Below are 72089 nucleotides of genomic sequence, written 5' to 3' on the forward strand. Positions count from 1 at the left end.
TCTATCAACTGAGTTACATCCCCAGCCTGCTCCCTGCCCTCCCCCATTTAAACCAGTCACCTCACTGTCCCCAAGATACCATCATTTGGAGGGTTTCATCAGAGCTCAAAAAAAAAAAAAAAAAATCAGAAGTGTAAAACCGAGCTCACCAGTGCGGCCTATCAGCATGGCCAGCAAGAGTCTATTTAGCTTCTCTTCCTTAGATACAAGAACTCATTGAAAAGTCGCACTTTCTCCCTGGTTAACACTGTTACTTTCCAGCCCTTTTCATTTGACCCCCTTCAAATGGGAGCCCCTTAAATCCATCTCTGTTGGTGGCACTCACAAGTCCTTGGTTGTGTTAGCACGTCATTCTGGCTTCTCTGGGCCTGGATTTCATATGCTCCCCTTCACAGTAGGTAAGAGCCAGATCCTATTAGCTGGCCCCTTTCTCGTCCTCTTGGGGCTGATCTCCAGGAAAAGACCTATGATATTCCATGAGGTTCATTCTAATAAGGGTGATATTTGATCTAAATCCAGGCCAGAAGCCTGGAGAACATCTTTTAAGGGTTTATTTGGAGAATGTTGAGTTGCGAGAAAACAAAAAGGAAAGTACAATCTGATTTCTTTTTAAAAAAGAAAAAAAAAGAAAAAAGAAAACCCACCTGTGTCTCATTCTTCACACTGGGATACTCCTTAGTATTCGTTGTACGATTCTGTCTCTGGGGTGGCTGAGCTGAGTTGTATGGCTCTCCAGTAAGCTGGGGGACCAGACCTTCATTTGCATACGCGACCAGAACCGCCTGTCTGCACTAGTCTTCCCAGGAGGCAGCTCACTGTGGAGAAGGTTCCTGTTACCCGGTTAAATGTGAATAGCAACTTCTGTGATCGGTGGGCACATGACTCCTCACAACAGGGTTACTGAATGCCAGTGAGAGCCCCGTGTGGCTCAGCTGGGTCAGCAGGCCTTGTGTCCTCCTCAGTGACTCGTGTGTTTCCTTTATTGCGCACTCACTGTGTAGCCGCTGTGGTATGGGTGCTGAGGTCACTGTCTTAGTTTGGCTACCCCTAAAATCAGGTCCTATAGACAAGGTCTAAGACCTAGAGAGTTGATTAAGTATACCTAGGAGACACACATGAGGAACTGAGGAAAGTGATTTGGGGAAGGAAGAAAAGCCAATGGCAGGCACTTTAATGAGCAGGTTACCGCTATGAGCAACTGGGGCAGAATCTCCCTAAGGACACTCCAAGGCGCCATGTAGAACATGCTGGGAATCCTCTCAACACAAGACTGAAAGCCTGGGGCATCAATCTACTGACTCTCATCCCTAAGGACATTAACTCTTTTGGCCCCAGAGGTATTAACTCCTCTGCGCCTCTGAATTATGTCTACTTGAAGCTAAGCTCCTAAGGTTCCGAGAAAGCCCTGAGGCACCAAAGTTGTAAGAGGCAATCTGTTGAGGTTGGAAGTTGTCAGGGCGCTCCGAACCACGGCTTGGGATTTTAGCTATCTCTGGAGGCTAAGGAGGTATGAGCTCAGATTATGTCGATAGAGCATCCACGGAGTCTGGAACAGATGGAGAGACGAATTAATCACAGTGCCTCTGCCCTTAGAAAAGTCAGTGTCGCGTGGGGAAAAACGAGCTGGCCGAGAATCTCACCACCAGACGGTAAACTAAGTCCTGCTCCTGAGTTACTCACAGGCTGCATGGAGTCTGGAATTCAGACTGAGGGGGGAAAGGTGGGAGATGAGTGACATCTTCCCAGAGATATGGGCTGATCTACAAAGGGTATCTATTTCTTCTGCACAGGAAAAGGAGCGGTGAACTTTGGGGAAGACAGACGGTGAGCTCCGAGCATGAAGGACGTGTGTAGTGGGGCACAGGCTGCCTGGTGTAGCCAAAGCCCTGACTCTTTCCTAGGGAACAGTGTGAGAGCGCACAGAACGTTAACCGCGGCTAGACTGTGCAGGAGGGGGCCCACCCAAGGGAGTGGTTCCATCTCAGTCTCTAGGAGGCGGGGGGGGGGGGGGGGGGGGGGGGGGCTGCTCAACAATGACGTGCTCCGAGGCGAGGCTTACAAAGCTCAGTCGGCAGAGCTTGCAGGGTGAGTTGGATGGTGAGTGGTGAAATTGGAGCCCACGGATCATGATTAGGAGGTATGCCAGTCGGTCTCTGGGCAGGAAACAGATGGCACTCTCAAAAGGAGTGGGAGGGTTCCCGGACATCAGAATCAGAGAGTCCGGTGGCATGAAGAGAGGATCACTCAACAGGACCTGGGGCCTTGGGTAGAGAAATGCAGCCAGAAGCAACCTCTACCTACACAGGAACAAAAACCTTGACCCTTTCCTCCTGCTCACTCTCTCACTTGCTGCCAGAAATTCCCATTGGACAGATTTACTCAGAAACCAGATGGCTGGGCTTCCCAGTTGATATAGCCCACAAAGGCCAGACTTTCTCGAGCTCAGAACAGGGTAGAAAAACATAAAAGCCTGGGAGGGGAGGACTGCTGAGACTGGCAAAGCCAGAGATGACAGCAGGTGAATTCTGTGTTCAGATCATGGACTTGGAAGAGCCTGAGGTCCTATCTGATGAACATGGGGAGAGATCTGAAGTCAGACTTAAATGCCATTGGAGGATAGTTTCTTGGGTATTTGTCTTGTTCTAATGAGCATATCTTTCCGAGAGGCTTTCTCAGTTCATTTTCTGTGGCTATATAGAATGTCCAAGATGGCGTAATTCACATATATAAATATGTATAATTTACTTCACAATTGTGGGGACTAGAAGTCCAAGATTGAGTGGTTGTAACTGAAAAGGGCCACATGCTACAGTATTACAGTGGCATCAAGTAGAAGGGCCATGAGGTGTGTGCAGATGAGATAAAACATGAAGGACAGAGGGCCGGAGCCACTGCTCAGCAGTTAACAGTATATATGGTTCTTGCAAAAGATCCAAGCTTGGTCCCCAAAAGCCACATCAGGAGACTCACAGCCTAGCTCTCAGGTGTAGTAATAAGGGGCTGCAGGGCTGCATCCCCAGCACCCCGGCCGCCTGGCTAGCTTATGCTCCGAAATAACAACACACAAACTGTATTCATTTAAACACTGCTTGGCCCATTCTCTTCTAGGCTAATTCTCACATATTAATTTAGCCCATTTCTAATCATCTGTGTGTAGCACCCCAAGGTGCGCTTACCGGGAAGATTCTAGTCTATGTCCATCCTGGGTCGGAGCTTCATCCCGGGAGCAGGGCATGGCGTCTCTCTCAGGTGTCTGCTCCCGAGAGAAGAGCTGTCGAGACTGAGCTCACTTCCTGTTCCTCCCAGTGTTCTGTTCTGTTTACTCCTCCCACCTATCTTCTAACCAATAAAATGGGCCAAGGCAGTTCCTTTATTAGCCAATGACCTTCCTCCATCACTCAGGGATCTGAGGTCCTTCTGGCCTCCTCAGATGCCTGCATTTGGATGCAGAAGCCCACACAAAGACACATACATATCCATGCACATACTAAAAACCAAAATAAATGTGTTTTTAAAAGTACATGGACAACCTTGGTGTTTGGCAGCTGGCTCTTGAGTAACTCATTAAGCCAGAATGACTGTCACTTCTTTAAAAACCAATTTCCCAATACCTTCATGTTAGGAACCAAATCCCAATCCGGGTTTTCAAGGGCTAAAACGCTGGTCAACCTCAAAGTGATGGCTAAAGCTCTGTCTGTCATGAGTTTTAAACATCACCGTTAAATAAGGCATTGACGGAAAGCAAGAGCAAAGCCTGAATGATTTTTTGGAGGAAAGGGTCCTGCTTAGAGAGGTGGGATGTTGGTCTTCACGCAGCCTTGGCAGGATACTGGTAGCCAAGAAGCAGCTAGAGGGGAGGGTAGAGAGAACATTTCTGGGGACAAAGGCTAAGAAGAGAAAGTGTTGCTTTCTTTTCCTGTGGATACTAGAGAGAAGTTTCAAGAAGTCCATGCCATTCTGTTAGTGTTCCCTATCGCATGCTTGTGGATGTTCGAGAGAAAACAATCTAGCCTTGGCTGCCTATGCCAAGGGCTGATCGTATCCAAGAGTCTATAGAATTAGCTTGCTAGGATGCTGCTGTGTGCTCACAGTATCTCCTGCCATGTGGAAGCATTACATAGAGACAGCTCTCCAAACTAAGTGCCTTAAGCAAAGCAACATTCAGGGGCTACATGGGCCTGGAGGCCAAGATCCCCAATCAGAATGCTGGCAAGGCCATGTAGCATCTACAGGCACTAGGGACACTCATTCTAAGCCTCTTTCCTGGCTTTTCATAGTTCTCTGGCTCCTGATAATAATTTACTGTGCAATGTAACTGGTGGCTGACTCCAGCCTTACTGCCTTTCTGGTTTTGTGCATGTGAACGCATGTGTAGCGCTCTCTCTCTCTCTCTCTCTCTCTCTCTCTCTCTCTCTCTCTCTCTCTCTGTGTGTGTGTGTGTGTGTGTGTGTGTGTGTGTGTGTGTGTGTGTGTGTGTATGCACATGGAGACCAGAGGATAACTCCAGTAATCATTTATCTAGCACTTCCCACCTAATTGTCTAAGGCAGGTTCTTTTGTTGGCCTGGAAGTTACCAAGAAGGTTAAGCTGGCTAGGTGGAGAGCCCTGTGGCTATGCCCGTCTCTGCTTACTCGCGCTGGATTTACTAGTATCTACCACCATGCCCAGCTTTTTATGTGTAAGTTCTAGGGATCAAATGAATATCCTCATGTTTGCCAAGTGCAGTGAGCGAGAATGGCCCCCACAGAGTCACATATTTGAATGTTTAGTCCCTCTTTCGGAAGGATTAGGAGAGGTGGCCTTGTTGGAGGAGGCAGGTCGTGGGGGCATGATTTTTGAAAAGTCCACAGCCTTCTCAGCTCTCCATCTTGTGCTTGTAGATCAAGATGCAAGCTCTCAGCTACTGCTTCTGTCCTATGCCTGCCTGCCTGCCTGGTGTCATGCTCCCTGACATGATGGTCGTGGGCTTTAACCATCTACAACTGTGAGCCCCAAATTAAATGCTTTCTTGTTGCCTTGTTCATGGTGTTTTATCACTGCAGCAGAAAAAGCAGCTAAGGTGAGAAGTAAATACATCACCAGCTAAACTCTGTCCCCAGTCCTAAATCTCTTCTTTCATAAGAAAACCAATCATGTTGGATCAGGGCCCACACTAATGGATTCAACTTGATCATCTAAAAACTCTTCTCTTCAAATAAGGCCACATTTTAAGGAATTCAAGAGGAGAATATATTTGGGGAAGGGAAGGTAGTGCTATTTAGTTTACAGGACTTCCCAGCACTCACATGGATGGGACGTGATCTTTCCCTTCTAGATCAGACACCGGAGTTGACAGTTCCACCGTTTAAGTAGTGATCAGAGCAGTCCTCCCAAATGGTGAAGAGTGGAGGGCAGACACCAGCCCACAGGGAGAGGAGTCCTTCCTCAATGGTCTTAAGGGAACTTTAAAAATACACTCAAAATGATGGCCTGCTGATTCACTATTGAACACACCTGGAAATCACTATGGTGACAAAGTAAATAGACATGAGTTTAAGTACCCACTAAGGCAGACCCAAAATTAAGGTGCCATCATTAGTTTGCGGGTGACCTAGGGGCCAGAATGAGGGAGACTGAATTATTCAGAAGGGAAGAAAAGTAGCGGAAGTTGTTTCTGCAGTGAACACAGTCTCGTGGGAGATCTCTCAGAGCCATGGTTGAAACATACAACATGCCTCCAGGTCAGTGTCGAGGTGTCAGAGGCTAGGGAGATGACCAGTCCGTGAAGTGCTTGCCATGCAAGCATAAAAACCTCAGGTTATTTCCCCAGCATGCTTATCAAAAAGCCAGGCATGGGCAGTGTGCGGAGAGAGTGTAGGGGACAGAGCTCTGTATCTCACTGGGCATGCAGCTTAGCCAGCATCACTGAGAGCCTTTGTCTCCAAAACCAATAAGGTGGAGACTGACTGAGGAAGACACTGGACCTTTGGCTTCTACACACATGCTCTCCCGCATTCACATGCGCATGCATCCATACAAGCATTCCCTCCCTCTCTCTCTCCCTCTCTCTCCCTCCCTCTCTCTCTCTCTCTCTCTCTCTCTCTCTCTCTCTCTCTCTCTCTCTCTCTCTCTCTCTCTCTCACACACACACACACACACACACACACACACACACACAGTGGGGCTTTATTCTACCACTCCTGCCTTCCAGTGCATAAAGATGACTCTGGCTAGAGAGCAGGGTCCATTAGAAGGGTGCAGGATGAGAACTGACTGATTGCAGCTCATTTGTAGGGTGAGTACAGGGGGATGAACAAAACCACTCAGAGCGGCTAATGGCCTCGGGTGTGGTACTTGAAACCCACCATAAAGCCTATGAAGTGCCTAATACAGTCCTCTCTTTCTGACAAGGACAATAGGTTATCCCTTGGGGAGGTGGATATTTAAAAACATCCTCAGACTGATAAATTAATGAGTGGCTTATTCAGGATCGGAACCTGTTGTTAAATGATTTTAAGCTCGTTTTCCTGAAGCACCAAATTTGATACTGTCTGGCTAATACATGCTTTCTCTTATTTTAGTCTTAAAAGATGGGAGTTTGTTTTTGAGTTGGGTCCCAAGCTAATAACATAAGGCAGGGACACACTGACTCTCGCACAAAGCGTTTGTGCAGTGACGCCAGCCTCATGAAGAAAGGTTAGTTTTTTTCACAGTATCTCTGTGTGGTGTTCTAAGTTTTTGTTGGTTTGTTTTTGATTTTTTAAGGTGAGGTAGGTGGCAGGGGAAAGTCTCTGCCCACTTCTCCCACTTCCTACTGGAAACCTGGTTTAAAGTCCAGACAGAGCCCCACGGGCAGCCACACCCACGTTCCACTGGGCGCTGTTGTAGTCCTCGGTTTCTGTGGGCTCTCCCTTTTCCAGAATTACTGAAGCCTGTCCCTTCCCAGCTGTTCACAAGGCCTGGGGCGACAGGGAGACCCTGCAGAGGGGCCGCTTAAGTCTTCCTGTCACCTACCGCTGCGATGAGATTCTCCCCCGGTTGGCTTGGAGTGACAGTGATAGATTAAACGCCCCAATTAAATTAGATCCTATTTTAAAGAGCTTGAGCTGGATTTACTTTTAATTATAGTGCTGGGCTCGCTGATGAGGTATTGTCGAGGACTTAACAATTGGTTGATTGTGCATCCGAGTATTCCGAGAGCGGTTTCTGCGAGAGCCTGCGCCGGCTTTCTTTCTAAAGAAGCTTCTTGGAATACAACAGGAAGAAGGAAGGAGGCAGGGGGGAGGGGTCTGATGTCCTATCTCCGCTGAGAATCCATCTCTCTTCTCCTTGTTTTCTGCTTTATGAGTCCCATGTTACTTGGAGATTTAATGAGCACAGCATGGAGCAGAGAAATGGGCCAGAGGCCTCGGAGCTGAGCCGGCTTGGGGATCCTTCCTACCTCTGTCCCACTTTGCCGCGGTAATTCCTAGGCTCCGGGAAGGAACCTGCCCCGTCAGGCCACAGTTTCCTGCCAGTGATTCACTGCTTCATTAATCCACTCAGTGTTTATCAAGGTTCTGGAAAGTACCGACGTTGTTTTAGGTACTAAGGAGAGAGGGATAAATCAGAAGCCCTTCTCCTCATAGGTGCATGCTCTATTGGAGGGAGTGAAAGGCAGACGTGAGCAGAGCTCTTGCACAGCAGCAGGAATAAAGATTACAGGAGAAAGAAAATGAGGTGAAGGAGGTTAGGTTTCCAAGTGGATAGGCGAGACCTGTATGAGGGGGCCATTGAGCTCCTGCTGTGAGCAAGTGGGGAACTGAGCCACGTGATTATCTGGAGGAAGAGAAGAGTGAAAATACAAGCCCTGCCCTGGGCGGAAAAGGTCCCTGTTAGCTGCTTCAGTTGCCTTGCTACCAAGCAAACCAGGCTCACATGACCACTTGCCTCGGCCTTAAGGATACCAGGTCTTTGGGCTTTAGCAATAGACCTCTGTGGTGCTCTGTCCTTGAAGGGGCTGACCCCCATATATCTCAGGCTAGGCATACAATCTGGTACACATTTACTAGTGTGCATGAGGGATGCAGGCTGTAGTCACCTCGATGGATGCTTCTTTTGGTACCGAACTCTTTGTTATATTGAAAACAAAGAGAAGTTGAGGAGAAAAAGTCTATGACACACATTTATACATACATATACATGTACATATACTTATATCTGAACTTGAAAGGACTTTGGGACATAAATCCAAACACATGCCTTCTGGTCCCTGCTTTACCAAAGATCAGATGCATTCAAGTGAACTGCGACCAAGCTCTGCACCAGAGATGTTTTTTTCTTCTGCAAAATATAAGAAGTCATTGGACTAACTGAAGGGGTTCAGGACAAGACTTTGAATATTATGCAGTAATGGGAAAAGATATGGGAAAGGCTAATAAGATGTCAGAGATGCTCTCAGTCTTAACTCGGGCAGAGGACAATTTCTAGAAACTTTGCCATACGCTTAGAGGCTACTGCCCTGTCAGGAGCCGTTTCCCCCCCAAAATTATTACAGGAACCATTGCCCTGAGGAGTTAACAGAGAACCCCACTCACTCCTAATAATAATTAGAATTGTTCTATTGGCAGAGCCTATCCCACTCCCAATTATCTGTTAATAGAGAAATATCTGTTAGCGGAACCCGCCCCACATTCAAAACTATCTAGAGAACTAGGTCTGTCAACTTGTGACTTCCTGGCCTACATGACCTGACCTTTCGTAACCTCCTGGCCTACGTGACCAACGTGAACCATGTGGCAAAAGCCCAGGCCCCTGTGCCCCCCCCTAATTCCTTATCCTATATAAGCTGTAACCCTGACTCTAATAAACGAAGGCTTCGACAAATCTGCTTGGCCTTCTTCCTCTCTCTTGCTCATGTCTTTTCAGATAGTGCCTCTACGGGACCCTGGAATAACTGACTGCAGGGTGGGTTACAACCCCTAGACTAAGTAACCCACCCAAAGCAGTTTACACTGCCCCATGGCTATGATGGCAGAAGAAACTTTGAGCTTCCAGAAGCATGCAGTTCATTTGGGAAGTAATCCCAGAAAGCATCAGTTGGAAGCAGGCAGAAGTGAGACAGTGCCTTGCCAGGATACTTGCTACTGTGAGCCCCAAGGGCTGAATCCTGTTGGGACCACCTGAGGCACCAATGGCTGAGAGTTTCTCCACTGAGTTAGGAATAGCATTGCCCCCTGGCACTCCAGCCCTCGGCAATTGCACTGCCATGCTTTACTTCTTCAGGAAGCCCAGAGGCAAAGGAGTGGAGACACTGTTGGCTGGAAGCTGAATGATGTGTCAGCTTCAAATCACCCCAGCAACAGACCTGACATAGCAGGAGAGATGACTCAAAAAAAAAAAAATAATAAAGTTAAAACCCTTGCCAAGCAAACAGAAAGCCTCAAGTTTGGATCCTCAAAATCCACATGTGTGCTGGGTGGGCATGACTGTTGTCAGTAATTCCATCCTCGGAAGACAGAGACAAGGGATCTCTGGGACATGCTGACTAGTGAGACTGACCTTATCAGTGAGATCTGGGTTTGACTGAGAGATCCCGCCTCAAAGGATAAGGCAAGCAGACTATCATTCAGTTGCGACAGCATCAGGCCTCTAGCCACATGCATGCACATGTATCTACATGTGTACCCACACATATGTAAACATGTGTGCAGACACACATAAAAAAGAAAAAAACTAACAACAACTGTTTATCAGATAAAAAAGAGTGTGCTGATTAGTTTGGGTTAACTTAACACAAACTAGAGACACTAGGAAAGAACCTCAGCTGAGGAATTGCCTCCATCAGACTGGCCTGTGGGCATGCCTGAGGGGCATTTTCCTGAATGACTGCTGATGTGGCAGGGTTCATCTTATTGTGGGCATGTGGTACTGGGCTGTATAAGCAAGCACATGGAAAGAAAGCCAACAAGCCACATTTCTTCATGGTCTCTGCTTCAGTTCCTGCCTCTAGGCTCCTGCCTTGAGTTCCTGCCCTGACTTCCTTCAGTGATGGACTGTAAACTATAAGCTGAAATAAACCCTTTCAGCTCACAATTGCTACTGGTCATGGTTGGTGTTTATCACTGTGATAGAAAGCAAACTAGGGCAGCCAGGTCGTAGATGTTTGGCACCCAATGTGATGGACTAAATCCACTTAAAAACCTGCAAGAGCTTAAAAAGGAGAGAGAATTTAACACCGCTTTTTGCTGTTTGCTGGTGGCCTGCCGCAGAGAGACTTTCTTGACTCAGTGACAGCAGCAATAAAAAAAAAGAGCTGCACCATTTTAAAACGAGGCTTCCTGGGCCCTGCCACAGGTGCAATCTCCAGCTATGGAGCATTTGTGGGCATAGATGTTTGTATGCCCACTCGGGGTCAGTAACAAAGTACCTGAGACCATGCTTGTGGCTTGGCACTCCCTGCCTGGGTAGGTGGCAGGATCAGGTCTACTAGAAAGTGGTGGCTTTGAAATACTAGTTTCTGGGCTGCCAGCGTGACCTCTTTCTCTTGAGGGAGACAGAGCATTTAGATGGGGTTTGTGACAGTGTACCTGGAAGGGGGGCATTGCACACTGTGGCTCAGAGGCACAAGTGACTCAGAGACACAAGCAGCTCTGCCATGCTAGTGGTGCAGTGCGCATGGCTCAGGGGCACAAGCGGCTCCACCATGTTGGACTGGGCAGGGCAAGCAGGCAGTACTTTGACCTGGGATTGTCGCAGCTTAGATTCTTAAGAGCTTAGCATTTTAAAAGTTCTTCAAGATAGTAGAGAATTAAAAACAATGCAATAGGACAGATTCAGACATAAAAGACCTCTAAATGTGTCATAGTGTTAGATAAAGTACATAGGCTTGGGAGAGAGAAGAAAAAAAGTACAGAAAGTCATAAAATAAAGTTAACATTTTTAAAAAAGGGGGCAAAGTCATTAAAGAGACAGAGTACAGATAGTCATAGATTAAAAAAAAACATAAAGAAAAATAAGCCATGTAAAAACAAAAAATTCACAGAGAGTCTGGACTATGTGTATTATTGTGTTTTCTTTAACTATTTTGACTGTGAAGGAGCTAAGTACAGAGACATCTCATTATATGGGCTGCCAAGCTAAACCAGCATGGATATTATAAAGGTATCTTGACTTCAGAATTTGGGTCTAAGGATATGATGCTTTGGAAAAGGCGTTCTTCTTCTGTTTTCACAGAAGATAAGACCCTGTGGATTGCTTCTAGACCAATATGGTATGATAGACCATGCCCTCCTGAAAGGTTGCCATCAACACCCTCAAAAATTACTTCACTCAACTGTAGACTAAGATGAACCTCGCACATAGGATACATCATAAAAGACCTGATTAACAGCGCCCCCATAGAGCACCAAGCAGTTTGGAGAGAAAAAACTGCACCCATATTCCCAAATATTGTTTATAAATGTTCTTTCACATTTACAGGGGGATACGATATAGATATGAATAATTTACATTGACATAAATTTTGCTTGGTTGATATAAATTTAAGGTCAATTTTGTTATATGTATATTTCTGCTCTTGATTAAGGTATTGTGATTGTGCATTTCATTTAAAACTGTAATGTATAATTAGGAAATAGAGCTTGTTAATGGATAATCATCGATAATAGTCAAGCTTGTAGTTAGTTAAGATTTTCTAGATATATAGAGATATATTTCAGTTAGACAGGCATTCTTCATATCTTTAAGAAACTACAAAATATGGCATTAAAATGTTTTAATAACTTAGGGATTTTCATGACAATGAGACATGTCTACTCCTGGCAGCACCAAGCTACTTCTGAAGAAGATGGGCATCGAAGAGGCTCCTTATGGAGTTTGTTAGCCATTTGAGCAAGAAACTGCTCTTGCCTGAACTGTTGCGTAAACTGGACATGAAGAACCTACAGAGAGTGGACTGCTAAATTTGCCTAAAGGTAAGATGGTCCTTTTGGGTTTCTGTTTCATGAAAGAGTCTGCAGGACATTCTGCAGGATACAAAAGAAAGTGACTGAACTGTCTTTGAAATTTCCTGCTTCATGGAAAAGTCTGCTGGATACTATGGGCCTGAAGGCCAAAGATGGATGCCCCAATGGCACAGAAAAACTTTAGGTGACTGTCCAGGCAGTGAGATGTCTCTGTCATTTCTAGGGTCTTGGAAGTTACTTACTTCTTGTTTACTTAGGTAATATTATATCCTTCTGGAGTCTTTGATGGATTTGAAGAATAGATGGTTATAGTTTTCCATTGTTATGATAAAATATAAAATAGATATAAATATTGTAGCTGTAGTTCTTGCTTGATAACTGTTTTGTTATATGTAATTTTACTGTTTTTTTATTTAAACAGAAAAGGGGAAATGGTATAGGAGGTCCTTCTGTATTTGTGTTGCTTTCATTGGTTGAATAAAGAAACTGCCTTGGCCTTTTGATAGGGCAGAACTTAGATAGGTGGAGTAGACTGAACTGGATGCTGGGAAGAAGGGCAGTGTGGCAGACGCTATGATTCTCCTGCCCGAGAAGGACACTGGTTAGACTTATGCCAGTAAACCACAGTCAATTGACGATACACATTAATAGAAATGGGTTGAATCAAGATGTCAGAATTAGCCAATAAGAGGCTAGAGCTTATGGGCCAAGCAGTAATTTAACTGATACAATTTCTGTGTGATTATTTCGGAGGTTAAGATATCCAGGTGGCTGGGAGCTGGGTGGGACAGAACAAAGGACCCACTCTTACTACAGATGTTTGTGTCTAAAGTTAGGCAGCCCTATTGCTTTGGCCATCAGTGAGGGAAACAGACACATCACATCATAGCAGGTTGATCTGTCCAATGAGGTGCTCATGTCTCCAGCCGAGAATCAAGGGGCTAGATTAAGAGATTGGCATGCCCTTTGAGGGCATGATCCCAATAACATAAAACCCCACTTTAGGCTTCACCTCTTAAAGGTATACAGAACCTCCCAATATCTCCACCCTGGGAAGCAAGCTTTTACTTATAGACCGCCCTTGAGAGGCACTCATCCAAACTACAACAAAAGGCAGTCACTCACTGTTATGTCTCAAATAGCTAACTGGGGTGCCTATTAACATATCAAAACAGATGCTGGCCACAGGGTTCTCCCATCATCTCTCAGTCCCTAACTATTACAGAGTCCTCTTGACTGGCATGCCTGCCCCCTAACCTAAACTTCCCCTTGCTTCTCTGATTCTTATATAGCCCAGTCATTTTTGGTTTGTGGCCCTTTTGGCCTCTTGGCCACTGCTCTTGGTCTTCTTACATTTCACTAAAGTGGGAAGGGCAAAAGCATAGGAGTAGAACACAATAATACCTACTACGGTCTATAGAACAAGGACCAGTCCTGTCCCATGTCTGTCTTTCAGGCAACAGGGCTTACACTTTGGCCTCAGATGCACACCAGAGAAGTCCACCCTTCAGCAGCAGGTGGCAGTTTCGCGCTCTAGCCTAAGGTCTGTCTGTGTGTGCTCAGGCCCCACATACATGTAGCAAAGATGAGAGCTAAGAAGGCCAGTTGAGGGTTTAGAAAGAGCTTGGGACCCCAGAGAATTGGTTTTCAGGGAAAGCACCATGTGCCCAGCCCCTCAAATAAGCTTGCCAGATGAAAACATCTCTGTGTGATGCCCCTGCAGAGGATGCCACTCTCTGACTGACAAGAGAATGGCTGGCACTATTACCATGGCAACCAATAAGAGCCCACCCAAAGACCCTTCTTCTAACAGAAAAGATGGAGCACAAACCAGAACTCAGAAACTTCCCCTCCACAGAGGCAACTGGAGCCAAAGGTTGGTGGGTTTTCTTACCCTAGACATTGCAAATATGACCCATAGCTTATGCATGTGCTCACACAAATGTTTGGGTGGCACGCACACACACATAGACCACCCAAAGCTGGTTGGGCCTGGGCAAACAACTGTCACAATGTTGTGCCCACTTGCTGGGTAAGCAGGAACAAGTGGGTGTCTCTGTTTTCCCCTGCATGGAATGATTCAGATGGTACCAGTTCCATGGCCTTCACCGTGGGAGGAGGCAAGAATTGATGCAGGAACGTCTGGGAGGCATTTGGAGCATCTTGAAAGAAGCGGTTGAAAATTCCTGTTATGAAATCCCAAAGTCTTCCTTTCCTTCATACTTGAAACCTTTAGTCTTCCCAATCAGCAACTCTTCAGAGACCACAAAGCATCCAGAGCCACTGACCACAGAGTGAAGGTAAAAATAAAACGAGAATTCAAAAGATTTCCTGACTTGCAGCAAGATTCCAGTTTGGACCTTAAAAGCTTCCTCTCTGGTCAGCTTCCTGCGTTGAACCCCGCCCCCACCCCCCACCAAGGCTCACTTAGCTCTGAGAGCCTGTGTATTCCTTGCCATTAGAGACAGAAAACAGGAAATGAAGGGGCCTGTAGGGGGAAGGGAAAGCTTAAAACAACTTCAGAGAACAAGCCGATGAAGTCATTGATCGTATCGCCCTGCCTTTTCCATGTCGGGTTTCTTTAAAGATAAGGTAGTGACTCAAAATGTGCTGCCTCCCCCCCCCCCCCACCCCAAGATGGAGCAGAGGAGGATTTCTTTAATATCCTCTTCCCTACCAGTGTTTCCAAAGATAACCAGATGAGAGAAGCGACTCGATCCACGTGCATGTAAAATGCGATTACAGGACAATTTCCTCCTTGCGGTCCCTGAGGGCTGAGGGAGGAGGAGGAAGGGGGTGGAGTCCGGAGATGGAGAAGAGGCCAGTAGCCACTAGGTCTTGCATTGTTGATGAGGTGATTTTGTTAAGGCCCTGCTCAGGCTGGAGGGGAATGCTGTGGCCAATGGCTGGTGGGTAACTAAATGGGAGCCGGTGTGTAACTAAGTGGGATATTGTAGCCTATATCAAGTGGGTATCCGAATGATGGGGCCTGGAAGAAGCAGGGAGAAAGGGGGAGATGCTGCATGCCCAGATCATTGCCTGTGGAATGTAGGGCAGAGCCTTCGAGAATGCTAACAGGTGGCCATGGTACAGCATCGCAGGTGCCCAGGCTGTGCTGGGTCAGGCAGTACTGTGAGATAAGAGGTGAGGTCCAAGAGGGAAGGCAGGCACCCCAGCCAAGCACGCCACTAGGGTAAATACAAACCTTGATGCTGCAAGGACCGGATGAATGGCAGGGGCTGGGAGAGCTCCATGAGAGCAAAGATCTAAGAACACAGGGGAGGGGACTCACAGACCTCAATTCAAACCCGATTCTGCTGCAAACCTCTTCCCCAAGCTTTCATTTTCTTTTCCACAGAAGTGGCCACTGCGCATAGCATAGGATTGATATGGGGTGGTGATGGGGAGGCCTGAAGTTTGCTTTTGCAAAAGCGCTTGATGCTGTGAGCTGTGGAAGGGTGCCATAAGGAGGTATTTATGAAGTGCCAGCAAAATGGTACTGGGGGAGCAGGGCCTGCCAAGTTAAAGGAAATACACAAAAGTCGAGCTAAGCTTATTTATGAAACAGCGGCTCTGGCCTTTGGGTGAACCTAGAGAACAATTTCCGTCTGGCAAGGCAAAACTGTGGTAAGCAAGAGATTGGGGGCTTGTGAACCCTTTAGGGCAGCTCGCTTGGAAAGGGGGCCCCTTGCCTCTCATGAGAAGTAGACACCTGGCCTTGGCCCTGCCCCACCCTGCCAAGGGTGATGGATGTGGGTCAGAACCTACAGGGCCAGGTTTCTTCTCTCTCGAGGCAGCCAGGGATGAGAACTTGCAGGAAATTAAGTAAAAAGATGAGATGTGCAGGAGGAGGTGGGGAGGGCTGGGACTGGGAGGAGGGGGGGTTCCACGGCGCACAACCTGTGTGCACTGTCCAGAGTCCGGGAGCAGGGATGTGAGAGGAAACAGATCAGATAAGAGCAAAGAAAGGTGGCAGGCAAGGGAGCAAAGAAGGGAACATTGGACAACTAGTCCGAGCCTGTTTCCATGTCCAGCCTAAAAGAACAGGAGGGCCACTGCCTTTGAAGTTCTTCATTCTGCTCATGAATCTATCTTCTTGTCACGAAAAATGAGACAGATGCAATGAGCTTTTGTCCATGGGTGAGCTGCAGTAAATGTACTTGCTGCCCTCCCCTCAACCCCAACCCTGTGTGCTGTCTTTCCTTATGGAACCAGTTCAAAAGAAGTATCTGTCTAATACCCTTCCGCCTCTAGTCCCACATCCCATGTTGCTACCTCCCCTACTCCCAGGGCTGTCACACCCTCCAAAATATGGCTTCTGGCTGAGGCACAGTAATGGGAATCTTAGAGCAGTCCAGAATTACCACTGAGCTCCAGGAGTCAGGCGAGTAGGGATCGGTGGTAGTAGTTTTGGTTGGGAGGGGGACTGTGACACTTTGAAGCCAGCTCATGATTCTGTGTCTCCATGACCAGGAGGCACCCTGGGCTTCAGCCTCATGGTCCTTGATCCTCAGCCTTGACTCTCCATGAATGAAGCTGAGATCCACAATGACAATCCCCAAACTACCTGACGTCCTAAAAGCTCTTCCAGATAATTTTAACAAGCAAGGTTGAACACTACTATTGGAAGGGCTTAGGCGACTAAACAGTTCCCATCTCTTCTCCGGACAGCAGTTGACCTCAGAGAAACAAGGGATTTGGATGCAGGATTTCACCTCCTTTACTACTCAGTCCTTCGGAGGAAACACCAGTGCAGGCACGCTCATGAACACATAGGCACTCAGTATTCACACGCAGCTAGGGATATAATATGAACACTCTGAAAAGAACCTATGGATTGGGGGGCTTGCTTCCCAACTGGAGGTGCAACCATAAAACGAGAATGCATGCTTCTCCATGTCTCTCCACCCTTCTGCTCTGCTTCCCCTCACCCAGAAGCAATGGAGCCGGGAGAGCATGGACTGAACCCTCTCAAACTGTGATCCAAAATAATTCTTCCCTTTAAGCTTCCTCCCAACTATGGGTCATGGAGAGGAGCAACTAACACCCAAGCTTTTGTTGTTTCCTTCTACTGGAAGCATATGAGGTGAGAGAGGGCTTTCCCAGTGGAGACTGAGGCAGAGTTGGTTAGGCGGGGCATGGAGTCAGGGTTGGCACACAGAGAAAAAGGGAATGCCAGAGACTGCCATCCTTTTTTACTACCATTCCTCCACACCCACAGATCAGCTCATGCAAACCATTTCCTGCACACATTTGTGCTGGTCTGCCTTCTGTCCTTTTAACCCCTGACATTCACATGAGGAACAATGCCCCCCAGCACAGCCAGGTTCTGGGTAGACTGGCCCTATGTCAGAGTCTGAACTGCATCGATAGGAGTATAAGACCGTTAGAACCCCTCCCTCCTCTCTCATTGGCCCTACTTGAGTTTTCAGCATTCAAACACAATACTGGAAGGCCTGGGAGGGGAACAACAAAGAATAGAACACTCACCTTCCTTCTTCTGGAGTGGCTTAAAGATTTCTTCTTCTACTGATGGATGAAAGAGGAAAGCTAGGCCAGCTACTACTACCAGGAGGGATGTAAGTGTCAGTGGTCCAGCACTGTGGGCATCACTGCCTCTAAAATGGGATGTCACTGCCCTGGTTTTCAAAGAAGGACCCCAGAGTGGAGAAAGGGAATGGCTGGGGAGCCTTCCAGAAGGAATGTTTGCATTAGAACCACAATGTATAGTGGGGAATAGAATGGCATCTCAGGGCCAAAGTTTCCTCTTAGGTCCTGGCCAGAAAGCTAGTGCCAGTCCTTTCCTGAGCGCCTAGCATAAGCACTTATTAAATGAATGAACAAATGGATGCGAGAAGAGAGCTGAAGAGCTTAGAGCAAAGGCAGTGAGTGGGTCACCATGTAGCAATGTATGAGTAATCACAGGAAGCGGAAGTCATTGGTTAGAGGGAGAGAGGTGTCTGAGCTGTGAGGAGCAAACTGCACCTCAAATGGCTGAGTGGGTGGACTATAGCCATGACTCAACAAGAAACATGGAAGTGGGGCCAGGGTTACTTCACACAAGGCGAACTTCAAAGCAGAGTTCCATAAATTTCTCTGAAGGAAGCAGAGCAAATGACTCCTCTTGACACTGTTTCTGGGGGCCCTTTCTGCTTGCCATCATCTTTGCTCTTTGACAATTTCATATATGTATAGAATGCAGCCTTTCCTTATTTATAGGCCGGCACAGTGGAGGACAAAATATATTATTTGACAGCTAGCCTGAAGGATGTCTCTGCCAATGCTCAGCTTACTTTGACTGCAAGTCTTCCGTCTTGCAACGTATCTTCTCTAGCACCTGCTACTTCCCTTTCCTATCTGCCTTTATCCCATAATAAGTCAAAACAGCATCTGCGGTCAGTTGGTGAAGGAGCCTGCAAATCCAGGGAGCTCTCTTTCAGTCATGGTCTGCTTCCAATCACTCCCCAAACAGTTCTCAAATGCTCCAAGAAACACATTTCAGAATATTCGGCTTTGGAGCAGCCAAAGCAGAAGCAAGCACTATCCACTGAAAAAGCAAAGGAGAGAGGAGGACCAGGATGCATACATACACAAGGCATAGAGAAGGAGACACAGCACGACTCTATCTCACACGTAGCATGCCGAGTAAAGGAAGGCAGATATCAAAGAGTCCACAGGCGTCTATTGATGCGCACGGTTCAGAAGCAGACAAAGGGAAAGTGGTGTTGGGAAAGGATTGCAGAGTTCATGGAAGGGCTGGGAGTAGAAGGGCATGAAGGAGGCCTTGGGGCTTCAGAGGTCTTCACCTAAGTGCTGCTTGCTCTGAACTAATTCTCTGAGCTAACCGTCCATGAACTAAGCATCTTTCTTTATTTGTGCTTTCACTATAGGTGTGTGTGTGTGTGTGTGTGTGTGTGTGTGTGTGTGTGTGTGTGTGTGTGTAATCAATAATATCATCCAGAAGAAAGGAAAATTCTAGGATTGCCTAGTCTAAGACATGCTGCGGGGACCAGGAAAACACCTCAGGTATTTCACTTGACTGTGGTGGTCTAAGACTACAGATAGCTCAAATTCCTCAGTACATTTTATTATGTATGTGTGGGGAGTGGATGTGTTCTCTAGCATGTTTGTGTGTTTATGTGCACCTGTACATGTAGGTGCGTGTGCATGTCTCTGGAGAACTGATGTCACTGTTAGGTGAATTCCTCAGTCAGTCTCCAGATGAATTTTTTGAGACAAAGTTTCTCATTGAACCCTGAGTCACTGATTTCATCTGGCTAGCAGGCCAGAGAGCTCCAAAACTGCCCCAACACAAGGACTGCAGACATGGAACTGACATTCCAAGCTTTTTACATGGATGCTAGGGACCTGAACTCAGTTCTTTATGCTTGTGCAGCAAGCACTTTCATGACTGAGCTGTGTTCAGCCCCTAAACTCACTTTGAAAACATCAGTTACGGCAGATAAACGCATAAGTAGGCAATGTCCCCAAGACACACCTGAAGTTTCAGAGGGTTGGGCCAAGTGAAGTGTCCAACTTAGCTCAGTGTTCCAGTCCCCTCTGTTCCTCTTCATGGACCAACACTGGATCCTTGTTTGCTTCCTAAGTCTGATTATGTCCTCAGGCCATCAGCACACTCTAAAACCATCCAGCCCCTCAAAGAGAAGACTCGGAGTCACAACCTCCACTCTCCTCTGTGATCGCTTGCTTCCAGTAGACATTTGCCTTGCTTCCCCTTGAGAACATTAGGTTCTTCCTCTCTGGCCTTGAGCGGTGGACAGTCTTTGTTGAGTCCTCTCCACAGCACAGGGCATCTCAGAGCCACAAAACTAAAATGTCTGGCTTCAGCAACAATTTCCTCACAAGACACAAACTTCTGCTCCCTGGGGATATCAGCCGCTCTCTGCTAGACACGAAGCAGCTGCTACCTCTTAAAGATTCCACCATCTTCATCTATGGATGCTGACAGCATTCCTCTCTGCTTTCATCCTTGACAAGGCAGCATTTCCACTACAAATATCATCTTATTTTCTTCTGTGCTCCCACTTATAGCCCATGCCTGGTCTTCTACACTATGCTACCAATGTTAAACAAATGGATGATGAGCAAAACCCCAATCACCCCATAGCTTGGATGCTCACAATTTCTAGAGGTATGATGGGAGTAGAAAGCTACTCTTGAGCAGTAGAGGAAGGGGAAGAGGACCAGTTAAGAGAAGGGGAGAGACAAGAGAAAGGAAATATGGATAGAAAAAAGGATAGGGAAAGGAACAGGGAGGAAAAAGTCAAGGAGATATGGGGGAAGAAGGTGAGGAGAAAGAAAGGGAGACATTCCTGGGAAGGGGAAGGTAAGAAGAAGGGTGCTGGAGATAAAAGGAAGAAGACAGAAAAAGAAGCTGATGGCTTTTGTGAATTGAAAGCAATCAGCTAAGCCAAGAGCATTCAATTCATAGGCTTCCTTTGTAATTAGCTTGTAACAGTGATTGTTCTTTAACTCACAAAAATACAAAACCTTTGTAGCAAGGCAAATTCCATTACTCAAGTGAAACATATCTCCACATGGAGGAGCAGGGACCACGGAAGTCCAAGGTTTTGTTATCCAGCTGGAAGACACTACAATCCAAGTGATTAGAGTCTGAAGTCAGGAGGATTCCAGATCTAGGCTGAGCTTGTGTATCAGGCACCCAAACCAACTCCCCATGGCACGCACTCCAGCCTGCTCTCTCAGATCAGACTGGCAAGGTCTTTGAGCTGCTCTTCTGCATTCTCCTTCCTTCACCACACCACCATCTCCCTTTCTTTTCTGGAACCTACGTCCCCAAGCACTTCCTAGATGCTCAGATAGAGAAACCTATCCATTCCTCGTCCTATTGTCAACCTCATTACTCACTTCCTACTAACAGTCTCTAGTCAGTCAGGACCTAGTTAGGATATGATAGTCTATTGGCAGGAACAGAGCCATCCGGGTATTAGTTCAGGAAAAGCTTACTCTAGTATCAAAGAGTGAAATTGTATTTCTTTTTCAGGAAAAGTCCAGTTTAGGACCAGTGTTTGTCATTTTGCACGACTTCAACCAAAGTATCTGAGGAAACAAGAGAAGAAGGATAATGTTGGGCTCACAGTTTCAAAATGATTGAGTTCATGGTTGCTTGACCCCAGGCAGTTGGGAAGAACTTCATGATGGCATGAATGTGTGGCGGAAGAGACTCTTCAACTCATGTCAGTCAGAAGGCAGAGATGGCAAAAGCTACTAGGGGCCTGGCATAACCTTCAAAACCCCCTAATGACTTAGCTCCTCCAGCAAGAGCTTAGCTCCCAAAGTTTCCAGAATGTTCCAAAGTAACATCACCAACCAGTTGGGGACCAAACATTGAACATATGAGCCTGTGGGAGGCTTTTCAAATTCAAGCCATAATGTGGCAGAAGAGACTTAGCTTTACATAGTCATTGAGAGTTCAAAACCAATAGGTAGCTCTGTCTCTTTAACAGAAGAAATTCTAATTTCATTGACTGAGCATGGGATATGGGCATAGAGCTTTGTTTAAGGCTTCCCTGGTATCTTTAGTGGTCAGTGTGGTGAGAATATTTAGTCTTCCAGCATCACTCTATATGTTAACTTCCAACCAGTAGGGATGAGCAATGGAAGAATGAGATCCAAAGACCATGTAGGAAGTAAGTATCAGCCAACCCTAAAAGTACTTTGAATACATTTGACTATGTTTAATCAGCCACAAGTCAATTCAATGGCCATACTTTACCCCAAGAACGGCTGGGAAATGTAGTCCAGGTGGGTGTCCAGGACTAAAATCAAATGTGTTTGGTGGATATTTAGTTAATATATCGATATAGGACTATTTCTGTCTCTGAAATAGAACTTTAAACATTGATAGCCTTAAACCTTGATAAAGTATCTCATTTTATTATTTATTATTAAATGACAGATAATCTTGTATGTTTATGGGATACAATGTGATGTTTTGATCTACATCTATACTATAAAAAGAGTAGATCAAGCTAATTAACATATGTATCACCTCTCCAACTTAACATCTTTTGTGATGAGAATGTCAAACATCTCTTTTAATAATTTTGAAATTATAACAATGTTTTTATTAGCTGGAGTCACGATGCAACATGACAGACCACCAAAAGCTATTCCTTCAGTTTGACTAAAACTTTGTACCCTTTGATCAACATCTTTTTATTTCCCACATCCTTCTCCTAACCTTCACTAACTGTCTGTCTCCTCCATCCTTCTATAAGGCTGGCTTTCAAAGATTTCATATCCACGTGAAATTGTCTTTTTTTTTTTTAATGAAAAAGGGCATGGAATCTGAGAGAATGAATTCTAAAAGTTTCTGGTTATAGCATGGCCCTCTGCTGAGATTGTCTGACTGATAGATTATTAATGGTGTTATGTTCATTTGCCCTTAGAATGAAACGGGGTATAGCTCTAAAACTGATGGGTATTTGAATGAACATAACAGAGCTGGAGAGAAGAGTTACCTAGTACATATTAGAGACAACACTGCATGGCAGAACAGAACCAAGGACAGAAGAAGGAAAAACAACTGTAACAAGAGCAAGGATGGAAAAGGCCAGGCCTTCGAGTCAGACCCACATACTGCCTTGAGGGGTTTATGGGTTTTTATTGAGGTAAGCAAAACTGTGCACAGGTCCATGACGGGGATGGCAGAATGTCAACTGAATGGATTCACAGATGTGACAGACAGCCTTGCTGTGATGGTTATGAAAGAAAAAGTGTGTATGGGCCAAGGGAAAGAAAGACTACAGAATGGTTCTGTGCCCAAGTTGGTCCACTTTGATGTGTAAACCACCATTAAGTTTCTGAAGAACTCAAATCAGGAAGAAAACTGAAGGCATTCTGAAAGCTTCTTGTAACCAAACCGGTTCTAAACCAAAGTCAGGGCCTGACAAGACAGCTTTGGTTTGGGTTTTGCACCTGAAAGCAGGCTTATTGTAACTTGAAGAGAGCCAGAGCCAGCCAGTGTCTGCATAGCTCTATGAGGACTGACTTTCAAGATGGACCACCCTCAGCTGGGCGAGCATCTTCTTAGTTCAGGTCACTGTAGAAAATGATCTCAGAGTGGAATTCTAAAGAAGAAATATTTTTTTTCTCATGCTTCTAGAGTTTGGATAGCCAAGACCAGTGAGAATTTGGTCAGGTTCTTGGTGAGGGCACTTTTCCTGATTCACAGATGGTTGCTTCTTGCTGTATGTCCTTTGGGAGAGTGGGGGTATGCAGAGAGAGAGAGAGAGAGAGAGAGAGAGAGAGAGAGAGAGAGAGAGAGAGAGACAGAGAGACAGAGAGACAGAGAGACAGAGACAGAGACAAAGAAAAAATGATTCTTATTTCCATTTCTTTTTTTTTTTTTTTTTTTTTTGGTGCTGGGGACTGACCCCAGGGTCTCATTCGCAGTGGGCAAGCACTTTGTGCTAACCATCAAAACTCTACCCTCGAGAGCTCACTGAATGGCGGTCATTTTAGGAGGGGAAGAAGCGTGCACACAGGAATTGAACACTGATGTTCCTCCTTCTACCCAAGTGAAGGTATCAAACAGAAACAAAGCCAAGAAGGGGAGAGGGAACTAACTGGGGTTGTTGAGGCTGAGAGGTGCTTTATGGCCGTATCGCTTTGTCTTTTTACCAGATTGAGAGGAACGGTCAGAAAAACGCATAGGCCACACACACACGGTTTCATAAGATTTCACAAACTCAACAATCTGACCTCACAGCACGTAGACCAAGAACTCGGAGCAGATCCACTCTCTCTTTGCAATGACAAAACACTCACTATAAATAGCATAAAGGCAAAGTGCTTCTTTTGTCCTACAGTTTCAAGAGGTCCTGGCCATGGTTGCATGGCCGCGTATACTGGAGGAGTATAACCGCAGGAGAATGCGGCAGAGGAACGCTTTCCCTCATAGCAGAGAGGGAGAGAGGGACTGGGGACCTGGCGTAAGCTCTAAAGGCATGTCACTGGTGACCTGCTTCTTCTAGCTAGGCCTCACCACCTAAAGTTTCCAGAGCATCTGCAAATTAGCACTACCAGCTGTGAACCAAGCATTCCTAACGGAGGCCTTTGAGGAACACTTCAGACTCAATCGGCGAGCAGTGTGGGCCCAGAAATCGCCTTGCATTCTCTCCCCATCACTGCTTCTGGCCAACAGTAGCCCACGTTCTGCTTTCCAACCGTATATGCTAATTTCCCTGGATTCAGAACATGGCATCGGTGCAGTCAGAGAGTACATACTCTTTCACGTCTGACTGCTCTTGATCAGGGCTGTGAGAGTCATGTGTATCGTTGCACCTAATTGGAGGTTGTTGGTTCCCATTGCTGATACTGTTCCATTGTGTGACGGTGACATGCCTTATTTATCTCTTCTCCTGCAGATAGGCGTTTGAATTGTTTCCAGGGTTTTCTTTTTTCTTTTTTTACTATTATGACTATTTTTGTATGTGCTCTCTTAGCAAACCTGGGCATGCATTTCGGCTGAGCAGAGACATGGGAGTAGCATAGCTAGATCAAGGGGAGTGTGTGTCTTCACTCTCCATAGATAGTCGCAAACAGCTTGTTCAAATATATGTACGCCACGAGACACTTTGGAGAGCCGGTGGTGTTGCCTACTTAGCAAACTCCATATCAGAGTAACAAAACCAAACATGGACTGCCCCAGGACAATCTGTCTCTGCCTTTGTGAGAGGCCTGCAGTTCTGTATCCCTGGCCATTTCCTACAAGGCCTACCTATGGGGGGGGGGGGGAAAGTGGCTCACATCCGGGGATGTGAAGCATTCTTGCAAGAACATGTATTCTAGAAAGTAGACCAGCTTCAGATATCCTGGCAACTAATACCCTTAAACTAGCACGTTTCCCCAGCAGAGAAGGGGTATGGCGACTGCCCTCTGCTTCGGCTCTTCTGTCATGTGTGCATATTCTCCCAAACCTTCCCAAGCCTGCCTTCCACACAGCATTTAGTTGAAATTGAAACTCTTTGGCAGGTCCCTGAACTGCACGGCTAGAAAATGACACGCCGTGCACATCTGCAGCGAGAAACGTGAGGCATTCTAGGGGAGATTTATTGCCGTCTTTCCCTCCTCCTTTCGGAAGGTTTCTGGATGCCATTCCCTGTGTGCCTCCGGCTTATCACTACGGTAAGTATAAAAGCAATTAATTTCCCCCCTTTTGGAAAGCGGAAGTTTTAACCGCACTTGAATACCATTTGCATTTCTGATTTCTATCAAGTTCACACTTCCAGCAAAGAGAGTCCTGCTGATATAATTTGTTTTTTTTTTAATTGCATATTCTCTGGCAGGAAGCAGCTCCTTTTGCCTCCAAAGCAGAAAACATGCACACAGAGAGAAGTGTGGAGCATTTGCCCTATGCTTCATGTCCACTCACCTTCTTGGCACAAGGGAGGCGGGACAGGCGTGGGGACTCAGAGCATGGCTCGCCTACATTTTTTTCATCTCAGCGTCCACTTATGCTGAGCCTGTGCAAAGTGGTTGCCCTACATGGGGAAGGTGAGCAGTTTTCACCAACTGCATCTTTGTCATTGGCTCTTCCGGTCAGAGACATTTTACAAAGGCAGAACAGACCGATTCTTGCTTGCTGTCATTTGCTGGCACGTTTTCTGCTTCTCTGCTTCCAGGTCAATTTTTGTCCTTACAGAATACTTAAGCCAGGAGGCACCTGGCTTAAGGAACTTGTGACCTGGTGACTTCTTTGTGTTATAGGTGAGGAGGCTATGGGCAATTGCATCATGGTACCACATCCTTCACCCTACTTCGTGGTGATGTCACATCACAGGTGGAGTATATTTCCTTGCCTTTAAGGTGAGGTGTGACATGAAACTTCCTTCTACTGTTGGTGGGGCCTCGGGCCTTTCCCCTTTTCCATGGTACCTCTGATATTAATAGAGGACAGTTGTCTTAGACCATTTGTTTTTTTTTTTTTTTTTTAACTATTTATTTATTTATTATGTATCCAATATTCTGTCTGTATGCCTGAAGGCCAGAAGAGGGCGCCAGATGGTTGTGAGCCACCATGTGGTTGCTGGGAATTGAACTCAGGACCTTTGGAAGAGCAGGCAATGCTCTTAACCACTGAGCCATCTCTCCAGCCCCGTCTTAGACCATTTGTGTTGATATAACAGAACACCTGAGGCCGGCTCTTGTAGGAAAATAGGGATCTAGTTCTCTGGTAGCTCTGAAAATTGAGAAGTCCAAGATGGAAACTCTGTGTGTTTCTGTCAGAAGAAAGGAAGGCAAGAGAGGCAGGCTGTCCTCGTATGGCAGAATAGCAGAAAACAGTGCGATCACTCCCATGAGCACTTTGGAGAGCAATAGAGTCACTTCTCACTAAAGCAAGGCCTTGTAAGCTCCACACTCCCCAGAGGGCCCCCAGCTCCTAGTACTGATGCTTAGGAGATGTGGTGTCGAGCATGTGGATTTAGGAAAGGACTGGATATCGAAGCCACAACACCTGCCTGGCCGATTGGTCTAAAAAGGAGTATGAAGAGGCACATGTGGAACAGAATTGTTTCAGCCAAGCCCCTGATCTGAAGCCAAAGGTCTGAAGGAAGCCCGGGCTCTATCAGCCCCATCTCGGCCACCCACCAGATGTGTGGGACCATTTGTTACCGCTGAATATTGTTGATACTTTGAGTACGATTTTTACATGCCACGGCTAACCAATACAGATACAGCAACCCAGAGAGGAGATATGACTTGCCGATTTTCACACACATGGCTTGTTGTGTCGAAAGCAAGATTAGAACCTGTTGCCCCATTCTCAGCCCTGCAGGGGTTATCCCAAGAGTTTCACACACATGTGCAAGATACCATTTGGTTGTAGGTCTTGCCGCTTTTAGGAAACATAGCTTGTAAAAACTAGTTGAGGGAAAACAGATGAAACTTTACATGGCTCCGGGGATTAATAATGTAACGGGGATTGTTCCACTTCTGCTTTGAAGTGAATCTGAACTGGCTGTTCCCCTCCTCTCTTCCTCCTCTCCCACAGCTGGGGAGTTCCCCAGGAGGAAGGCTTTAATGGCTTGGGAGCTGCTCCAAATAGTATCTGCAAGAACCAGAGCTGGAGTAGCCCTGGAGACCAACAATGACTGAAGCTGGGATGTGGCCTTTTCCTAAACAAGCAGGAAGACCAACCCCCAACCCCGCACTCCCATTCATGGCAGCTCAGGCAAGAAGCGCGCAGAAGACGCTGGAGGGTTTAGGTGCCCCGCACCACACTTCTCTGCCTGCTTGTACTTGGGAGTGTCAGACTGTCATACAGTGAATTTAGGGAAGCAAAGAGCCGCGTCCACCTCCCAGCCTGTCTATGATTCTCCACAGCTTGACCCATGTCTCCTTGGCCTACAGAGACAAACTGCTGAACATTAGATAGCTGATAGGATTTCTGCATGGTGCTTTTTTGTTTTGTTTTGTTTTTTGAGACAGGGTTTCTCTGTAGCTTTGGAGCCTGTCCTGGAACTAGCTCTTGTAGACCAGGCTGGTCTCAAACTCACAGAGAACTGTCTGCCTCTGCCTCCCAAGTGCTGGGATTAAAGGTGTGCGCCACCACTGCCCGGCTGCATGGTGTATTCTTATTGATGAGTGCAGGCTATGTCTTCATAACTCTGGAACTTTTAACAGACTACAGGACATTGTCTTTTTGCTTGACTTTGTTTTGTTTTGTAATGGGGTCTCATTTAGCCCAGGCTAGCCTTGAATTCATTGTGTACTTGAGGATAACTCTAAAACCTTGATCCTCCTGCCTTTCCCTCCCAAGTTATAGAATTACAAGTCAGAAGGCTCCACAACACTGTGTTTTAATACAGTTTTGAGATTCGTCTAGAGTAAAAGGAAAGCCAGCTACTTCTGTGTAACTACAAACGTTTAAGGCTTAATCAAGCCAGGTATGGGAGGTGTACACCTTAATCCCAGTACTTGAGAGGCAGAAGCAGGCAGATCTCTGAGTTTGAAGCACCCTAATCTACACAGCAAGTTCCAAGCTAGCTAGGGCTACATTGAGAACTTTCTCAAAAAAAAAAAAAAAACAAAGACTTTTTCAAGGTCTATCTCTGTTCCATATTATAAGTTCAAAAGAGAGGGAGAAATATTCCATTGCTCTTTGTTACAGGACCAGTTCATAACACAATGCCAAACACATACGGACCATCGCTATAGGGGTGGATGAATGAATTTGAGAATAAATAAACACAGCTGGTTGGAGAGGGAGCCCACAGGTGGTATTTTTGCATAACTGGCCACCATGGTTCAGCATATCAGACCTGGGCCTCTGGGTCCTTTGGCATCTGGTGAAGGTCCCCCTGCTCTTCCCCATGGTACCAGGCCATGCTAAACTTGTCTCACCAAGTAGTTACTGCTAAGTTAACATCTCTATCACCCCAGGCTCCCTAGTGACTAGAGGATACAGGGGACACTGGGGACTGTGGCAGCCGGAGCAAGTGATTGTACTCTCCTGCCGAATCCCCACCCCTGAATCGCTGGCAGAAGTTGGTGTGCTGGCAGCATCTGCTGCTGTTTGGAACCAAAACTGCTCATTGTCATTCCTGGTGCCAGCTGGGCAGCCGAGCAAAGTCACCAATGCATAGGAGAGTCCAAACTGTCAGGGGCCACCAACTGCCTGCGACAGGGCAGACAGGCCATGTCTGGTAAGAGCATCATCACATGGCCATTAACCTTGCTCACTGCTAGGACAGGTTGTCTGAGGCCAGTGCAGGGAGGGCAAAAGAAAAATAGCTGTCCCCTCCTCCCATGTTTTTTACTCGCCTTCATCCAAGGCAACAGCCTGAGACAGGCTGAAGCTAGACACAACTGCAGCTACCCAGCCTTGACGGATGCTCCTGCAAAGCGGAGGTGAGGTTGCCTGGAGACTGAGCCAAGGTAAGGGAGGAGAGTCAATTTGGGGTGCATTAAGGAGCTGTAGGCATTTGCTGGGGCTCAGGCATTTGTTCTTTTTGAAAGCCTCTGAAGGACGAAAGGCAAGTAGGCTATTTACTCTTATCTTGTCCCCCATTGCAGGTGGGTTGCCCCTGACCTATATACTTCCTTGCATTAGCCCTCAAGTGGGCAAGCTAAGAGGCACAGGTTCTTGAAGGAAAAGAGACGCAGAGCTCTCCAGAGCTGTCCAGTCAGAAACTTTGAATCAGCGTGTGTCTATAGAATATGAATGTGACCTCAACAAGTTCTGTAAATTTGCTTTACAAATGACCTACAATGAGGTCGCCTGCACTTAACTATAAGATCTTGCCTGTCAACTCAGTCTCTATTTTTCCACTCAGGAAGACACAAAGGTTCTGTCCATGAAACTCTGAGGGATTGTTTGAGGAAGCGAATTACAACAGAGAACCAAATATGCCATGTTTTTATGTTAATATGAAATCCTGGTCCTTGAACTTGTCCAAAAAGCTACCACATTGCTTTCCTGTTGATACGCTCTCAGGGAGGGTGTTCACAGATAGAAGCTGACAAGGCCCCTGAAAAAACTAAAAGTACAGTACAGTTTCAGATGGGAATATGTCGATGAGTCCACCTGCTGCCGATTCCAGATGTTCCTCTGGGAAAATCTGGCTTTGTGGAAAGGAAGATTCTCATGACCTCATTCAAGAATTCTTTCCATATTTGGATGGCCCTACTTAAGCCTCGGTTACTGATCTCCTGTCTTCTCAACCTCTTCCCTCACACATCTCCTAGCTCCTCAGGGTGATGCTAATAAGTGCTCTGCCTCCTCACTTCCTAATTCTGTTAGTTAAAGTAATGCTGGCAGCTGTAACTTACTGACCGTCACAGCCCTGGGCTTCTAATGAATGGTTTCATTCCTATGTGACAAGCAGTCACCATGAAGCCAATTGTTTTGGACCCATCTGCCAGATGTCTTCTATCGGGCACCTTTGTCATCGTCAGCACAAAATTCCTACTGGAGTTCTCTGTGTTCAGTCAACTGGAGAGGAATAAAAATGTGTGTGGATGCACAAACATCAAAACGTGGACAAAGTCTGGTCTACTGTATACCGCCACTACACTAGAACTTAACTGTCATGGCCACACTTAGCTGCAAAAGAAGCTGAGAAGGGCAGGCCACCTTAGTTACCAGGCAAAACAGAAAATTGATGGAGGAAGGTCATTGGCTAATAAAGGAACTGCCTTGGCCCATTTTATTGGTTGAAAGATAGGTAGGAGGAGTAGGCAGAACAGGACGCTGGGAGAAAGAGGAAGTGAGGTCAGACTCACAGCTCTCCTCTCAGGAGCAGATGCCTGAGAGAGACTCCACAGCTCTCGCCATGCCCCGCTCCCGGGATGAAGCTCCAACCCAGGATGGACATAGGCTAGAATCTTCCCGGTAAGCGCACCTTGGGGTGCTACACACAGATGATTAGAAATGGGCTAAATTAATATGTGAGAATTAGCCTAGAAGAGAATGGGCCAAGCAGTGATTAAAAGAATACAGTGTCCATGTAATTATTTCGGGGCATAAGCTAGCCGGGCAGGCGGCTGGGGTGTTGGGGACGCAGCCCCGCCGCAGCCCTTATTACTACAGAAAATGGCCTTGGTGACCAGACAGTAACACCGACATAACCTTTAGGTCTGTATGGTCAGTTATTAGAGTTTGGACCTTCAGTGTCTCCTCAAGGCTCATCTGTTGGTGGCTTGGTCACTAGTCTCTGGTGCTACTGGGTAGTGATGGAACATTTAGGATAGGGTTCCAATGGTAAGAAGTGATGTCGTTGAGGTCTTGTCCTTCAAGGAGATACTGTCACTGCAACCTCCCTCCCTGATACTGCTCACTCTGTCTTGCCACAGTCCCAAAGCAAGGAGACTCAGGGATCATTGTCTGAAATCTCTAAAACTGGGGTGGGGTGTGGTCTAACCTTTTGACACTGTGGTAAGGTGTCATCTACAAATGTGTTGGGCAACATTCATGGCTGTCTTGGGGCACATGTGGCTGTGGATCCACAGATTGGACATGTCTATCTGAAATAGTCTCCCAGAACAAAACTTTCCTCATTTTGAGCTGATTACCTCAAATATCTCTTATCACAATGACCAAAACTTAACACAACAAAGAAGAGCTGGCTCACACGGGAGCACTTCCAGATGGAAAATCAACAAAAAAAAAAATGAGTCAAATAAAAAGGACCGCAAGGAGACCATAGTCAGAAAAGTTAGCAGTTTCTCTCACTGTTACCTGCGCATGTACCCATGCAACCCTCCCATCTACAGGGCTAAAGCACCTAACGCTTTCCCCAAAGCCAGGGGTTGACATGCTTCTGCCCCTTTGCTTCTATGTCTTCTTTTACCCAGTGCTTCTCCCAGTTTCATTTAGCTTCTCCGCCATATGTCTGCCCCAGTGAACCCAGCCTCCTGACAGTCGGGCTCTTGACACATCCCCTCCCTTTAAATCGGGGCTGATTGCACAGCTATGTTTAGTCAACAGATTGCAGTGACAGTGGCAATTGGACAGGCCTAACACAGAAGACCGCCTGACAGCTTCTGCTCATGTGTGCTGGAGCTCCTGAGTCACCATTTAAGGAGTCTGGCTGCCGTGCTAGACAGAACACACAGCATAACCATGTGGGGATGCAGAGACTGCAAGACCACTGGGAGAGAGAAAAGCTCAGCTGAATCCAGTCTCTAGCCAAAGAGCCAGCTGAATTTAGCCACAAGAGGGATTACCAGAAAGGCCAACAGAAGAGTTAGCCAGCTGATCTCAGCCCTGACTGGAGAAGGATTAGCAAATAAAGTGCTGTTTTAAGTCATTACATTTGGGGTGACGTGTTAGGCAGCAGTAGACACATTGTCCTTCAGGTTTCATGCCAGCCTTAAACGTAATCTCTTTGTTCCCCCGCCTACCTCTCTATCATCCTTGTCACTGTTGGAATATAAAATGACCCCATACGATCATGTTTGAACACTGGGTCCCCAACTGACGGTGCTATTTGCGGAGGTTGTGGAACCTTAGAAGCTAGGGCTTAGATGGCAGAAATGGGCCACTAGAAGAAGGCCTGAGGATTATGGCCCAGCCCCGCTTCCAGCTTTGTTCTCTGCTTCCTCCTGTGTCATCACGATGTGAATGTGCCGTAAGCTGCAATCATCACAGACCAACCACTCCGCCATGCTACCCCATGTGCGATGCATACTCTGAAACTGTAAGGCAACATAGCCTCTCCTCCTGAAGCTGCTTCTGGAAGGCATTTTTGTCACAGAAAGTAACTAATACAGTTCTCTTAGCACGGTTAGAAACTTCCCTCTCTGAGGCTCCTCTCAGCTCCCACAGAATACTAAACATCTGTTTTGCCATCTCTCACTCTCGGTCCCATCATTTGCATTCCCACTCCTTTGTCTGCAAGGGCTGAACACTTTTCATAAGCTTGAACCAAGCCTTCGTTTTTGTGTTTTCCATGCTGACTTCATGGCAGTAGGTGCTCCAAAATCCTTCCTGAAGCAATCAGTCATCGTTTCTAATTGGTTCACAAACTGGAACACGGGTTTCATCTAACAGAGAGAGCCCAAGAGAATAAGGTGTGGCTTTCACCTAAAACTTGGTAAATATGATTCAGAGCAGTTCTGTGTGAGAGAATTGGGTTGGGTAATTGGGTTCACTTTTCTCCAATTCTACTTGGAGATATTAACAAGCTAAAAACTGCATTTTGAAGATGTCTTTAGAACAAGGCTTCTGACAATGCGCTGAGGGGTTTGTTTGGAAGAGGAGAGAGGCACCTCTGCCTGAGGCAGTCGACATGGCCAGGTACACAGGCCATTACTGCAGGCAGCAAGTGGACTCCAGTCTAGTTATCAGTCTTCTATGAATCTATGTGATAGGATCAGCAGTGAAAACCAAAGCTCCAATCTCTAGGTTATAACTATATAGAGAACATGTTGCAGGACCTGGGGGATTGAAAAATACCATTGACCTTTGTCTAATGATTGTGAGAGGCCTGGCAATCAAGCACAAGAGAAGGTTCTAAACAGGAAACAGTATGGCTGAAGCATGTGATAGCATCATGTAACAAGGAAAGCCATTCTGAGTCTATCTCTGGGGGTGTCCCGAGAACAGGAACCAGGTACTTGTAATGCAAGGTTTCAACTCAACTTACCATCTGGAGGACCTGGGCAGCATGGATGCAATACTAGAGACAGAGCAGGAAACCTCTATACCTCGACAAAAGTAGTAAAAAAATCCAGGCTACAATTCCTACAGTGGGGCGTGGTGTGCTCCACACTATCCAATCAGCCACATTTTACAATATAGCACTCATAAGGCTTAAGATTGGGCATGTTAGTTTGTCAATGGCGTATTAACCCTGTGGAACAGAAGGTAGAATGGAGTTTAATCTGTTTTAATGACAGGGAAGGGGAGGAAAATGTAGCGGGGAACGGGGAGAGGCTGATTGACTGACCCTTGCCTGCATGGGTTGTTTCTGTGAAAACATTGGAAACACCACAATGGCAGAGTGATTTAGGGCCTTTCACACGTAAGATATCTGAGTTCAAATCTCAACTCTACCATCCATATTATTATCTGAGGACACATTAATTATTAGCATTGAGCCTCAATTTCAAGTTGAGAGATGAAGACACAAATATTATTTCCCTTATAAGGTTACTGTAATGACAAAATACAACATTATCTTTGGAAGCACAAAATGCCTAGCACAAAGTAAATACTTGAAAATGATAGCCACTCACCAGCGGAGGGTAGAAAATAATCAAAAGCCAGTCTAAAGCAATTTGCTTGTATTGTTAGCGTTTGAATTTTTTGAATGATACAAAAGGGATACTTAGATAAAATTAAGTTGTATCCACAATACCATCTAGAAAAGGGCAATATACTTATTTCCAGTGACTGACAACAGTAAAATATTTTAATATTATTTATTAAGGTTGACAATATGCTAGATTGTGTCCGAAGCACTTTATATACACAAAATTATTGCATCTTCTCAGCAACACTACACAGTAGATGCTGCTATTGTCCTCATTTACAGATGAAAAATTCAGAGCTCAGAAAGACTAAACAGCTGGCTCTGGGTTGCACAGCTAGCAGGATGCCAGGTTCTAACTTGAGTCCAGCCACTCTGGCTGAGCAACAATCTACCATCCTCATAAAATGCCTCTCTTCTACACAACATTCCAGGAGGACTGCAAGATCAGAACTTATTTGTAAGCAGGAATTGTTCTGTTATTAAAGAACTTATGAGGGAGACTGGAAAAAGAAATATATTGCTTGTGCAAGTAAATATTTACATACACCAAAATATTTATGTCCATATATGTGAGCACTGCTTTCCGCAGGGGGAGAAGAAAATGCGTAAATATTTACTCACTGGAAATAGCTGACAAGTAGTTAGGAAATAAGAATATTTATACTGTGCATTGCTTTTGTGTTGTCCAATTGTTTCATCTGGAGTCCATGCACTAATTTCCAAGTTGGACAAGCAATACAAGATTCTCGAACTTGTAAATTCGGGGCTGCTTTTGGAGATCCCTAATATGGACATGAAACCAATCGCTAAACAAAGCAAATCCTAATTTTCTTAAACGTCATTGTCTACAAAGGCACATTACTTTTTAAGATGCCTTGATCCTTTCCTGGAAGAATAACTCTTAGGCCAAAAATCGAAGGCTCTGTCTTTCTGTTCCAAGCCGCACACTGTAAGCTCTGGCTGGGATGCATGCTTTGGGGGTACTTCTGGGCCAACAGTTGGAAGTTATTAGGGAGCAGGTCAAATACTGAATTGGCTGGCTAAATGCCCAGATTGGTGGTGACCCCCAGACAGAGCCAAAGACTGGAAAATGTTCAAGTTTTTTTTTTTTTACATGCATAGTGGAATTACAAAAGATATTATAACAAAATGAAACTCCAGTGTGTGTGTGTGTGTGTGTGTGTGTGTGTGTGTGTGTGTGTGTGTGAAAATAGAAATTTATAACAGGAACCCTGACCTAGTGTATTGGCCATTCATGTTGGCACTTTCTCATGTCATTGTGTTTGACCCTAATTTGTTAGGATTTCTTTACAAACTGGATTTGCTGTAGCTGCAAATAACAGAAAATCCCCATGTGTTTTATGCAAATGACAAGAGATTTTTCTTATTTAATCATTTCTGATTTAATAATGAGTGTTAACTTGGAAGTATGCTGGGGTTGGTAAAACAGTGGGTCACACCTGCTGTCCATGTCTCATTTCCTTCCATCTTTCCCTGTGTGTTCTTAGTGTATTTTTTGTCTTGTCCAAGGCAAGATTGTCTCACGGTGGCAAGACTGAAATTTCATCTGCAGACAACACAAAGTCAAACAGAAGATATGAGAGGCTTCAAATCTTTACTCATCACTTCTAATGTCTAAATCTGTCTTGTCATAGCATTGGTCAGAATTAAACCATATGCCCATATCACCAGTAAAGGGAATGGAGCCAGGCAGTTAGCACACAGCAATCATTAGGTGTCCACCTTGTGAGCATGGGAGTGGGACCTACTTCCTCTGAGGATGCATCCTCCCTGAACAAGGGAAAGAAAGCCCATAATTCCAGGAAAGGACGAAGACGAGAAGTAGTTATCGAAGACGCAGGTGACAGGCTATCCTGTATCCCATGAGAAAGAAGCGGAAAGGGAGCTTAGAGAAGTAGCGGTGGTGCCTTTGGTCAATGCGCCAGCTGTGACTCAGACACACTGCCATTTCTGCCCTGCCAGGTCTGCTTTAAGTACCTCCAACTGCTGCAGCTTTCACGCTATTAGAGCAGCTTTCTGCGCGGGCACCATTGATGTTCTCCACTGAGCACTCTTCTCCATCTCCTGTCCAGACCATTCTGAAAGGACTGCTTATGAAAATTCATTTGTACACCTTGCTCACCTGCCACTGGCTCCAGGCCTCCTTACTTTATCTCTCTCCAGCAGTCCTGTCAGAGGCCATATTTACCTCAGTGTGGAGGCCTGCTGAGCAGAGTACCTCTAGGCTGGGCAACAAGAACCAAAAGCCACTTAAAGGACTATGGCTTCTTTGCCAGATACACACACACACACACACACACACACACACACACACACACACACACATTTCCTGCAATTACCTGGCCTTGTAACTCAAGCTGCCTCCCTCATACTTAGATTTTGACTGCTCAATGCTCAGTCCTCAAGCTCAGAGTCACTATCTCCCTGCCCATCCAGCTCCTAGACAATCCCTACTGTTTTCACGCAATGGTGTAGGAAGGTCTTCTTTCTACGTGTTGCTTTCATTGGTTGAATAAAGAAAACTGCCTTGGCTTAGGATAAGGCAGCCCTTAGATGGGCTTGGTAGACAGAACAGAATTCTGGGATGAAGAAGGCAATGTAGCAGACACCATGGCTCTCCTTTCCGAGATGGACACTGGTTAGACTCATGCAGGTAAGCCACAGTCACGTGGCAATACACCTTAATGGAGATAGGTTAAACGAATATGTAAGAGTTAGCCAATAAGAGGTTAGAACTAATGGGCCAGGCAGTAATCTAATTAATACAAATTTCCTTGTGATTATTTCAGGCATAAGTTAGCTGGGTGGCCGGAAGCCGGGCAGGACAGAACAAAGGGCTTGCACTCCTCTCGGGCAGCGGGAAGTGGCCCCGCTGCTCCTTTTACAACACTGCAATATGATGTCTCCAAAACTTTCTTGTTGTCTGGCCTTCCATGAATCTTTGCCACAGATCAGAGTGCATATCCTCTCTAGTTCCCTTGTTTAGAGCCCTCTCTCCCAGCTAGGTCTTTTACATAGGCTATTTTATAGTAGTCTATTTCCTTATTCTATTTGTGAGTTTCCGGTGGGTAGGGTCTACATTGTCTACAATGGCTCTTTTAGGCCCTGTGAAAACCAAAATATGCTTAGCATGGTGGTAGCCATCCTCTGCTCAAGCTCTATAGGCATGAATTTGTAGTATGTTTTTGTAATGAGATTTTCATAAGCTTTTGTTTATTGGCTAATGAAGGAAGAAGGAGGTTTATTCATGTTTGTTTTGTTTATGTGTTTGCTTTGTTTGCTTGTTTAATTTATTTTAATGCTAAGGCACTAGGAGAGTTGAGAGAAAAGAGACGAGGAAGTGAAGAATAGGAGATCTGCCAAAGGCTGCTGGTGGCCTGCCTAAATGCCCTAAATATTCTACCTCTTTTTCTTATTAATGGAACCTTTGTTTTATTCTGTGTGGCAATATGCCCAGCTAAAATACACACATCCCAGCTGTCTTGTAGCTAAAGAAAGCCGTGTGGCATGGCTCTGATCATTAAGATACAAGGAAATCTTGGTATGTGAGGTCTTCAGGAATGCCTGCATGGTGCCTCTGAGATGCTGGGGTTTAGGGATGAATAGTTTGTTGCCTCAACTGTTGAGAATTCTGCTGACAGACAGCCTTTTGGTGTTAACACCTATGTGGTTGCTTCCACTAGAGAAATCACCTTCTTCCTGGCCTCCAGTGACATGTCAGCATGGAATATATATATTGCTGACAACTCAAACTCTAATTTCAAATGATGTTGGGATGGCTTCATGGCCCTACTTCCTATTCTTCAGATTCACACTTCTTCCCCTCCCTTCTATGAATCTTCATCTTAAGAGAACCCCCCTTCTACCTCATCTTCTTTGAAGAATCTGAATCCTGAGGAAGTCAAGCCACTACAGCTCTTTGGCATACCTAGAGTGCAGATACTAGCTGTATTGATGACAAAGCAGCCATGTTGTGACCATACGCACACAAAAAAAGTGCATCTAAAAACGCATCTGGATGGAAAACATCCACTAGGAAGCTTGGGAACACTCAAGGAAACACACAGGAGCCTCTTCTGGACACCATGGCATTTTGGAACCCCTGACATTCCTCCACTGGCCGACTACCTCTGAATTTCTTGGTCCCCAAAAATAAGAACAAATCACAATTTGGCAAAGACACCATTAAGTGTTACAAGAATATCATAGCTACCAATAGCACATAATAGCTCAGTTCTGAGGCCTTGTGAAAAAAGAGATTCACCCACTTCGTGGTCAACAAACAGGCAATATGCTCATACTATCATTTCTAGGTCTATGTTGGGCAGCAGGGACATTATATTAAACAGACAAGGTCTCTGTTCTCATAGTGCTTCTATATAATGAGATGAAAAGGGATGGGCAGGGCATGCTGATGTGCTCAGGTTTCAGAAGGTTTACAGTGAAAGGTTGCTGGACAGAAAGTGTTCTAAGTGACATTTTGAAGGATACTTTAGGTGTCACAAAGGTAGCTAGAAGTTGACAAGAGTGACAGTGGATATGCCAATGAGGAGGATCCATGAGAACAAGGAGGCTTGGGATTAGATGTTGATGGTGGAAATGGAGAAAAGGAAATGGATTTGAGCTTCTTGCAGTAAGGGACTCACTAGTGGATTACCTGTAGGCAGTATAGAGCAAATTCTAGAATGAGTTCTATGCTCTTGCATTTAACATCTGGAGGAAAGTGAAAACATTTGCCAAGATAGAACAAACCTAAGAATACCTACATGACATGAACAATAGAGTCCTATTGTTTTTAAATTTGGTGTGTCTGCCAGATGGGAAAAGCAAGCATTAACTAATATCGAGGTCATGAAAATGTGCCACTAGGAAGCAAATAGATTTATGAGATAAGGTTCTACACTACACAATGAGACCACACTACCAAAAGTCTGCTCCCAGACCCTGATGGCACCACAGTCTCATTCCTACAAGATACAGGGAATCCTCCAATAGGTAACTTTGGGTAAGGGATTCCCTAGCATGGGCATGGTATGGGACAATTCTGTATTCTGTCAATTACGTTTGAAATAAATGCTGATTGGCCAGTAGCCAGGCAGGGAGTATAGGTGGGACAACCAGACAGGAAGTAGAGGTGGGGCAAGGAGAACAGAAGTATTCTGGGAAGAAGGAAGCTCTCTCCCCAGTCCTGTCCAGACACCAAAGAAGCAGGATGTAACCTGCCCCGCTGAAAAAGGTACTGAGCCACGTGGCTAATGTATACTAGAATAATGGGATAATATAAGTTATAAGAGCTAATATGAAGCCTGAGCTAATGGGCCAATCAGTTTATAACCTATGGAGACCTCTGTGTGATTTTCTTTGGGACTTGCTGGTTGCAGGAACTGGGCAGGACAGAAACCCCCAACAAGCAGGACCTCCATGTTACATAGGCATGAACATTTTCTTTATTTTTTTAAGTTTTTAATGGTTTTTTTTTGTGGATTTTACATCATACACCCAGATTCTACTAATCTCCCCCTTCCAACATCTGTCCTTGTAATCCTTCCAATGCAAGTGTTCATTGTAATAAGTCACTGGTCTGGTTCGAGGCCATACTATGCTATCTGAGAAAGTTTATATACTATCAATGCTGGACCCTCCCTCTGGCTCCCTTTGGAGATCCTATTGTTGACTTGTGTCATGGAGATCCTCTAGCTTTGGATCTGTAGGCCTGGCCCCTTCACATGTTCCAGCAGTTCATAGATTTTGTGGTGGGCTAACTCATATTTTTGGTTGTGGGCCTAGGTGGTAGCTGGGTTAATCAGCCTGCCAACTTTCCTTAATCATTACCATCCAGGCAAGCTCTTCATCACTGCGTGGGCTGGTTCTCCCAGGGTGGCAGGCCACAAGGAGCAGGGCCAGTTTTTCTGCTCTCATTCTGTTAAGTTCAGCTCTCCCATGCTCACATCACCAAAGCCAGCTTTAGCTTTACTGCTTTGCACAGGTAAGGGGGAGGGCCAGTTTTTCCATTCTTATTTTCACAAGGCCAGCTCGCCTTCCTTGCAGGTGGCAAGGAGTAGGGAGGACATAATTCCTTCACCCGTGCCACCATATGGCATATGAGGGAGGGGGCAACTTTCCTGCTCTTACCCCTTGATAGCCAACTCACCTGCACCCTTGCCAATCCCAAGAGGGTCATATCTATTGTGTTGCCCAGGCGAGGTGCAGGGCCTGCTCTCCTGCATGCTGCAGTTGGTGAGGGGCATGGCCAGTTTTCCCTAGTGCTACAAACACTGTCTTTGGTGGTAACAGGAGCCACAGACATCAACACAGACCTCCGACTAAAACTGGGCCATCAACATTTTAAACTGTGCTGTAGCCTGAGACTCAACTCACTTCCCCTTCTCCCCCTTCATTGCCCCTTCCATGTCATCAGGTCCCCTTTGCAGGCTGGAAACCCATCTTGCCTGATTCCACCCCCTGGGTTGCATGTTACACTTCACCAGTATTTCTTCCCCCCCAAAAAACTTCCTATATGTAGAATTCAATCTGCTTCTAAAGGACCTAAAGAAGTACTGCTAGGATGTAGCCAGTAAGCCTGCTGCAAGGAGAAAAGTCTCAGTTGCGTTGTTGATAAAAACTCTGAACTATATTGTGAACCTAGATGACATCGCCTAAGAAGTATGGGTATAAATAAATTTAGAAGACTATGCGAGACTAAACATTGAGGTTTTCTTTATAGAACTTGTGCAGAAGTGACAGAAAAACACGGGAGCATGGCAGCAGGAAGGTGAAAGGTTTTCTATTAGTATTGTTAGCTCAGCGCCATTGTACAATAGCATGCATCTCACATCCCCGTCTGCTGTGCACTTAGTTCATACTCAGCACCATTGTCCTTTCTCATACCCCGCCACTTGTCATCTTTCCCTAAAGTGGTCTCCCTCTGCCCTCATATCTCATATGCGTGTTTAAGTGTAGAGTCCACATATCAGAGGGAAGAGTGACACTTATCTTTATGAAGCCAACTTATTTGTTTAACACAATGAACGCCAATTCTATTTTCCTACAGATGACATAATTTCCTTTTTGTGAATAACTAAACGAAACTCGGTTGAATAAAATTATAATGTTATTTATGCACTCATCTGTTGAAGACTATCTGGGCTGGTAGCATGTCTTCCCTATTGTTACTAGTACAGCAATAAACACTGATACACAAGCATCTCTGTGGTCCAAGGACTTAAAGTCCTCCAGATAGAAACCAAGGACAAGTACAGCTGGATTTGTATGTTAGCCCCGCTTTGAGCTTTAGAAGACTCTCCATGCTGATTACCATACGGGCTGCACTAAATGACTTCGCACCTAGCAGTGTATATGGGTTTCTTTTCCTCCACACCTTTACTGCCACTTCCTGCTTGTTTCCTTGATGATGGCAGTTCTGACTGGAGGAAGATGGAATCTCCGAGTAGTTTTGATGTCTATTTCTCTGACATGAAAACTTCCTTGATCATTCTTCATATGTTTATTGGCAATTTGTATATCTTAATCTGAGACCTGTCTTCCAATTCCTTTGCCTATTTATTGATTTCATGATATGATTTGGGGTATCTAATGTTTTTAGTTTTAATATATTCTAAGTATTGTATTAACTCCGTCAGACACATGCTGACAAAGATTTGTCTTTCATTCTGCAGGCTGTCTCTTCACTCTGATACTTGTTTCCTTTACTCTGCAGAAGCAATTTAAAAAAAAAAAACAGGAAAATACTGTGTCAAATGTTTTTTCAAGGACGAACAAGATGAATCATTGGGGTGTCCAGTGTAACTTGGTACTGGCCCTGAAGTAAAATAAGGCAAATAAATTCATTGATAAAATGTTTAAAAAATATGGTCATCCCTGTTATTATTGCCACTTTCTTAACAAAGAACAAGATAAAGGCATACACTTGCAGGTAAGGACTGGAGGAAATGTAAGTTTGCAGAAAGGGGAGAACTTGTGAAATAACTGTATTCAAGGGCAGATAACAAGTGTCAAAGAAAGGCTTGCCATATGGCTAGCATGCCTTTTGATGTTCTTGGTCATATGTTTTAAATGAATCCTTCAGTCCATTTGGATAAAGACCCACATGAGGAAAGCCGATTTCATGACAGGAGTACATGAGCTGGCAGCAAGTGGAGCTGTCCAAGACCCAAGGGAGAAACAATCCCCAAGTTTGGACCTGTCTTTCTCTGTTTGTCGTCATCATCGCAGAACTCAAGGCAACTTTGGTACCCTAGGAGTTCAGAGTTGAAACTGCCAAGAAATAAACACTTTATGTTGGAACTGTGGGTGTATCCACAGCTCTCAGGGAAACCATGTCTTTTGTGAGACATTAGAACAAAGGCCAGTCTCTCTTCCAGCAGTTTCTTGTGATATCCTTCCACCAAGATGCCAAGGTTATGAATCTGATTCTTTGTGTTCCAAGACACAGTCAAGACTTTCTCTGAGTATTCCTAGAAACACCTGAATCACTTTGTGATTCTGCAACCTTATTTCCAGGAATAATGCACTATTATAACTTAAATATTGAGAGAATTGATTCTAGCCAATGCTGACAGGTTCATATAATATGTGGAGGTGTTTGGGGGGACTGGATAAACATTTGAGAAGGTAGACTCTATCTAAAGCAGGATTCCATCTCTCATATATATGGGCTTCATCCAGGGTAGAACATAGAACAAAACAATGACCAAGCAAGAGGAAATTCTTTCCAGAACATGAGCTAGTTTGTGGGTTTCCAGCTTGCCAACCTACCTTCTACATCTGGGGATTTTCAACCTCCCTAGTCACTCAATAAACCAACCCATCTCTGTTTCTATCTCTACCTCTTTGTGCATGACTTTCTAATCTACACACACACACACACACACACACACACACACACACACACACGTACTATCGGTTCTGGTTCACTGGGGAGAATATTTATGGGGAATATTTATGGGGAGAGAATATTTATGGGGAGTAACTTGGCTCAGATACTAATTTTCAGGTGTTTCATTTGCCCTTAAAGCCTGGGGAAGCGTAAGTTTTGTTCTGTTGTTGTTATCTCAAGAATCTAAAACATTGTAATATAAAATAAAGCCTGATGAATACTGAATAAATGAACCTAAATGAACAGATATGCTGATGAATAAACATTATGAAAGGAAAACAGAGAAAGGCTAGAGATGGAGGCAGGGGGATAAAGAGATGAATGAATAACTCTTGGTATGGGTGGTACTCAGCCTGTAAGCCTTAAATTCAGATGGTTTGTTCCATTCCCAGCTCTGCCACTTACCCTCTTGGTGAGCCTGAATATTTCCTTATACCTGCAGTGAGAGTAATCATTAACAATATTTGAGGCTAGAGGTGTAGCTCAGTGGCATAGACCCTATGCCAAGTGCTGTACAAAATAAAGCAAAACAAAGTAAACAGGGAATGGTGAGCTGGCTAAGAAGGTAAAGATGCTTCCACCAACCTGATGACCTAGATTAGATCCCTGAAACCCACATAGTAGAAGAGTCAATTTCACCATAAAGTTGTCCTCTGACTTCTATAAACACACACACACACACACACACACACACACACACACACACACACACACACACACACACACAATGGCACATGTACCCTCTGCCACCCTCTGCAAATTTAGAGAGGATAAAAATAACTATTCAACCTACCAAACCCATGAAAACTTGTGGCAATCCGATTCTTTGCAGTAAGATACACCATTTGTGACCAAGCTAATGCCGTCTTAGATTGCATTCATAAGCATACAGGACTCAGATCTGAGTTTGAGTTATCCGTTCTGTAGTACTCTGTGGCTGAGATCACATTAAAGCAGTATTGTATGCTTTTGAGAGTTGATGAGGGTTCGGAAATGCCAGAGCACTCTGCACCTCTCCAACCTTTCTATTATCATCACTGTGTTTTTCAGTCTCTGTGCCCAACTGTTTTATTTCTTGATTTAGTTGACCTTCTTGAAAATTCTAGGGTTTACTTTTCTGCCTATCTTCCTGCAAATGGAGCTAGACTTTTGGAACCATATCCAGTCCACTTGACTCTAATTTTTTTTTTAAATGAAAAAGAGGAGTCTAGTGGTTTATAGACCTTGTAATCAAGGTTTTGTGTGAACCTTGGGGGAAACCCACCTCCTTTCTCCCATCTCCTTTTCTTCTCATTGGCTTTAGCTTCAGTATCAGACAGTCTTTTCCTTCACGGGAGAGTGCTCTGCTGACCTTCTGTTGCTCGCAGTGTCCTTTGAGACCGCTTCTATTTCTTATTCGGCTCCCTTTGCCTCTAAGACAGCCCTCATAGGTGTATTCAGCCAGCCTTGTCCATTTGCTCCATATCCTCAGTAAGAGCCAGACCAGATGTCTTAGTTTTATCGTGTTGCTAGAACAAAATTGGAGTCCGTGAGTAATGCATAAAGAAAAGAAGTTTGCTTGGCTCGTGATTCAGGTGGCTGGAAAGTCCAAACAGCTTGGCAGATGTTTGGCAAGGACCCTCTTGGCTGTGTCACAACACAGCGGAGAAGTGGAAAGGAAAATGGCCACATGCCCAATGGGTGTGTAAGAGCAAGGAAGGAAGAGACCCAGGAAGGTTAAGCTCGCTCTTTTGTACTAATCCATTTGTGAGTGAATTAGCACAGTCTTTTGAGAACTATATTAACCCTTTCAGAGAGGGCTTTTCCCATTACTTAATCGTCTCTTTAGAAACCGCCACCCTACCCTAGTACACTGGGCGCCAAGCTACCATCACACAAAGCTTTGAAGGATAATTCCAGAACCTTTGCCAGCCTCCATAAGAGCAAAGCTGACACCTTCTCTAGAGAGTAGCTGTTCGGGGTTAAGGATGCAGGTCATCCAGTGGGACTCCAGATTGTTGCCTGCAGATGGCTGGCCCTGTGGTAAAAAATCATGATGTGCTAAATTCTAGGCTTTCTATATTTAAAAAGCTACTCCTAGGCTTTCACTGAAATACATTGGGGACGCTGGGCTCCATTTCCAAAGCTCAGCTGTGGTTTTATGTCAAGACAATTCAATCTAAGAGGCTCTCCGAGGCCACACTGAAAGGGAGAAGCCTCAACAGTCATTGAGATGGGCTAATCATGTCTGCTTTAATCAAATCAGAGAGCAGTCCCACTCCAGAGGAAAATAATTATGTCTGTGTATTTATGTGTCAGCTGCTTTCCTCCTGTCCAAAAGAACCTGGGATTTGCCTATTATAATAACAACTGCTCTGGACTATGGCTACACAGACATCCTTAAAAACGGGGCTATGTCTCCATGTGGCACTAGGACCATAGCAGAACTTGCTAAATAGTTCTCTATTCCTGGACAATTGGACTCTCAGCCATTCAGCCTGCTCTACTGAAACCAGAATGAAAAGGCCACAGAAAAGAGGTTTAATATGAGCCAGGATCTCACAGGATTCTTAAATTGGGGTTTTCTGTTATATTTGCAAAGAACGATGTGTTCTGGTCCTCATCCAGGGTCAGGAGTGACGCATGCATTGGCAACTAGCCCCCCATGACCCAGAAAGTCAGTGTGCGGCCTTCAACAACAATTATGAAGCCAGGACAGGATGCCATCTTAATTCTTGATGTGAGATCCCCAAGATGAGAGCACTGCCAGCTGAGGCCAACATTTTGGTTCTTTGTATTGATAAAGCACTCACACACACTACCTACTTGGAATCTGAATGTTAGTGCTGGAAGAAAGCTGAAAGGTCCATCTAGTTCTGTGTTCCTCAACACAAACTCTGCTAGACAAGAAAGCTCTAAATTCTCCACAAAGGATCAATTAAAATTATATAGATGTAATATAAATTTATTCAAATTTCTTAATAAACAGAAATCTTTTCAAACTCAACTCTCATTTCTCTTCCCACTCCTGTAAATAGTTGGCTCATATTAAAGATATTTTATTTTAAAATGAGTTTCATAATCTTATAGATTTTAAGACATGAAGGTTTTCAGAGGCAAAACAAAGATCTTTGTCCCGAACCAATGCCAACTGAATGTCAGAAGACTTTGAGTCGACTTCAGTCTCTTTTGTTTCCTCTATAGAGAGAGAAGGAGAATAATGCCACAGACCATTTAGTCAAGTCCAAAACCAGCATCTCTGGACACTCACACAAAAACCATTGGGACACAAATATATATACAAAAGGAGGAAATGTCAGGGAAGTCTAGTGCTCCATCCAGCAGGTAATAACTTGTCTTCACCACCTGCTGGAGTTCATTGTACGCATGCTCATTTTATTCACTCTTCTGTTTCCCAATCTCCATCACTAGTATGGAGTAGCAGTCAGGATATATTTCAGTACAACAGAAAAGCCTACCTAACAGAGGTCTTTACCATGAATTTGCCTATTTCTATTTTGCATATAATCTGAAGGTGGGCAGTTATCAGGTCCACTGAACTGCTTAAAAAAACCCAGTGATGACTTTCCAATTACATAATCCTCAGCCTAATACCTCTGTCCTTAGGTTTGCTACCTCATGATCTCAAGACTCAGATGGCACCCAAACATGTTAACATACCAAACTGGAAACAACCAAGGGAAAACAGGGCATCTTTTTCTGTGGGTCTCTGTTTTATAGAAGCTAGTACTTCTCAGTATCCCTCTGCCATGATTTTCTTATATCTATTTGCTCAGAACTATGGTACAAGGTATCAGTCAATTGTGAAGGAAAGCTGAATTACTCTAGTTGCCTTGGTGTAAGCATGATCTATCCCTGGAGCCTGCATACATTGCCACTGAACAAACTATGGTTCTGTTACCAAGGAGCAAAGGGAAACAGCCTTTGTCTAAACACCCGTCTCCACCCTGCACCTGACATGAAAATGAGAATGCTCCTTCCTGGAAGAACAGTCAAGAGCCAGTGCCCTGCTTTCTTTCAACGGTAAGAAGCCATGAGTCATTTGTATCTAAAAAACACAAAAAGGCACAGTGACCTGGCACATCCTTCTAAAGACCCTCTTAAAGGTACATGAGACCAGAGGCAATACTACTCAAGGCCAGGGCCCACTGTCTTCCCTGTAGTAAAGGAACTAGCCCTCTGTTCTCTCCCACCACCTCTGAATCTCCAGAAAGAAGATCTAGAGAGTAGTTAGGACATCCACGTGTCTCATGATTGCATTAGGTATTTTTTTTAGATCTTTCAAAGACCTACAGAACATGGGATTTAAAAGGTTTTAAAAACTTAGACTTTTACTCAACAGTAAGACATGTCTGCTTCTGGCAGCACCAATTACTTCAAGAGAATGATGGGCATTGAAGAGGCTCCTTATGGAGTTTGCTAGCCATTTGGGCAAGAAACTGCTCTTGTCTGGACTGCTTGAGGATATGCTGTATGAACTGGACAAGCAGGATTCACAGAAAAATGGCTGCTGAACTTGCCTAAAGAAGGCAAGGTGATCCTTCGGGGTTCCTGTTTCATGAAAGAATCTGCCAGACATTCTGTAGGACACAGAAGAAAGCAACTGATAACTTTGTCATTATAAGGCAAAACAAATATTCAAATTTCCTGCTTCATGGAAAAGTCTGTCTGTCAGACACTATGAGTCTGTAGGCTGAAGATGGATGCCCCAACATTACAGAAGAACTTTGGGTGATTATCCAGGCAGCAAGATGCCTCTGTCAATTCTAGAGATTTGGAAGTTGCTTACAATGAACTTTCTGTTTACATAGGTAATATTATATACTTCTGGGGTTTTTGCTTGAGTTGGAGACAGATAATTACACTTACAGTTTTCCTTAGTTATGATAAAAGATAGATATGAAACTTTAGACCCACAATGAAATATCATAACTGTAATTCTTGCATGATACCTGTTTGTTTTATGTAATTTTATTATGTTAAAGTTAAAACCTTCCTTTTTAATTAGACAGAAAAGGGGAGGTGATGTGGGATGTCTTTCTGTATATGTGATGCTTTTATTGATTAATGAATAAAGCTGTTTTGGCCAATGGCTTAGCAGAGCAAAGCCAGGCAGAAAATGTAAACAGAGATGTAGAAAGAAAGTAGGCAGAGTCAGGGAGAGGCCATGTACCTGTTGAAGGATACAGATGCCCAGAACCTTTACTGATAAGCCACAGCCTTGTGGTGATACACAGAATAACAGAAGTGGGTTAATTCAAGATGCAAGAACTAGGTAGAAATATGTCTGAGTCATTAGTCAAGCAGTGTTGTAATTAATATAATTTCTATGTATTATTCAGGTCTGAGCAGCCGTGAAATGACTGCAGTCTCTGCCTACACTGAAGTGAGCTATTTCTCTTATATTTTATATATTGGGCCATCAAGGCTGGAATGGAAAGGTAAGCTGTTCAGGCATTTTCCTGTCAGTTCCAGAACATCCCCATCAGAGACCCCTACTTCCTCCACTCAATTAGACAACCACTGGCTCCCAATATGTCCAAGGTAGCTATGGCCTACCCACCCTAGCCTCCAGCTATTGCCAAAACTGTTATGTCCAGCAGTTGGTTACCAACGGACTGCAGGCTCTCTGTGACTTCTAAAATGTCTCAACCTGACCCTGTTAAAAGTTCTTCCAGAGGTAGGCTATCTCTCACTAAGGCCTCTTAAAACAGCACTGTTGTGTCAAAGACTTCATAGTCTAGCAATACAAACAAAAAACTCACCTCCATAAGACTGGCCTTCAGGCAACTCTGTATGCCACTCTGGGTGGTATCACCACTTGGCAAGTGGCTCTGAGTTGTATAAGAAAGCAATCGGAGCAAGCTAGAGGGAGGAAGCCAGTAAGCAGTGCTCCCCCATAGTCTATCCCTTAGTTCCTGTCCTCTCCCTTCAGGTTAGACTCCAAACTGTAACCCTTTCCTCCCCAAGTTGCTTTTGTTTAGTGTTTAGCACAATAACCCAAGCAAACTAAGGCAGGTCTCGAGGATGGGGGCCCAGGCACAGTCAGCCACATATTTGTGTGTCTAACCCAGGGATTGGCCCCTGACTCTCAGAAGAGACCCTCTCCTGCTCCATCAGTAGACTAAGAAGGAGGGTAAAGTTGTCTTTGCTCAAATGCAGGCTTGAAACAGAGGGATATGATGGCAGCCTCCTCTGTTCTCTGTCAAGAGAGGCATTGAATTGTCCTATGCTCCTCAGTTCCATGGCTGTCTTGGTATTGGTGACATCCTTGTGGTTAGGGCCATTTTCTGTTTTCGATTGAGATCCATCAATAGAGCACACCCAGAGGGCTACACTTCATGCTTCCTCTGCCTCTGTCCAAATACACAAGTGTCCTTATTACAGCTATGCAGCAGCCACCATCTCTGGCTCGTTCTCAGATGTCCTTGGGGTGCAGGAATCAGATATAGCTGAAAGACTTCTGTCAAAGAGCCAAGTAGATAACTATACCTGTCCTCCTTCTCAGCCCTGACGTTAAATTGAGGGAGGCGAATCCTTCCTCAAGCCTTTAGGGCTATATGCTTCTGTATCCTTCCTCTGTCTCCTCCTGGTGTTTCCTTCCTTCTCTCTCTCTCTCTCTCTCTCTCTCTCTCTCTCTCTCTCTCTCTCTCTCTCTCTCTCTCTCTCTCTCTTCCTCTCTTCTCCACCTATCCTTTTGCCAAGCCTTGATAAACAAGAACCAAGGTTGGGAAAATGCTACTGACTAGAATAAGGGCTCAGCTGCCTGTGTGCTTCACAGGCAAAGGTGTCTAGATTATGCTGTAGGCAGGGGATGAGTGCTGGGGTTTGTTCATTTGGGAGAGGCACTATCACCATCTAGGTGTTGGGGGATGAACAGGAACACCAGTCAAATTCCACACAGAAGGTAGAGTGTGAGGTGTATGCCCTTTAGATCCCAGCAGTGCCTGCTTCTACTGCCCCAGAGCCCCTAGGAGGTGACAACTGGAGCTGCCTGCCTGCACTCACACTGAAGCCTTTCCTTCAAGCTCCCCTTGAGTGCCTGCTGCTCAGAACCAATGAGATTCAGAGGCCCCAAGCACAGACTGCTGTTTCCAGCTGTGTGGGAGCCTGAAGACTGTGCTGGTTAGAAAACCTCTGGGATCCTCCTGTCTTTGTCTCCCCAGAGCTGCGATTAGAGGCATATGCTGATACGCCAAGCTTTTCAGGTGGATTCTGGGAACCTAAACTCAATTCACAGCAAGCACCATCCATGCTGAGCCCTCTGACCTCCCCAGCCCCTGAGTATACTCTCACAAATGAGGTGAGGCAGGGATTCTCATCCTAGAGAGATCTGTGGCTTGGTGCCTAAACAATTTAAGTGGGCAGAGGAAACAGCTCTCAACCAGTGTCAGACAGGAAGGTGGTGCCTGCTATGTTCTGATGCAGTTTATCCACACCGAAACTCATGCTGAAGCTCGGTACCCTGCACAGAAGCGGTGGAGAAGACAGTGCGATTCCAATCAATCAGCAGACTAGGAAAGATCCTCCAGGAATGATCCTCCAGGAGTGAAACTGTTCTTGTGACAGCACAGAGCTGGGAAGGAAAGCGGAATTCACAGTGCTTGTCAATCTATTCGGCTGATTATTTACTCTCCTTTGTCTCCCTGCTCTCCCTCTTCCGTGTGCTCCTTCCATATGTGCCTATTTGGCCTCTCTGCTCTCCTCTCAGGAAATTACGTAGCAAGAAGATCCTGGTGCTACTTAGGCTCCATGACTGAGAGCCCAAACACATCCCTTTCCGTTTGAAATTACCAAGACTCTCAGATTTTGTTGTAGTAACCGAAAACAAACTAAAAGAGTGGCTCAAAGACTAACTTGCTAAGTCTCCGGGTGAGGCAACTCTGAAGCACGCTCCCAGTGGCCCCCACAGAACCCCCTGGCATTGCCTGCAGTTGTCCACAGGAGTAAGCTACCGTTCATGCACCTCTTACCTGGCCTTGCAGTGAGAGAGCTGCATTTGAGAGGCAGAAAAGAACTCAGAAATCAAGAGCTATTCTTCTCAGGAGGAAATGGAAGTCTCCTGCATTTAAGAGATTTGCAGAAGTCCTCCAATCCGATAAGCAGAGCTTGGATTAGATCTCTCTGTTACAAAAGACCACAAAACAAAGCAGCACTCCTACTATTTACTGAGCCCCCATCCTGGCTCATCTTTTGAGTGCCTCATTTCATTCCCACGGGCATCTTGGGAAGACTGTTCTTTTGCCCTCTCCTCCAGCGAAGAGCTCAGAAATCCACCCTGCACGTTGAGAATTTATCCAAGGTCACACAGCGTGTAAGATCCAAACCTGAGTTTGTTCATGCCCAAGGAGAAATGGGCTATTGGATGCCACAGCTAGCACGATGGGATGGTGTTAATCCATAGGTATGACTCCTGAATATTTGAGGAGACGAACAATGATTTTATTACTTTCTAGGGAACTTGCTTCTTCTCTACTTACTATCCAACAAGGAACCAGCACAGAAGCTTTTTGAGTTCAGCATGAGAAGAGGAGGAGGGCAAGGAGGAGGAGAATGGGGGAGGGAGAAGGAGGAAGAAAAGGAAGAGGCAGCAGCCAGCGACAGAACCAAAAGCAAAAAGCCAAGAGAGAGTAACTAATCCACCTAATAGATTTCAAAGCACTCTGAATTCTGCAGCATGCCATGGCAGAAACAGGATGCCACCTCTCGTGCTGTGGGGTAGTCTTCCTGGGAATTTCCTCCCAAGCCAGGTAACTGCATTGCAAGGTGTGAGAATGGCTTTCACTAGGGAGCCTCTCCCTCCTAAATCCATGTTCTTTCAGTGTGCTGATGAAGAATTCGTGAGGTGAGGAACTGCCAAAGATTCTAGCACAATTGGAGAGACAATTACAAGGTCTAAAGCAGGCTGCTGGGGCCTGTGGGAGCAAGAAACACAGACATGATGAGTTGCCCAGGGATAAAGATTTCAGCACATGAAAAAGAAGAGATCCAAGGAGAAAGGCAGCAGGGTTTGAGCATCAGCAAAAGAAGAAAATTAAATAGAAGTATGTGGAAGGGGGAGGAGGGAGAGAAAAAAAGAGAATGAACAAGCTGCCTAGATTCTAGGAAGAAGGCTTAATGGACTTGACCAATCCCACAGGGAGACATGGAGCTAGAATGTTCTTTGGGAACTGGGTGGAGATGGTGAAGTTTTTTTTTAATCCTTTTTAAATCATTCTCTGCATATGACCAGAAGCAGTAGCAGCGTCTTCTTCTAAGTCTACTGTGGCATTGCCAGCAGTCCTGGAGGCTGATCAGAGTAATCTGTCAGCATGTCTACCAAAATGCATGTGTGCAAGCATGTTCATATCTGACCACGAATATATAAAATGTATGCTTGTGGTTACTGCTCTCACGATTGAAATTGGGCTTCCATGCTGAATTGCCACACACACCATTGACCACCCAACTTGACAGCCATTGCCAGTGCTAGGGGGATAGATACAGCAGAGCAAGAATGAGCAGCAGATCTGCCCACAGAAAAACCATGAGGAAGGCTCCAGAGCCACTCACTGGGAGCTGGCAGGTCGGGAACCGAAGTGGCAGAGTGAGAACAATGTTGGGAGGCAAAGTGCAGATGCAGGGATGCAGGAAGATTCTGATGTGATGACTGGTGTTGACTGTCAACTTGGCAAAAATCTGGAACCACCTGGGAGATGCCTCTGGTTGTGCTGGTGAGGGATTATCCTGATTATGCTAATTGATGTGTACAAAAATCTTAATTGTGGGCAGGACCGTTCCCCAGGCAGGGCAAAGCGGACTGTATAACCTGGAGGAGAGCTGCGTATGTTATCCTGTCTCTATGCTTCTTGACTGTAGATGCAGCGAAGCCACTCAGAGCACCTGCCAATGTGACATCCCTGCCACCGTGTGAACTCAATGAACCTCTTCCTTAAGTTGCTTTTGTCAGAGTGTTTTATCACAACAACAGGAAAAGCAAAACAAAACAGCAGCAATAACAGAATACTAAGACACATGACTAGAGACTGAAAAGGGGACTGAAACTCAGAGAGGAAAGAGAAAGGGAGAAGGGGAAGATTTCCATAGAGCAAAATATAAATCAGACAGGAACAAAGACACAGACACATATACAACCAACCAGCACACATACACACATAATAGGGCACAGGCAGAGACAAACAAAAGAAGCAAAAAGAGGCAACAGCATGCAGAGAGATGAAATAATGCTAGGCTTTCTTGAGCCTCTTTATTCCCTAGGGAAAGGTGGGTGCACTATCAGCCCATTCTGCAGCCCCATGATGCAGGACAATCAGACATGATAGGGAGTCCAGTCAAAGCAGGAACTCAGTTTATTACTGTGAGCACCCGTGTTAAGAGACACACTGTGATGTAAGGGTACCTCCAGCCAATGAGAGGCAGCCAAAACCTCCCTCTGGCTGGAGGGGCATCTACCTAGTTTTTGCTGTCTCATCCTTACTCAAACTCCAGCAAGGCTCTTTTCTGTTCTACAGGCCTCAAAGTCTAGGCCCTGAACTCGAACTTTTTTTTTCTGTCCTGTAGGCCTCAAGGTACAGGCCCTGAGGTAATTTAGGCCCAACAAAATAAGACACACACACACACACACACACACACACACACACACACACACACACACACACAAATAGATACCAGCAAAGTGAGCAAAGATGGACACAGAACAGAAGAGTAGAATGAAAAGAATGATGAAGAGAAAGACTAAGAAAGACCTAGAGGGGATGCAAAGAGTCAAGAGGGGAAACTGAAGGAGAAGAGGCAGAACTTGGGAGTGCTAGGCCCTGCCAGGAGTTCAGTGATGTGAAAGAGACAGGGGATTCCTCAGAACTCCTTGATCCAAATGAAAACATTTCATTAGAAATTACCTATTTCTTTACCATCCAAAATTAGTGGCGGCACTAACTCATTCCTGACAGGAATAACAGACACTAGCTGCAGCCCAGGTCCTCAGGGCAAAGAGGGAAACCAGTGGATGAGGGAAGCCTCCAAGGCTGGGTGGGCCTCTTGGAAAGCTGTGTTCCTTTGGCCACCGTAGGGAGCAGGGCTACCTTCCTTCCCTCCAGCAGCTTCCTGGAGCCTCCTTCTGTACGACTCTCCCAAGCAAGCTTCTCCAGCCACAGGCTTCCCAGAACACTCACCTGGATGTGCAACCAGCTCATGCAACAGTTATCTGAGCTGCTGAGCGTCTCTGTGCCTATGTGCCCTGGGATCAGCCTGGCGAGACTCCTCCCTGCGGTCCGCCATTAGGGGAAACAACAGTTTCTGCAAATAAAATACAGGGTGAAGAGGAATGGAGTGTGGAGAGGAAATGAAGAGGGAACACTAGAAGGCATACAAGATAATAATAGCAAGTGAACCAGATAGGCTCGTAAACCCAGTGAGATGCCGAAGCCCAGGAGAAAGTCTTAAGCCATGGGGAGTGAGGGAGAAACTCACGTGGTCAGTTGCTCTCTGCAACTGTGGTATGGCTTTAACGATAACATGCTAGGACCCTTAGGAAGGAAGGGAGGAAGTTCTGCTATTCTATACAATCATACTGAGTGGGACCAAGTTAGGCCCAGAAGCTGGAAATGAATCTGGGGGATGGTGGATCTTCAGAGCACATTTGCCTTCTTCCTGAGAGATGCTTCCTGATGACCAGGGGCTAGTGGAGCCCAAAGCTACATAGAAGAGGGTTTAAAGCCTGCTGCCATGCCGTCGATGTCCCTAAGGTTAACGGGACAGAGCAGAGATGGTCAAGGGAGGTTCCTTATTTAGGGATCTAGTGTGCTCCACCCACAGGCTCTGCCAGGCGTTCTTTCCGAGAAGGGCTCCAAATGTCCCTGCCATGGATTAGCCTTCTGGCCTTCTGCTCCCCGTCGACAGCATGTCTTGTCTGTGTCCAACTTAAGCCTACTATTCCACAACAGATGAACACCACTGCCAGCTACACATGTCAATGCAGGGTACGCTCCAGAGAAAGCACATGTAAGATCATATTAACAAGTAGTAGAACCGAACGATAAAGTCTGAAAAGCTCAGACAGTTCTTCTTTCGGTGTACTACTTTATGTTGGTTAAATTGACAGCTCCATGCATGACTTCAAAACCGGGGATCTTTGAGTTTCTATGGGCATTTGAGGCACCCGAAGATCCTGTTAAAATTCAGGTAATTTTTCAAGAACTCTGAGAAAAACACAGAATTAGAAACCTCTAACTTGGCCGGGCGGTGGTGGCGCATGCCTTTAATCCCAGCACTCGGGAGGCAGAGGCAGGCGGATCTCTGTGAGTTCGAGACCAGCCTGGTCTACAAGAGCTAGTTCCAGGACAGGCTCCAAAGCCACAGAGAAACCCTGTCTCGAAAAAAAAAAAAAAAAAAAAGAAACCTCTAACTTGTCTCTGGGTGATGCAGACCCTACTGGTCCATAGACCACTTAAAACAGCAAAGAGCTAATCTCTACAGTTGAGGTGGAATATATCCTGAGGATACCGGGGCCTATTCCTACACACCTATCTCTACATTTACAAATGCTGGGCCCTCCAAGGGCTAGAGCCTGAAGCAGGAAAAACAATGGACTCAGCTTTTGTCTATAGGAAGCAGTAGGTTACAATGGACAGGAGTGCCTTTGGGTCTAAACCATCCTAATCTCTAGCTCCCCTTCCACTATGAATAAACAATTTGGCCTTGTTTAAAGTCGCTTGACTTTCTGGCTCCCAGATGTCTCAGTTGTAAAATGGACACATTCGACATTGCGGGGTTATGGAAGAGAATACAAAGGAAGGAAGTTACAGGTGAGTTTGGCCAATCCCGGAACACTTATTTTGAGCCCTTTCACCTTGACCTTCTTTTAAATGCCAGTTCACGATATCTGAGTCCTGTGCTTAGCAACTCATCCTCTTCCGATCGCATATGCTACCTGTGAACTCTATGTAAAACTAAGCTTTATCTGGCCTGGTGACCGCTACTGGATTATAAGCTTGCTGTCAAATTCTTAGATGGAATATTTTAAATTTAGTTATTACCCACTAAGTACAAATTCAAAGGATGGTTGACTGGGTGCATTGACGAACAGATGGGTGAATGATTGTGTGTTTGTATAATTGAATGGACAGACGGATGAGTGAGTGGGTGGGCAGATAGATGGATTTGAGGATTTATGGATCCATGCAAGAATGGATTGAGCGTGACATATGAATCTGTTGATGCCTAGTCTACCTCCTCTGTGAAGCTTGCTTCCTGGTGGAGTCCTAGCACTTGGCTCAATATCTTTCCTGAAGCCAATAGTCATCTCAAGTTAAGGTGAGAGATACTGGCCAAGCGCTTGGTAAGTTGGTCAGAGAGAGCAATAGCTACAGAAATTTCAGCCAAGAGTGATACCTCTACTTGGTCATTTTAAAGAATCACACACCAAGCTACAGTTCTTCCATCCTGGCAAGAATGAGAGGGCTGCAACTCGTCCCACACTGGTCTGGATATAGAACAAGAGCGAGTGGCGAATATAGGTCATGGGGCTGCTGCTGAGCAGATGAATCTGGTGTCTGAAGGGCCCATCTGAAGGGGAGATTTTTCTAGCTAAACTTCTTACTAGCTGCTGAAAAAACGACCCACTAGGAGAACTGGTGCTCAGGTTCCAAGAGCACCCTGGGACCAAACTTTTACTTCCATACTCCAAATACAGACATGGTTTGGGGGCCAGGTTTACTATTAAACCTGTCCTTATTAGTGGCATCAATGGATTTATTCCAGTAGCAAATAGGTTCCCATTCAGATCTGGGTTCAATGAACAGCTAGCTCGACTTACTAAGGAGGGTGAATTTGGTCCTGGAGCCTTAGGGGAATGATGCTCTTGCTCACTGGAAACATGTGTTCTTTGGGATGAGGATTCAAGATGACATTTACCAGCTTCTTGTGCTCCCTTTCCAGCTTTTTGGTTTGTATTACTAATTGTTACAGTATCGTATTTTCTCTCTTTGATTTTGTGTAATTTCGTTGGCTTTATAGGAGAGTTCAGACTTTGATCAGCCCCAAAGAACAATTGAACTTAGGGGTCTCATCTTTTTTCTCTTTTTTAAGGTGGCCTAGACCCAGCTTCTGTTCAAGGAAAGATCCTCAGTCTTCCCATCTCTCGAGTGAGGGACTGGATCAGATGATGATGTGGCCTCCTTCCAGTTCTCTGGGTCCGTACATCAAGAGGTGTCTGTTTTCAATCCAACTACCCAGCATGTTAAAGCTCCATCATGCTTGAGGCTGAAGCATGAGGAAGATATTACTGAGTGGGAGTGAGAATGTAAGAATTTGAAAGAAAAGCATAGAGTCATTGTGTTTAAGAGTCATGGCACATTTGAATCAAAATGGAGCTTGGAGATCTCCAGAGCTACCAGACTCCTTCACACTGTAAACAATAAAGCTAAAAGAAACTAATGCAATCTTACTTTTTTTCTCCCTTGATAAAATATGTTATTAAATAAAAATTGCAACAAAAGATCATCCACATTTAAAAAACTGTGTAGTGGTTGTACTTAAAGAAAACTCATGTTACTATCTCGTGCTGGGTTCCCACCTGTGATAGACTGTTCCCTATCCCCCCCTGCCCAATAAGCCACACTTTATTAGCATTTACTTCTTTAAGGAATCCTCTCTCACCAACTTTGGGATTGACCATGTTCAGTAGACTTAACACTAGCAAGCAAGACCTGAGCGGAAGTGTCCTTATATACAGCTTTCCCATCTACATATCCGTGCTTTTCTTCTTATACACTGACTACTGGACACTCCCTCCCAGAACCTTCTGGAAGAAGCCCAAGCCACATGGACTAGCACAAGGGCTCTCAACCACAGCCCCAGCTAATGGAACAGGAGCACCATCTTGCAAGCACATGGGGGCACCATCTTGGAAATGGCTCCTCCCCACAATCCTCCTTGATAAATTGTCCCAGAAACTGTGATGTGTAGCAGAGACAAGCCTTCTGCATCAAATATCGCTTGAATTGCATAATCAGGAGCAAATAAATGCCTGCTATTTTTGAAGCCACAGATGTTGAGGTGCTTGGCCACAGAGCGATGGATAACTGGTACACCACAGTCACACTCAGAGGCATGCTTTCTACTTCTCGGGCTTGGCATAGTTCCTAATGGGGTTCTCCACACTGCCTCTATGCATGTCTGCCTCCAATCCTGTTGTTATCGGGAATAGCAACTAAACAGCTTTCCAATTCCACCTTTGCCATAAGAACGGACAGTTGGATTCTCTGTATATGTGTCTTTGTGAGCATAAGTTTCTTTTCTTTCCTCAAATAAATACCTTTTTGCATAGACAAATAAAGGCTGAGGAGTGAGAAAGTGCTGATTTAGGGATAGGTTCCATAGTTTGCTTGCTTATCAGGTGCTTATGGGCTTTGAATGCATCAAGGTCCCAAACCTAAAGGTTAATGTTTTGACACTGAAAATCCATCAGTCAGAGGGTAAGGACGAGGGGACAGTTTGCATTAATTATGTCTGACTCTTAATTTGAATCAATGAAAATGCCAGAATGACTGAAGTGTTTGGGCTGCATCATAATTAGCAAGACTGATATGGGCCTGAACAAAGAGGAGTAGGGGAGGGGGTGACAGTTTGTGACAGTAGGGAACAGGCTGATGAGGCAGGGCTGGAGTCAGAGAAGCCAGCCAAGTATGAGCCTTAGGCAGAGGCAGCTGAGGGGAGACAGCCGAAAGGCCAGGCAGGGAGGGGTCTAGGCTTTGGAAGGACACAGTCTTTGGAGCAGTATTAGCACTGCGGGGCTTTCTAATCCAAGAATGAATTGAGAAATGGACCAAGGTGTGGATGCTCTCTCATATCACGACTTGTCTCATTTCTGGAGAAAAGGTATCTCTTGGGTTTTTGCTATCAGCATCCTCAATGAACCATTTTCACCTGTAGAAGGGTAAAGTAAAGCTCACAGACTGGAGGGGGCTTGGCCAAAGCCACATAGCTCCTGAAGGACAGAGGCAACAGACTTCCACACCTTCTAAATCCCCCGCCCCAAACTGACCTTGCCCCCGGTCCCAACATTTGGAAGTTTCATATACATTAATTACTCTGGCATATTTCTACCCTTTCATCGGGGTAGGATGCCAAACAGCTAGGAACATCCCTGGTGGGGAAGAAGACAGAATAATTTTAGAGATAAGTGTTAGTCGCATGAATAGAATACAACTTAGCAATAGTTGGAAGGGGTAGCTAGCCTATTGCTGAGAGTCACACTAACTAGGAGTCTTTGTTCTAACTGCTTATTTAAATTTCTACCAGAAAATCATTTATTTGGATTAAACATTTTAGTCTTTATATAGTCCTTTTAAATTACATTTTTAAGATTATTTTTGTTTGCATTCTTGTACAAGTTAGTGTGTGTGTGTGGGGGGGGGTATGCTTGCAGAGTCCAGAAGAGGGTGCTGGATCCCCTGGAGCTGCTGACTGTGAGCCACCGAATATGCTAAGAAGTAAACTCAAGTCCTCTAGAAAAGCTGTGGGTTCTTTTCCTGCTGAGCTATCTCTCCAGCTGCTCCTTTAAATTTTTTCTGTGTGTATGTATGTATGAGAGAGAGAGAATTGAATCTCTTGGAGCTGGAGTTACAGAAGATCGTGAACCACTGGATATGAGTGTTGGGAACAGAACCCAGGTGCCCCAAAAGAGGTCCTGTGAAAGTAACTTATTTACATCTTCATACAAATCAACATAATCAACACATTTGCTCATTTAACAGACACATATGGGGCAAACCCTTAGTTCCAAAGCCTGGAACCCCAAAGTGAGGTCCATACTGGAGAAACCGCATCTCTTAGGGGCTAGAGTCCATACAATAGAAACACAGGTACTACACTTTGTTGAGCATCCGTTCTGTTCCAGGCCCCAACAACTGAGCCCACTTTAATCCAGTTCCTCTCCTCATGCATTCTCTCCAGGTAGAGACGGTACATACCCTTCCAAAGTCACACAGCCAGAGCAGGTGAAGTTTGAGCATAGTGCGCTTCTGCCTGGTTCCCAAGCCCGAGCCTTTTCAAGGACGTCATCTGTGGCCTCCCAGACATGCACCAGGTGTGAATGGAGCCAAGCGAACGCAATGGGTTGAGATGAAGGAATGGAAAGAGTATGTCAGACAACATTTAGGGGTCGTGCCGGTGTTATAAGCCAAGGGACAATTTGGGGCCAAACGCACAGAAAGATGAAAGCATAATCTTTTTTTCCGGAAACCCTAAGTAGTCCGTCATGACTGAAGGCAAGAACTTGAAAGGAATCTGCTCACAAACGTAAGCTATGTAGGCAGGCAGGGGCCAGTTCTCCCAGGGTGCCGCTCACAGAATCTGGATTTTATCCTGAGCTTGGCACAAATCTTTGGCCCATGTTAAGCCTAAGAGCTTTGGCAAGGACACAGCTTTGAAGTCTGGGACTCCTGGAGCACAAGGCTTAGGAGCACCTGCCCTGGGGTCAGATCTGGATTCCATCCTGCTCCATGCTACAGAAGCTCATTAACTCTTCTCCTGCCTGCTGGAATGTAAGCTCTCTGAGGTCAGCACCCCAAATTCTTGATCTCTGCTGTAGGCACAAAAATCACTAGCATATAGTAGAAAGTTAGGGGAGACCAGTGAATGTTTCCCCAAACCTGTCTTTTTTTTTTTATCTGGACATATGTCACTAAGGTGACATTCCCACCCTTCTCTGCAGGTAGATGTGGTCATGCATTAAATTTTTCTGGTAGGATGTGGGGTGTGTGTGTGTGTGTGTGTGTGTGTGTGTGTGTGTGTGTGTGCATTGCCACACTTGCTTTTGGAGTTGCTTTTCTCCTTTACCTTACTTACTACAAGCTAGAAGACAAGCGCAGTCCTAGTCTGGCTTTGACCTTATAATGAGTGCAATTCTTTAGCAGATGGTAGAGCAGAAAAGCGGGTCCTAGATTCCAGAATAATCATCTATAGAGCTGAGCTACTGACCTCAGGACTGTCACACGTAGAACAAATGAAGTATGTTTGGTGAGTCGCAGCATTAAAGGGGACTTTATGCCACAGTGGCTTGTCTTTACTGTAAGTGACTCAGTGAGTGTCCCCCGAATGAAGTGTATACTCCTGTAATTGGTATTGGGGTTTTGTTTTGCTTGTCCAACATGACAACAGCACTCAAGTTTCTGTCTGTCTACTGTCTCCAAAGCTCCTAGATTGGTGTCAGGATCCTGTTGAAATGAACAAAAGGCAATAAACTCAATTTTGGCAGGACAAGTCTCCCTAGGCCTGTTTCCGTAGTCTGCTTTGCTAATGAGAGGATTGCCCGCCCTCTCCTCCACTCCCAATACTAGTGAGAGAGCTTAAGAAGTGTTTCAGGCTTTTGGATAAGAAGGAGCTGCTAACAGAAGAAAAAGTTGGAGGCGGCACCACCAAGGTAAAAGCCTCATGGCTGACACTGTGAAATTTCCAGAATTGCAGCTGGCAGAGCTCAAGCTTTGCCCTGCCACGGCTGAAAAGTCACAAGGGAGAAAGGGAACCCCTCTCTGTAGAGAGAAGCATGCCGGATATAGTAGGGCATCAAATTTAACAACACTGCCGTGCACATCCCCAAATCCTGTGCTGCTGAGAACTCGTTAGTGACATCGGATGTGACATATGGGAGGGTAATGGAGTCTGGAGCCTAGATTTCTGTAATTAACCAATAGCAATCAGGACGGAGGGCAATTCCAGGGGAACTGTAATTGTCTGGAAGTTTGGGGTGCCTGCAGGCTGAGCCGCAGGCCAGAAACCCAGCCAACTCTGTCCCCAGGAATCACAAAGAGCCAAGGTCATGGTTGCCATTTTAAAGGGGGCCCTTTCTTTGAAAGCTTGAGATCACAGCAGGTCGTGGCAGGTGAAAATTTCCTCTGTGATGTCAGCTGGCTGTTGGGGGTGGAGGGTAACTCCGGCAGCACCATGGAGTGAGCCAATTACCTGCCGGGGCTCCAGGGAGTAAATGGCACCAGCTCTGGGTGACCAGTGACCGCAGGCTGACAAGCCAATTTCAAATTCTCCCATTCGACAAGGACTTACTGTATAATTAGCATATACCAAGCTGGAGGCTGGGGCTAAATGTTTAGATTGCTTTTTTTTTCTTGCTTGCTTTTTCTGAGGCAGAGTCTTACTGGATTACTGTCCTGGCTGGCCTCAGATTCATGGCAGTCCTCCTGCCTCAGTCTCCCAGAAAGCATCTGTTGTTGGTGTGTGTTCATTGTGTGATATGGTAGGTTTGGGATTGGCATTTTTGTTCAAGCATTGGTCAAGTACCCTCAGCCCCCTTGCCCCACAGCAAACGGTTTGTACTTCATGGCCTGCCTGTGTGTGTAAAATCTAGGTTGGGCCACTGAGAAAATGCAATGACAGCTCTCTTCTAGAGTCTGGCTTATTTAGTTTAGTATGACGATCTCCAACCTTATCTGGTTCATGAAAATTACATTAGATGACATTTTCTGTGGTTGAGAATTTCATACATGCATATGTGTTTGAACAAATATTCCTGTCTTCCTTCCCTTCCCATTACTCTCAAGTCTCTCCTTGACTCCGCCAACTTCATGGACTCTTTATTTTTTTTAATATACTGAGTCCACTTAGTGCTGCCTACATGTGCACGGGTGTAGGTACTGGAACAGCTTCTTGGTCACAATCCCTAAAGAACACGGATTCTCCCTTCTACCGCAGCCATCATCAATTGCCAAAAGCGCCTCATTTTCATTGCCCATTTCAATACTGATGGGCACTCAGCCTGATTCCATATCTTGGGTATTATGGGGAGTGTCACAATAAGCATGTGACTCTTTGAGCTGGTGATTCCTTTGGCTGTCTTTAGGAAGTGTTGCTTTTCCTTTTCTGTGGTGTTAGGGATCAAATCTAGGGCATTGCCAGGCAAGTGCTCTACCAATGAGCTACCTCCCAGCTTGATGCAGATATAATGTGGGTGGCTACTATAAACCTGTTGAGACTCTGTTGCCTTCTTCTTGATAGAGCCTATGGAACCTAGCGCGTGCTCCCCTGTCTGAAGGCCATGCCTTCAGGAAGCAGAGGTTGAGAAAACAGAGATAGAGTTTGTGAAACAAGATGGTGAGCGAGAGAGAGAAGGAAGCATAGTGGACAGGGATCAGGAGAAGCTGGGGATGCCAGAAGGGCTGGGAAAGGGCAAGGAGCTGCAGGGACTAGGAATTTGGTAGGTGTCAAAGGATAGACAAGTCCGGAGAGAAGTGCCAAAGAGACCACAAATGGGTTGCCCGAAAAGACTGCTACTTTTGGTGTGAATGAACTGATAAGAATACTGTGTGAATCTGGGCCCTGTAAGCTGTGTCAAAAGTGATGGGAAGTTTCCCCCTGTGTAAAGTTGTAGAAGAAATCCTTTAGCATCTTGCGATGCACTCTGCTTGGCAAACTCCTCCTCCCTCATCACATGAAAATAAACAAATGCTCATTGGGCATCTCTCTGAATCATCACAAATTCCAGAGAAGAACAGCCTGTATTAATGAGACTTTTAAAACTTACTATCCTACGTGGAGCTGGAAATCAAACAGCCCTTGTTTCTCTGGGCAATAGGACAAAGAGCTCCAAACATTCCAGGCTGCAATAAGGATCCATAACCCACTCCCAAGGTACTAAACTCCCAGAAAGGAAAAAGGCAACATAGTTCTGGTTTCTTGAACTTTAAAGAGAGCCTCAGTATTCAATCAAATTTGGAAAGAGGTGAAATCTTTGTTCCTGTCCCAAGATTGTGCCTTTGGGAAGCAGAGGTGGAGTCTATGATACAAGATTGTTGGACAGGCATACCTGTGGGTAGGAGAGGACAAAGCACAGTGGACAGAGGTGGATAGAGGTGGACAGAGGTGGATAGAGGTGGACAGAGGTGGGGGCTGCCAGTACGGATAGGGGAAGGCAAGAAACTGCTGTCTAATACCCACCACAGTATTCTGCAGTTGGATTGCCTAGTAAAAGCCTTGTATTAGGCAGAAATAGCAGAGCCTTCACATGCGCGCGTGCACGCATACACACTACACACACACACACACACACACACACACACACAGACAGAGAGAGAGAGAGAGAGAGAGAGAGAGAGAGAGAGAGAGAGAGAGAGAGAGATGCAGAACTAAGACCACCCCAGAAGGCATGACCAGGGGCCAGAAAGCTCTCAGCAGCAGAGGTGCCTCGCCAGAGGAGCTGACAGCTGGAGGCTGTCTGTAAACCATGCTCCTCGCAGCTGGGTAGCAAAGGCCTTCCTTGAAGAAGAATCCCGGCAGTACACCTCTGTCTATCACAGCTCCAGAAAGCAAAATCGGCTATAAGTGCTGCCCAGGGCTTCCCAGCTGCTGGAAACCTCCAGGCCGGCCCTCTTTACCAGCTCTGTGAGGTATCAGATGAGCTTTGTACAGAACTACTGGGGAAACTGCCTGGCTCTTCCTGTGGAGTCCCTGCACCCCCAGCCACACATCATATTTTAGATGTGGTTGCTTTCTCTGTCCCACCTTTAGAAGGTTTAACAACACTATCAAATGCCAACTCTCTGCTGGAGGTATTGAGGCTGGACTGAGATAGCACAGACAGGTCTCTGCTTTCGAATAGCTGACAATCTACGGCAGAAAAATGTGGCTGAGCTGGCAACAAAACCAGCTGTTTTCACCCAAGTTTGACCAGAAAATGAAGAGAGTACTTGAAACACACTGGGCAGTGGTGGTGCATAACTATACTCCCAGCACTCGGGAGACAGAGACAGAGGCAGGCAGATCTCAAAGAGTTCGAGGCTAACCTGGTCTACACAGTGAGTTCCAAGACAGTCAGGGCTACATAGAGAAACCTTTTCTTGACAACCCCTCACATCCCACCAATTAAAAAGTTATCTGGAATGTTTTGACCATACTGCTTCCTAACTTGCTAAAGAGATCACTAATGGCTATTATTTTGAGGTGTTTCTTGCGGTAGGCCAGGCACTGTTCTCAGAAGGCCATCTGGGCTAAAGTCTGTCACTCACTCTGAGCCTAGGAGGAAGGTTCTAGTACTATCCTTCTATTGAAATTTAGACATGTCAGGACTCAGTTAATCACTTGTGAAGGAAGCTTCATCACACATATTCTAGCTTCTTCAGAATGCTCCACTTTCATCTTTTTTTTTAAAAAAAATATTTTTATGGTTTATTTAACTTTATTTTATGTGCATTGGTGTGAAGGTGTCAGATCCCCTAGAACTAGATCTTCAAACAGTTGTGAGCTGCCAGGTGGGTGCTGGGAATTGAACCCGGGTCCTCTGGAAGAGCAGTCAGTGCTCTTAACCACCGAGCCATCTCTCCAGCCCCCGCTTTCATCTGTATGATGTACTATCTCTCCCAATTATCTGGTACCTCAGCTACCTCTTGAGACCTCTTCAAATGGGCAGGAAGAGAAGAAGCTTATGCACAAATGGAAGGCACTAGAGAAGGGGAAGCCTTGGAGAGGTAGATAGGTGGGTGCAAGACAAAAAGGACTGTTCTAGCAGGAAGATAACCCATACAAGGTCTGTAAACGCTAGTATCAAGAGTCTGAGGAGATAGCGCAGAAGTTAAGAGCCTGGATTCTCTTATAGAGGACCCAAGATTGATTCCCAGCATCCACAGGGCAGTTCACAACTCTCTGTAACAGTTCTGGGGTATCAGAACCCTCTTCTAACCTTTATACCTATGGGGTACACTACACAGACATACATACAGGCCAAATACCCATATACATAAAATAATATTTTATAAGAAGAAATATTAGCAAGAAGCGTTACAAGTAAGGATTTGAATGCCAGTATTGTGTGGTGTATGTGTGTGTGTGTGTGTGATCTCTTTCTAGAAACCACCAAGAGGGATTGTAGTAGAAGATAAACAGGACAGGACAGGTCAGGTACTAACTGATGGCTGCCTGTCCCTCTGAGGAGTTCTGGGAGATAGAATAGAAGGAGCTCCAGTTACCCCACTCAAGGGTCAGGACAGCCGAGGCATTGACTTCCTGGGTCCTATCAGGCATCAGAGAAGGCTCCTCACAGGGTTAACGTGCTGATTCCCCCGGAGTACAGCAACCAAAGTCTGTGGGTGGAAAGGCAGGTGCTGACAGACAGCAAGGTACTCAACAGACATGTGCAAATATGTCTGAACCCATAGGGATGTTGTAACGATACTGGCAGGCTGGCCTGGGACACATTCTAGAGGTGGTACAATGAATAGCTAGCACACACACACACACACACACACACACACACACACACACACAGAGAGAGAGAGAGAGAGAGAGAGAGAGAGAGAGAGAGACAGAGACAGAGACAGAGACAGAGACAGAGACTTCTATGTCTTAATCCCCAGAGTCTAGAATTGTGTTACTCTCCATAACAAAAGGAACACTGCAGGTAGAAGAAATTCACAATCTTAGGAATGGGGGGAGCACCCTGGCCTGGTATCTACAATAGGAGATATGATATTGGAAACTGAGAGGGAGCCATAAAGAAGGGCCATGCAGCATGCCGTGCAGGTGGCCTCTGGAAGCTGGGAAAGGCCAGCCAGTGGGGCCTGCACCTTTTAGAGCCTCCACAGAGAATCAGGTCTCCATGGACCTTAGCTGGAACCTTAGAGAGACTGGTTTTCAGTGCCTGTCTCCTCGAACTGTCAAACTAGATGTGTGTTGTTTTAAGTCACTGATTCCATGGTTACATCTGTTACAGGGACAACTGCCAACCCCTATAGTCCTCTTCCACTGAGGCACTGAGTGAGTTGGCGAGCAAAAAGGTCATAGTTTCCCTTGGCATCTTGGATTTGTGTAGTGCTTAAATTTAGAACTTTCTTGGCAACTCCTCATAGCAATGGTGTTAAGTTGGTTAGGAAAGCCTTACCTCCATGTTTATTTTTCTTTTCTTTTCGTGCTGTTTTTTTTGGGGGGGAGGGGGAAGCTGAGGCCCAGAGAAGCCAAAGAAATTTTCCTGGACTTCTCAGCACACTGGCAAGTGAAGCAGCCCCATGCACACAACTGCTTTGTTCCTGGTTCTGCAAACTGAGGACCCCCTCACACAGAAGCAAGTCTATTGCTTCCAGGAGTTTCTCTCCTCTCTGCCTGGGGATGAGACACTGCTCAGATGTTACCACTGGAACCAGAGCCATACCCTTTGGAATCATGGACTTGGTCCAGGAAGAAGATGCAAAAGCCACTCTCAGCCCACCTGCGCCTTTGATCTATATTTGCTGATTTTCTTAATCCAACAGATTGCAGAGAACTTCTACTGTATATACGGAGGGGGGCTATGTAGGCAGAGTTTTTCTGTGTCTTGGCAGCCACTCACAAATAACGATTCAGAAACTTATTATTAATTATAGATGCTTGTCTGATAGCTCAGGGTTGTTACTAGCTCACTCTTACATTTTAAATTAACCCAAATTTTTTTATCCGCTCTCTACTACTTGGCTTGGTACCATTTCTTAATACAACAAGTTGATCTTCTCTCAGCATCTCCTCCCAATTCTCAGAGACTCCTCTTCTTCACGATGCGCTCTCTCTCTCTCTCTCTCTCTCTCTCTCTCTCTCTCTCTCTCTCTCTCTCTCTCTCTCTCTCTCTCTCTTCTCTTGTAAGTCTTACCTAACTTCTACCTGTCCAGCTATTGGCCAGTCAGCTTCTTTATTAACTCTATCAAGCGACACAAGTTAACACAGGGTAAAGGAGTATTCCACAGGGCTACTCAATGTTTGCTTCTTCATTTTATCCTAGGGGAGTGGTAGAAGAGGAAGTGATGGTCTAAGTTCTGATACTAGTTAGCTGAATGAGCTTGGCCAAAAAATGTTACCTTTCAATTTCTGGTGAATCAAGAGCCTCTGGCTTGCCATCGAACAAACCGAAAGGGGGCGAGGAACAGGTGAGCCAGCCATGGAGTGTCACTTAAGCAAACGCTCACCCCAGAGGATCTCAATTTCCTACTATTAGGGTGACTGAACTGCTGTACTAGATATTCGTGTCTTTAGGGAGATAATCTTGTTTTCGAAGGTCTACTACTCTTGTGGTTTGAATATAAAATGTCCCCGTGGGCTCATGGGTGTGAACTTGGTCCCCAGGTGGTGGCACTGTGTGATAGGGTCGTGTAACCTTTAGAAGGTAGAGCCTAGCTTGAGAAAGCACATCCTGGCAGAGTTTTACAGTATGTTATGGTATGGTTCCATTTCCTGTTTATAATCTCTCTGCATCTCTCTCTGCCTCTGTCTGTCTCTGTCTCTCTTTCTCTCTTTCTCTCCCTCCCTTCCTCCCTTCCTCCTTCCCTCCCTCCCTCCTTCCCTCCCTCTCTCTCTCCCTCCTCATTGCCAGGCTACCCTTACATCCATGCTGCCAGCCCTCCTTCCCTACCATGATGGACTGTGTGCCCTCTAGAAACCTAAGGCTAACTTTCTAACTTCCTTTTGCTTAGATGTTTCAGCCCATTACCAGAAAAGTAACTGATGCACTCTGTGGAGTGGGAAGCCCTGGGTAACAGCTATGCCTGGAGTTCTGATGGACATTCGCTCAAACCCAGGATTACCGCACATTTGTGGCTGTGTCCTCTGCCTGAATTTAAGACGTACGCTGAAAAGGGCCTCTGTGAGCAGGAAGATGAACAGAGAGCCCAAAGGAAGTCAGAGAGGGAGATGCCAAAACAAAAATCTTCATTCTGACTCTTGCTTTTGTCCTAAGTTGGTCTTCAGGCCAAAGGCCTGAGCTCAGGCTCCTTGACACATTTAATCCGCCAGTGTTCTCTCCCTGGTGTTTGTTCCTTCCTGGTACAGCCTAGCAGGAAACTCATTTGAAATCCCAAATGCAATTTCACCAAAATTGTCTGCATATTTGAGGTCAAGGAAGGACTGCGTGATAAAATGTCTCAGTAGATCTGGATCCCATTCTCTGTGTTTGTGTGCTGGAAGAATCCAACAGTCAAAGTCACATTTAATTGGTGCCACTGCTGGGGATTCCAAGGAATCTGAGGCTGTGGTCAACTTCCTTGCTAGTGCTGTAGAGAGGAGATGCTCCCAAGTCAGCTCTGTGAGGATGAGGGGGAAGAGAAGGAAGGCAAATCAAGGATAGAGACACACAGTACACAACTCAGTCACACCGCAAACCTTCAAGGACACTGCAGAAAACCCTGCATTTGGAGCCATCTGACAGGAGGTGGGCACCAAATGCCCATCACTCCTGATGACTCATCTCTCTGCTGTTTACCCCAGCTCACCCTCAGGGTATGTGTCTCCCTGTACATCCAGAGCATGATTCAAAGGCTCTTTAGGAGTCTCTAGGGAAGCCAAAGCCATTGTGGTCTTGACCTGATGCTTGAAACATTGCACTGGGTAAGAAAAAACCAAGCTGAAAGCCAGGCAAAGCAGGACTTCAGAGCTAAAGGCAGCATGAAAGGTTGGGAAGCACGAGTGGGCAAGGAGTGGGGGTAGGGATCAACAACACTCAGCCAAAAGATGCTGCTGCTTAAACTTGGACTGGAAAGATCACTGTGTGCCCGTTCAAAAAAATCAGAAAGCAATGGACTTAAGGATCTGTCCATTCAGTCCCATCTCATGCAGGCTCAGAGCCGAAAAGGCCAAGTATCCTCCTCTATTGACTCCTTAAACTGTCTTATGATGCTCGAACGTTCTGGAGTTTAGCATCTTAACCACCTGTGCAGATTGCCCGTCATGTACAGAGGAGGCTCAGCGAGTTGGCATGTGAAGAAAATAATCACGCAGCTCCAGGGCAGCACAGCTTCAAGTTACCAGAGCGCACTCTGAAAATGGGTGCCTTTTTCCATGAGAACCAGCTGTGTAATGCCAGCAATAAGCACTCTTGTGTCTCTGTCTGTGTGCTTCCGCTAAATCTATTATCATGACAGCAGGCTATAGAAAACCAGAAAGAGAGTGATGAAAAGAGCAGAGGCAAAGCACCCGGGTCGCACCAAGCAAAACCCTTTTAGATGGGCTGACAAAAAGCCAACCCTCGGACACATGATTAAGGCTAGCGACAATGAGCAAAGTCCCATGGATGACAGTAAATGCAGGCACACATGTCCAGCCCACAGTCACTGAAACTTACACACTTGGGAAAGAAAAGAAAAGCATATTGTTATAGGTCACCACGACACTGTAGAGATTTTGTTAATGCAGCATTCTTTATGGCAGTAGCAGACAGATACAACTCCATCAAGCCCAAGATAAGCTCCTGCGCTGTCAATTCTCATTCTCTCTCTCTGTATGGGACTTTCTCATTTTCCTCATTCTTTCATAAACACAAGCATCACCTTCCAAACCTGACCACAGTCTCCTGACTGTCCAAGTTTACCTTTCTCTGTTTCTTTGCAGGGTACTTAGAGGCACGATGAATACATGGTAGACCGTCAATCTGCAGCTGGGATTCCTAGGCCCACATGGATTTCCACACTCACTGCTCCTTGCTTTTCAGACTAGAAGAAGAGAGTCAGAAAAGGATTAAGGCAGCATGGGAACTATCCCCTCCTTTTCTAAAGCAGCAAGCTGAGGCTCAGAGAGATTCAATTACTCTTCATGGCCACGTGGCTGGCTGAAAGCAATGCTTGACCCGTTGGCCAAGTTTTTGGCTATGATTCCGGTTCTCTGCTCTGTTTAGCAAGGCCTGCCTGATACCAGTGTGAGGAGATGTCCAGCATGAAAGGAGACAGACCCACGATGAGTTAGCCATATCTTCCAGGAGCAAGAATGGAGAAATACCATCACCACTGCTTCTGGGTGATTATAGTTTACTTAGCCCGTTGATTTTTATTTATTATAAAGATGACATTTTGTTTATCTCACCTTTGTCCCCTTTCTAGTTGGAAGAAGACTGAAGCCTCCAGAGGCTCTTACTGATTCCTTTCTGAGAAGACGCAAGATCAATATATTTAGTTACTCTTTGGACTGTGACAAAATACCCGACAGAAGAAACTTAAGGAAGGAAAGGTTTGGGGAGGCTCATGGTTTCTGGGAATTTAGGTTCATCGTGGCAGGAAATGCATGACTGTGGAGATGGTTCTACCCATGGTGGTGACAGGATGAAACAGTTGTATTCATATTGTGATGAAGAAGATTCAGAACTATATGAAAATAGAGCAAGGCTTTATCTCCAAAATGCCCATCCATGTGGAACCAACTCAACCAGCCAGCCATACCCCACAACCTCCTAAACCAGAGTCACCAACTGGGGCCCACATGTTCAAATCCATCAGCCTTGGAAGGTATTTCAGATTTCAGCTGTGACAGTGAGTAGCTTCTTTTGCTTTGACAAGGAAGCAATGTAGCATGATTTCTAATTGGTCCTAGCAATAAAAATATGAAGTTAGATATTAGGGGTGAAAGCTGAAAGATCTGAGAATCAGGGTGGCCAGCCACTAGTTTTTACCTCTCCAAAAATCCTCAGAACCAAGGCTACAAGATCCTGTCTCTATGAATCCTCACACTGAATGTTCTGAGCTCCTGCCTCCTCCCAACTTATGTTCCCTCTCTCCACCCAGCCATATCCCTTCCTGTCTCCACCTCCCTAGTGCTGGGATTAAAGCTATATGATTCCAAGGCTAAGAACAAAGGTGTGGGCTCCCTTTCTCTTTTAGACTGATTCAATTTCATGTAGCCCAGGGTGGCCTTGCACTCACAGAGATCCACCTGCCTCTGTCTCCAGAGTGCTGGGATTAAAGGTGTGAGCCAGTGCTGCCTGTTCTCTACGGCTAACTAGTGTAGCTAGCTCTGCACTCTGATCTTAAAGCAAGCTTTATTTGTTACAGCACAAATAAAATATCACCACAAAGCATTTTAAAAATCTCTAGTAATATTTTTTGAGGTTGTAAGCATGCACAAATAGGTTCCCAAGGTCAAAGAAAGCTTAGGATATGAAAAGTCAAAAGTCAAAATCTTTTTTTTTTTTTTGGTTTTTTGAGACAGGGTTTCTCTGTAGCTTTGGTGCCTGTCCTGGAACTAGCTCTTGTAGACCAGGCTGGCCTCGAACTCCCAGAGATCCACCTGCCTCTACCTCCCGAGTGCTGGGATTAAAGGCGTGCGCCACCACTGCCCGGCAAAAAGTCAAAATCTTATATGGAGGTCAAGAGGTCACAGTAGCATCGAGACATTATAAGCTGAAGGAACTAGTTTTCTACTTCCCCTGCCCCCCACCCCAAAACTGGGTTCTCCTTGCTCTGGTCAGTGTTATTCATCCCCAGATTAACAGGCAGGGCCATCACTGAACAAAGCACAGTTAATCTTGACCTTACATGGACATCTAATAGGGGGAAATTTTCATGGCAATAGGAGGAAATGCAGATGGGACTGGAGAGATGGCTCAGTGGTCAAGATCACTCACCGCTCTCCAGAGGACCTAGGTTCAGCTCCAGAGGATCTACCGCCCCCTTCTGGCCTCTATGGACACTTCACAATATAGTGCACATACATGCAGGCAAAACACCTATATGCCTGAAATTAAAAATAAATAAATCGGTTTTTTTATAGAAAGGAAAT

The 72089-nt window shown here is 45.5% G+C and overlaps 1 long non-coding RNA gene across 1 annotated transcript; it reads left to right on the plus strand.

Moving 5' to 3' along the window:
- Window positions 1-28801: 28801 nt before the first annotated feature.
- On the plus strand, window positions 28802-57064 carry LOC121442540. The gene is made up of 3 exons (XR_005973571.1): window positions 28802-28850; window positions 47930-48028; window positions 56673-57064. It is a non-coding gene; the product is annotated as an uncharacterized LOC121442540 (long non-coding RNA).
- The last annotated feature ends 15025 nt before the right edge of the window (window positions 57065-72089 follow it).

This window comes from Microtus oregoni, unplaced genomic scaffold (genome assembly GCF_018167655.1).
Source record: "Microtus oregoni isolate MIOR12 unplaced genomic scaffold, Mior012 000092F_000, whole genome shotgun sequence".
Classification (NCBI taxonomy): domain Eukaryota; kingdom Metazoa; phylum Chordata; class Mammalia; order Rodentia; family Cricetidae; genus Microtus; species Microtus oregoni.